Raw genomic sequence first — 71,685 nt, 5'->3', positions numbered from 1 at the left:
TAGATTTAATGTTATTTGCCAACGTGGAAATGACGTGGCTTTCACTCACCGGAGGTGAGTGCCATGTAAGTCAACTCGTTGGGTGAACTCAACGGAACAGTGAGTCAGGACATAATCGATAAATTTTGTGAAAGTTCAAGGATATAATCGATAAATTTCATAGTTTAAGGATAGAAATGGAAATCTGATGAAAGTTCGAGGACATAAACAATCTTTTTACCGGAAAACTTTAGTCACACTCTAATTTTATCTAAAGATACCCGTTATGAAGAGTACTTAAAAACTTACAATTTCCAAATACACGCAGAATCATTCTTATACAATCATCCTTATCCTTAAATACTTACAATAGTTCTAGAGCTAGTAAATAATCTCTGAACCTTATTCGAGCTCGATATTCCTTTCTCAGCACTAACAATTATCTACATGTGCGAAGAACATGTAAGAGGGTTAGCTAAGCTTAACATGAAACGCTTATAAATGAGAACTTAAAGTTTTAAAATTTGAAAGAGTATTAATTTCTCAAATTCAATAGTATTCATTGGAAACATTCTGAAATTCATGTAATCGGATGCAACAGTAAATCAAATATTCAATTCAAAAAGGTAGATTTATTTCCAAATAGCATAACATATCAATAATGTTGTAAAACTTCACTGTCTAATAATTCCAATCACAATCCGTGTAACGGATTTTAAAATCCCCAACATATGATTTTCCCCGAATTCGTAAATCTGGTTAGCAGGAAAGGGATAACCATCCGTATGCCTTCTCGTCAGAAGGATCATGGCATTCAATCCAAATCAGTGTGTGGGAGTATAATCCTACACACAATCTAGTCACACGTTGGGACTAGTTTGCAAAATCAACAACCGGGTCAGGGTTGGGGTGGCCATATGCACAAGCATGTAACAATATTCACCAATTCCACGTATTCAGGAAATCAGCATAGGGAGGTTAAAATTATTTTTATCCATTAACTTGTAACAAATAGAGATCAAATCACAAAGTGTGTGTGTGTATATATATATATATATTGAGACAAAACACATGAAATATACTTTCATACATGTCACCCGTATAGATTTGTCAATATAGTCAAAATCCATATACATACATACATACATACATACATACATATATATATATATATATATATATATATATATATATATATATATAAGTAAAATATTGCGTGCTTTTTACGTAAAAGTTCGGACATGTACATATATACGTACAAATATTATTCAACGTATTTGGTTTACATTTCTTATTGAACATGTTAAATTTTGTGTAAAGTAAACAATAGTCATGAATTATAATGGCAAAAAGATACTTTTCGTCCCTCAATTATGGGGCGAGTTTCATTTTCGTCCTTAAACTTTTTTTTCTCCCATTTTCATCCCTCGATTACTAGAAAGTATCATTTTCGTCCTTCAAGTGAGATTATGGTCGGAAAATGCTTGCGTGGCACGCTAGAGAATCTGATCTGACGAACAATGGGATGCCATGTTGGATTTTTCCGTCGCTAAATTTATTCGAGGGGCAAACATGTTACTTTCCCATAGTTGGGGGACGAAAAAGGGAGAAAAAAAACTAAGGGACGAAAATGAAACCCAACCAATAATTGGGGGACGAAAAGTACCATTTTGCCGAAAAATAATATATTATTGTAATGGAAATGAACACATCCAATAGTATAATATTAACTTTAAAATATTTCGATGTTATTGCAACGGCTACCCTCATTTTTGTCGACAGTTACCTTTGAATAGGAAACTTTCCTTTCCTCTTGTCATACACGACGCTCAGCTCTGTGTCTTTCGTTCCTAATCACTTACTTCTTTTATTATATATATATACATGATTTTCTTGATCTAGACATGTAATAGAGACTATCCTCTTACCATGCAAAATCTAAACATATTATGTGCATAGTGTGATAAAAATACTAAATAACATCAAAATTCTCCTTACCTTGGTTGAAGCTAATTGGTTCCTTACACCTTGAACAACCCACAACTTCTTTCCACACTTTCTTTTCCTTTCTTATGATCCCACTCTCCTTTTTTCTTTTGGTGGAGAATTCTTGTTATTCCTCTTGTTTATATAAGTCTCAATCATCCAATCTTAACTTAACAAGTGTTAATTAAATATCATTTCCTCATGATTACATTTTTATATACTTGGCTTATTTCCTACCATATATTTTGATTTTTATCTTACTTAATTACCCCAAATCACCACTTGTCCCTATAATGATAACTCTTCTTAATACTTGGCACGATTAATTATCACATCTCTTGATCAAATTCACCATAATGTAACACATGTCCCTTGATCTTTCCTTCCTTAGCACTGCAAAGTTTTCCTCACATGTAACAAAACACTCTTTAGATTTTGTTTCAATATATATATATATATATATATATATATATATATATATATGGTCACTCTGTAACAACCTGCTTGATAAATATTAAGCTACATGTTCACGTGAACTCCTAGTAATTCTACACGTATATGAAAGTCTAAAAACGTACCTGGTAAATTTTCCAGGTGTTACAGAATATTTCATTAAAAGCAATATAATTGTTTAAAAAACTTAAAAGAAAATATGATTCATTGTATCTTAGATGTTTAATTAAGTAAATATAAATAAGAAAATGTGATGTGTTCTATGTTTAATTAAGTGAAAATTTATAGATATTGCGATTCATTGTATCTTAGATGTTTAATTAAGTAAATGTAAATAAGAAAATGTGATTCAATGTATGTTTAATTACGTTAAAATTTATAGATATTATGGTTCATTGTATCTTGATGTTTAATTAAGTAAAATTAATAAACAGGTGAAAGGAATGTGATTCATTGTATCACACTTCAATTTTTTTTAAAAACGATAAATAATTTTATAAAATAACATAAATTATGTCGAAAGAATAATCAATTATGGATATTGAACATATTGTGAGTTGTTTGATATTTATTTTTTAAAAAATAATAAATATATATAAAAAATTATTTGTGAATTTTGGACATGTCATTAGTTGTTTGATATTTAATTTTTTAAAAAATTAATGAAAAACTATAAATAAACAATTACATGCCATTTAATAGAGGTGCCAAATAATTATTATTGATTGATTGATTACAGACATTCAGTATAGAGTATGTACGTTCAAGATACCAAATAAGCACTTTTCAGAAAAAAAATTATGAGTTTTCTTAATTTAGAGTATGCCAATTGCAGACAAAAGAACATTAATATGAATGTAGATGACTATTACCTATTAAATTTTTTATATTTTAAATAGCTAATGACCTTAAACCTACTCAACTAACTCAAAATTAATTATACATGGAGTCATTAGTTGGAATGGTAAAGATAACGTCTATCACTTTGATAATTAGGGTTCAAATCCCTCTCACCCATTTCCAAAAAAAACTCAAAACTAATTGCGAATCTCCAAAAATGACCAAACAAAGTTAAACGAATTAGTTGAAATACATGCCTTCGAATACAAATAAAGTTATACAACAAAAATAACAAGTTAATGACATGACAAACAACTACCATTCAATAAAGTTTAGAGATCATAGTACGTTAATTTATCAGAAATTTGAAAGTACAATGTCAAATTATCAATGATAAATTGCACATATTTTATTATATTCAACTCGATTTATCCGGCATTTGGAGAGTGGCAATAACATAAGTATCCGAAATTTATATAGACTAAGAGTCCATATTTCCTGTCATATAAAAACAAAAACAAAAAACCTTGTACTTTTTCATTCCTAAAAGTAGGGGTGGCAAACTTTGTTCGGTCCAGACACTACAAAAATTGGATGCTATTACGACACTTTTAACGACACGTGCGTAGAATTGTTGACGCTTGCTTATTACCACGACGCTTTTTTATATAGGCGTCGTCACATTATAAAACAAATGCGACGCTTACGAAAAGCGTCGTTAAAACATCGATATATCGACACTCATACAAAACGCTTCGTCATAATTCGTGCGTAACGTTTGGCGTAAATAATATCGCAACACTTGTTATTTAAGCGACTTAGTAAGCCGGTGCTTCTAAAACAAATGTCGTGATTTTTTTTTCATATAGCGCCACTATTAAATAGCGCCGTAATTTAACGACATTGTTGACAAAGCGTCGTAACATTGTAGATATTAACGGTGCTCAAACTCAAAAGCGCCGTTATATTTATTAAATAAATTTTGATTTATAGGGCCTCAGATTAATTTCACATACTTATATTTACAAATAATAATCAATATGAACCAATTAATATAATAGACTTTAAATTATACCAAAATATACACATATATACACTTGTACTCATAACACACATATAAATATAAATTTTGGGCTAACTACTTTGTTTGTGTTAATTTGCAGTGATAGATGCATTAGATCAATACCGAGGTATAAGAATTAATAAGAATTGTTTGTTTAGGTCTAGGTCCACATAAGGGTTTGTTGTTTAACATTAAGGGCTATGTTTAGGGTTTAGGGTTTGACATTCAAAGTTTAGGGTTTGGGTACTATAAGTGTAAAACCCCAAACTTTTGTAAGGGGGTAAATGACATTTCTATGAAACAAAGAGGGGTAAAAGTTGGAAAAGATAAACAATTAAGGGTTATAAATCAAATTAAGGAAAAATTCAAATCAAAACTAATAAATACCTGTATTGTCAAGGGAATCGTGGAAAAAAAATTATAAGCTCCTCTCTCCGCACACTGCCTCCACCCACTACCTAAATCTGTCGTCCGACCACCATAAGATCGCAACCATCGACCCAGAAAGAACCACAGGAAAAATTGGAGTATAACCCAGCCTCCCTTGGGTGTCTTTGTACACCAGAGCCACGGGAAAAAGCTTTTAAAGCTGCAGCAGAAAAGGGGCCCGATCCGGCCATTCTAGCCATCTCTGGCTATCACCAACACCACAAAGGGACTCCCCGTGTTGAGTAGCTGTTATCCAAGTCAGTTGCATGCCGTAACAATTGTCGAAAAGTGCATATTCGTTTTGAACCTAGTTGCCAACCCGTTGTCCTGACCCGTAGGAATTGTTGAGCCCATGCAAGGATGAAGACACGTGTGATTGGATCAAAGGTTTTAGTAATAATTGACAGTGGGTATAAAAGTCAATTTGGCTTACTAGTCAACACAAAAGGAATGATAGTTGATCAAGATTTCAAGACATAGACCATGGATAATTGAGTAGAGTTTGACAAAAGAGATTGAGGAGATGCAATAGACGTGGTAGACGCTTGGTGTTATTTGCACTGTTATTGAGGAGATTGAGGAGACGCAATATACGTTTGGTGTTATTTGCACTGCTATTAAGGTAGGGGTTCTGATCTCTTTGGCCTCTTATACCCGATCTTTTATTTTATTATAAATTCTGGGATATTACTCCCCTTGTTATTTACTTCTTCGTTAAATTCCTTAATGTCATTTACATTGGGAATTATCGACATTATATTGTCTCTGTCTAGATTCGTATAGAGCTTGATTGTGATGTTATGAGTTTTGATTCTGTATTATGTTCCTAGCTCGTTAAATACTCACTTCATTGGATTGTTACTTGATTTCTATTCATTGAATCGCCATATACTTGCATCATGAAATATGGTTGATTGTGTGTTTAAATGGACTGGATTGTGACTGTGGGTTGTATTGTGGATGTGATAGCTTTGACGTGATTGGTTGGTTTTGTGCGATGCTTGTGCTCGCGACACACCATCGAGAGACATGATCATTGTCTGAGATTTATCCCTTATAAGTTACCTATTTGATTGTATGGGATATTTGATTACTGTTGGGATTTATTCCCTTATTTGTTGCCCATTTGATTGTACGGGGCATCCTGTTTGGAATTTATTTTCTCATCTATTACCCATTTGATAGTATGGGGTATATGAGCGTCACGGCCTCCACGGAGGATTCTGGACTGCCGTGTGCTATTGGTTGGATGTGAATATTTGTGGTGCTATGCGCATTGGAATGAGATGTGTGTTGGTTTATGCATTTGTATGCTTATATATGCATATGGGTGGTGATGGTGGCATGAGCATGTTCCTAGTGTTCCTGTTCCTGCTTATTCTTGCATTACTCTTGAGTTGATTATCGGTGTGATTTGCTCTCTCGGGTATATGCATCATGGATATCCGGGTCCTTATCGGGTACTATACCCCCACTGGTTATTTAGCTCAACCTCTATTTTCTTCTTTCTCTTCAGGTGAGTACCCAGATGGCGGCCATCTTCTCGGGGCGTGAGAGGTTTCTCCATGGATATAGTTGAGGTTATGGGTAGCGTAGGGTTGATATTATAAAGACTTATTAATTACTTCTTAATAGAATTATAAATACATTTTATTCATTTTAGAATTGTATTAAATGATTTTTGGAGGATTTGCATAGATAGTTTAGTTTAAGTATATATTTGCTTTTAATTTGTTGTTTAACACTAAGGTATAATATTTAGGTTTTAGGATTTAGGGTATAGTTCTAGGATTTGGGATATGAGTATATAGTGCATGTACGAATTTAGAAACAACACAATATTTCTTAAAATATCAATCATAATACAAAGTTATTTTATCCAATAGTTTAAATTTAGAATCTAATAATAAAGTTTTAAATTTGAAACCTAATTAATCAAGATTAAAAGAAAAATAAATTATTTTATTACAAGAATATGAGAAAAAAATTTTAAAAAAATTGACGGCGCATTGTAAATAAAGCATCGTAAATTTAACATGAAAACGACACTCTTTATTTAACCGTCGTTATGTAGAGGCATTAATGACGCTTCTTTACTAAGCACTACAAATTTAGGCATTAAAAATGACGCCGTTTCGAAGGAAGTTGTACTTCCCTCTTTCTTTTCCTTCGCGCTCTTAGAAACCCTCATCTGCTAAATTGTTGTTTCGAAATTCACTTCCCTCTTTCTTTCCTCTCCGCGCTCTCAAAAACCCTCATATGCTAAATTATTGTTTCGAAATTCACTTCCCTCTTTCTAACTAGTTTGTTGCTTCGAATCATCAGGCCTACTGCCAATGCCTTCTTCGCCAATGGGACTTACGCCGAAGGTTCTGTAACTCTTTTCTTTCCTTCTTGCTACTTGTTCATTGGTGCTTCGATTTATGGTTTTTTTTTGTTTTTGTGATGAGACAGACGACCCAAACAGAGTACTTGCTAGTAATTGAATGACCAAATGATTTTATCGTTGAAGGGTGTGAAGGCGTTTTCCCCTGTTAGTCTTTCCCTTACAAACCAAAGGGTGAATATTTATAGGTTAGGTTATAATTCGTATACTACTATTTCTTTTATTCTTGATTATTCTTTGGAGAATTTGAAATATTTGTTTAGTCAATAGGAGACACAATTACATGGATTTAAAAAACACGAGGCCTTAATCGATTCAAGGATTTCGTTCATGTCTTTCTACGCTAATGTCCTATGTATCTATGTTTGATTCTAAGTGCCTCTTGTTTAGGTCATTCTTGCAATGTCTGATGTGATATTTAAATCTGATTGTTAATGTAGTCTTCTATATATAATCTTTTGCAAGGCTTTGCCTTTTTCTTAGTTGGCTGCTCTTATTTTTCTAATTGCCTCTTAATAATTTTATATTACTATATATGTCCATCAGGGTTTGAAAGTTTTGTTTAAGTGAATTGGAGGTTTTAACTATATTAGATTACCCAAGTGATTTCTGAAAATTTCTTGAGACTTTGTTCCCTCTTGTTCATTTGTTGGATGACAATTGATGTGTGGTTTTCCTCAGTTTGTTTGCAGCCCTCTTCTTTGCTAATAAATTTCGTTGTTATTTCTGCTTTCCTATAGTTATGGTTGGAATGCTAATAAGTTTTTTGTCCTTCTTTTTTGCTAATCACTATTATGTCTTGTGTTATGCTACATATTTTGTATGGTCTTTGATATATTTGAAGTGAATTTAGCTTTTTGCTAATCATCCTAAATTTGTGTCGCAACAGGGAGTGATTGTATGAAATATGCTTATTACATCTGTTGCTGCTACATCATGGCGATGTGTTGAAAAAGATAAGAAGGAGAAAATGATTGAGAATGTGAAGATACGTAAGCATAGTTCAATTACTGTATATCGTAAATAATATTGAAAACATAAGTCTTACCAATTTGATCCTATGTTTTTATATAGGAGAAGTTTGATATAGGTGATGAGCCATAAAGAGACAATCTTATGCTAAGATTAATGGGTAAAAAATGGAGGGAATTCAAGTATAGGTTGAAGAAGAAGTATTATGACATTCATGATTTTGATGAGCAAAGACTGACAAATCAATCATCCATCGTCTCTGAAAATGACTGGAACTGGTTGGTAACTGAATATTGGAGGGCAACAAAGGTTCTGATGATATTTTCTTCTATTCATTGCAAAGTAATATGCATAACCAACTGTCAGTTTTTGTTTGTCTAGTTTCATTTTTATATCTTCACTTGTTTTAATGATAACTTATTCATGCAGGAGATGTGCCAAAAAAAACAAAGAAAATCGAGAAGTTCAACAAATGCTCCATCGCACCAGCCGAAAATCCTTTGCAAAGATCGAGAATGAAGAGGTGACGTATATATGTGCAGTTTTGAGCTTATGAGCTTATAGTTTGGAATATCGATTTAGTGCAAAGTATATCGTGTAATGACCAACTAGTGTTTCTTTCCCATTGTTACTAGACAAAAAAGAGGGGAGTTCGACCTAACCGCATTGAAATGTTCGAGCTCAGCTATACCTATAAAGATGGATCATTTTCAAACGCATTCACACAACAAAAGGTTGTACAACTTTATTCCTTATTGTTAGTCCAATTTAATATTTTTGTTTACTTGTAAACTAATCAAACCCGTGTTTGTATATAGGATGAAATGTGCAATCTCATCGTCAAATGAGATGAGGGATTGAACTCCTTAAACGATGATCACATCTTTACACAAGTTCTTGGATCGGATGGACCTTGGCATGTGCGCTACAGAGGATATGGAGTGACGTCATCTTCAAAAGGTGGTACTAGTAGGTTTGGATCTTCTCAGACTGCCCAAGAAGCGAGGAAAGATGCTGATATTGCAAGAAAAGTGGCCGAAATGGCAAGGAAAGATGTTGAAGAATATAAGAGGATCGCCGATGAGAGAGCAAGAGTTGCCGATGATTGCTGCTAATGAGAGAGTAAGAAAAATGGAGGAAAGCATGGCGATAATGACGCAAGCATTGCAAAGATTGATGGGTAGGGGCAATGGTGGCAATGATACTGTATAGTATGGTAAGTTTAACCTTTTTGATTTTTTTGTGAAAATATTAAATCATGTTATATCCACATTCTAGTATGCTTTGTTTGTGTTTGCAATGAAGCTTGGCTAATAAATGGTCTAGCGTTGTTTGAGTATTTATGTCTCTATGCCCTTTTAATTTTAGAGTTACAAAATCTCTCTTGTTTCATGATTCTTAATAAAGTGAAAGCTTGGCTAAGAAATGGTCTGGTATTCTTAGACACTTAATTTTCTTTGTTTCATTTGCAATCTTGAATGTGGAAGTGAATGGATATTGATTGATTAGGTGCACCTTTTTTTTTTTCTTTTTCAGCTTCGAACATGAAAGTTATATAAGATTATTGCAAGAACTGCTACGTTTGTGACTTTTTGAAGTCTGATGGTGATGGCACATCCCTGGAGGAATAGAACAAAGCGGTTGGTGGTGCCTTGTCTTTGTTTGCATCTATGTATAGATTTGGTCAAATTGTAGATGCCAGTGAACTTAGAAATGCAAGGGCTATTGATATTATATTTTTTTGTTTATCTTGTCACTATGGAAATGCTATAAACTTGTTTTGAGTTATAGGAATTATGAAATGCTATAAATTTCGTTTGGGACTTCATTTACCCTATGGTTTTTTTAATCAACTATGGTTATCAGTTATAGTGATGTTGATGTAAACAAGATATATATTTCACAATAACTTGTTACATCGGTTGAGAATCTCTCTCAGAACATAATAGGAATCTCTCTTTCTCACAAGATATTAATTAATACAGAATTTGATACCAAATACAAAAGAATAAACTAGTTTAAATAGGACTCCACAACTTAATGCCGTTGCACGACATCAGCCATGACAGCCTCCATTATTATTCGTTCCTACGATTAAGCATCAGAGACATAATCTTTGCTCCCAAATCATGCTCTCATCATTCACACTATTGACCATGATCTTACAATTATCCAGTGATGCATGCTGATTCTAAGTCTTGGCCTCTAATGGTAACTTTTTGGATAGATTGGGCTAGAGTTCTAGTTGATTCTGTAGCTCCACCAAGGGCCCATGCTCCGATTGTCAAAAGAATCACATTAGGTCCACTCAATGTATGACTATCTGCACCAATTCCCTCCTGTGTTCGAAAATTCGACTCCGTCAAATGCAACTGGCAATAATGTTCGCTGAGTGCTGGGTTCAACTTTGCAAGCTCATCTGCATTAATCCACGTATCCTCTGAAGTTGACTTTCCATTCCAGCTTACTAAGAACTTGTGATATCCTCCACGTCGAGTCGACACAAAGTGATGGTCTTTAATGGATGCAATTCGTTCTTCACTTACAGGTTGTGGCATTGGTATATTTGCAGCAGGGATGCTAGCAGTAGTAGGTTCCCCAGAATCCTCGACCAAAGCACCATTATACCGAACCAAATCAGTGACATTGAAAACAAGATGTAGTCACACGTCTGGTGGTAAAAGCAAGTGGTAGGCATTAGCATCGATTCGTTTGAGGACACGAAAGGGTCCCATGCGCCTGTCATGAAGCTTAGTATACACTCCTGGAGGAAAGCGTTCAGGTCATAGTTTAACTAGCACTAAGTCTCCAACAGAGAAGATCTCTTGGCGCCGGTGTAGATTGGCATTGCTTCTATAGAGATCATTCTGTAGTGCTACACGTTTTTGCACCTCCTAGTGGATTTGTTGGAGATTATCTGCGAGGGTTGTAGCTTCTTGACTACAACGAGATGGAGTTGGAAGAGGAAGTAAATCCATTGGAGCATTTGGTTGATGTCCAAGAACAATCTCAAATGGGCTTCATCCCGTGATGCGATTCACAGTAGAGTTGAAGGTAAATTCAGCATGAGGTAGAATGTGATCCCATGTTGTAGTGTGATCCTTGACAAGGCAACGTAACAAGTTGCCTAGACTCCTATTGGTGACTTCCGTGAGCCTGTCTGTTTGAGGATGAAAGGCAGTGGAGAATTGAAGCTTCACCTCGAGTTTGGCCCACAATGATCTCCAAAAATGGCTTAAGAATTTACGATCTCGATATGATGTAAGGGACTTAGGAATCCCATGAATGCGCACAATTTCACGTAAGAAAATTGCTACGATATGGGATGCATCATTGGTCTTGCTGTAGGGAATAAACTGTGCCATACGAGAGAACCGATCTACCACTACGAGGATGAATCATGACGCCTGGCAGTTCGAGGTAGTCCCATAACAAAATCCAAGGTTAATTCCTCCCACGGTCGTGTTGGAATTGGCAGGGGAGTGTAAAGGCTCGTGTTCGTCAGGTTGCCTTTTCCAAACTGGTAGACTTGGTAATGATCTATAGTACGGTACACATTTCGACGCAGTCTAGGCCAATAAAAATGAGAACTGACTAAGTGCAATGTCTTGTCACGGCCAAAGTGTCCTCTTAGACCACCAGCATGAATTTATAGAATAACCAAGTCTCGTAGAGATCCTTTTGGCAAACACAGTAGAGTGTTTTCCAAGACTTACCCATCAAATAAGTGGAAAAGGCTCTCTGGTGTGTTGTCTCTAGCCACCAAGTCTTTCCATATGCTGCCAAAGTCTTCATCAGTTTCGTATTGTTGGCAAATACATTCAAACCCAACAACATTTACTGCCATGTTTGTGAGGATATGGACACGACGGCTTAAAGCATCAGCAACCTTGTTTTCAATCCCTTTCTGGTGTCGTATAACAAATGTATATTGTTGTAATTCACCAATCCATCGGGCATGACGGAAGTTCAACTTTTGCTGAGAATTGAGGTGGCGTGGTGAATCATGATCAGTAACTAGAATGAATTCACGGTGTAACAGGTAGGGTCTCCAATGTTTGAGCATCTGGACAATCGCGTAGAGTTCCAAGTCATACGTAGAATATCGACGTCGGGCATCATTCAACTTCTCACCATGGAAATCGATTGGCCGTCCTTCTTGACTCAACACACTTCCGATGCCCACTTGAGATGCATCACAAGAGACTTCAAAGGCTTTGTCAAAGTCTAGTGAACGCAATATTGGTGTTGCCGAAAGGATTTGCTTCATTGTAGAGAAAGTTGCTTCCGCCTCATTGGTCCATAAAAAGGATTTGGATTCCAAACAATCTGTTATTGGTGCCATTAAAGAGTTGAAGTTGCAGATGAACCTTCGATAAAAAGACGCGAGGCCATGGAACCCTCCGAGCTTCAAATATGTTCTTTGGTTTAGGCCACATAGAGATAGCTTGTATCTTGATTGGATCAACACTGAGGCCCTGATCAGAGATGATGAAGCCCAAGAATTGGACTTGCCTTTGCAGGAAAGCACACATAGTATTATTAACAAACAGCTTCTCTGTTCTCAATACATAAAATACCTCACGGAGGTGACATAAGTGTGCTGCAGCTTCCTGGCTAAATATGAGTATATCATCAAAATAAACAATGATAAATTTACCAATAAGATTGCGAAGAACATGGTTCATCAACCGCATGAACGTGCTAGGGGCGTTCGAGAGTCCGAATGGCATTACTCGCCATTCATATAAGCCCTCACTAGTCTTGCATGTCGTTTTCCACTCATCCCTTAGCCGTATCCGCACTTGATGATAGCTGCTGCGCAGATCCAGTTTAGAAAATAATTTGGCACCCTTTAATTGGTCTACAAGGTCATCCAAACGTGGAATTGGAAAACGGTATTTCACCGTAATCTTGTTGAACACGCGGCTGTCCACACACATAAGCCAAGTGCCGTCCTTCTTCAGAGTTAAAAGTGCTGGTACGGAGCAAGGACTTATACTCTCTTGAATAAACCCCTTTTGGAGGAGTTCACGTACTTGGCGTTGAAGTTCGTCATGCTCCATCAGGCTCATACAGTAGTGAGGTAAACTGGGTATTGTTGCCCCAGGAATGAGATCTATGGCATGTTCAATCAGTCTTGATTGTGGCAACTGCAAAGGTAATGCATTTGTAACATGGAACTATCATGGAGTTAAGATAGCTGCTATTGATGGAGATTCTGGAGGAGTGTTGGATGGGCCAAGAGGGTGGAGTGTGATCCGACTGCCATCATACATGAAGCAATAAGTATTTGCTCTTGCTTGGTGCGATGCATCTCTATCATAAAGCCATGGTCTTCCCAGTAGTATATAGCAGGCCTTCATGGGAATTACATCACACCATACTGTGTCTTTGTATTTCTTTCCGAGAGAGAACGACACTAGGCACCTCTTCTTTACCGAAATTGTTGTGTCGTCAATCCATCCAACTTGATATGGCATAAGATGGTTCTCTGTTGCTAAACCAAGCCTATCCGCTACATCCTGGGATACCACGTTCATGCTGCAGCCCCCGTTAATTATCACATCCAGTGCTTTACCTTCACGCTTAAAATGCTTACGAAAGATGCTAGTACGCTTCGAATCCTCAATATTGGAATCTACAATGTGCCTCGTCAAAATTCTACGAATTACACACATGGGCAATTCAGAAGGAACCAGCTCTTCATCAGTTGCTCCGATTTTTGACCCGATGTTAGACCTTCATCTGTGACCTCCAGCTCATCACTTTCACACATCAATGCAATTTTCCTACCCTTGGTAGGATAGACATAGGCATAGTGGCCTAGTGTTCCACACTTGTAGCACTTTGGACCAGTAGGATCTCTATTTTTTTGAATTGGAGGGATGGTTATATTGGGTGCAGTATCAGGTTTACCGAAAATACCTGAAGTGAGTGAAGTGCTTGCTTGTCCTCGCATTGGCTTGTACTCTGAACTTTGCTGGTGTGGTTGGTAACGCTTATGGAATTGGTTCTTAGTGCGACCTTCTATTTTCAAAGACAATTGAAAGGCCTCCCTCACATTCTCCAACCTTGCAGTCTCCATTTCTTTACTGATTTCTTCTCTTAGCCCTTTCTTGTATCGGGCTGATGATTGTTGTGGATCTTCCCGAATACGAGATCAAATATTCAGCTCATGAAATCTGGTGTTGAATTCCCGTAATGAACCTTTGCGTTGCTCCAAATCAGCAACTCACGATAAACAAGTTCTTTGTAATTGTATGGAAGATATTCTTCTTTGATGAAGTCCTTCATATCACGTCAATCCGAAATAGAAGGCAATCTTGACTGGTAACACTGTTCTTAAAGGCTTTGCCACCAAACACAAGCTTGCCCTTTCAACTTCATCTTGATAAATCGCACCTTCTGCTCTTAAGTCATTCCAATCCATTCGAAAAAATTCTCAACTTTGACTAACCAGTCCATGACTTCATGAAATTCCATATTGCAGTCAAATTCAAGAACGTCAGCTTTTATTTGTTGCATCACTTGTTCTTCTGGATCAAAGTGGCCGAACTGCTTGTGGCTATTACGCTGGAATTCATGATCAAGGTCATATTGGAATGCATGGTAACGTTCACCAGTACGATAGGAATGATTGTTCCGATATCCTTCTGCCAAACCCAGACCTTCAAACTCCTCTACAGTCTGTTTGTCCTTCACTCCACTTTTTTGGGGTAGGTCTGCTAGTGCATGATCTTCAGGACTTGTCTTCCCCATAGTTGTTGCATCTGTCCCGCCAATAGATTAACCTGTTTTGCCAGGTCTGGTAGCTGCTGGAGGGCTTGAGAAATGGCTGGAAGTTGTTGGGCTAATGTAGCCATAAGTTCACCCTGTTGGATCGGATTTGTTGGATCAAACTCAAACCCAGTGTAGTCTTTCCCAGAACGTGTAAGCATGATGTTGGATCAAGGCGCTTCGATACCAAGTTGATGTAAACAAATATATATTTTAACTTGTTACACCGATTGAGAATCTCTCTCAGAACATAATAGGAATCTCTCCTCACAAGATATTACTTAATACATAATTTGATACCAAATACAAGAGAATAAACTAGTTTAAATAGAACTCCACAACTTAATACCGTTGCACGACATCAGCCATGACAGCCTCCATTATTATTCGTTCCTACGATCAAGCATCAGAGACATAATCTTTGCTCCCTCAATCATGCTCTCCTTTATTCATGCTCTCATCATTCACACTATTGACCACGATCTTCCAATTATCCAGTGATGCATGATGATTCTAAGTCTTGGCCTTCAATGGTAACTTTTTGGATAGATTGGGCTAGAGTTCTAGTTGGTTCTATAGGTCCACCAAGGGCCCATGCTCCGATTGTTAAAAGATTCACATTAGGCCAACTCAATGTATGACTATCTGCACCAGATGTGTTATTGATTATTTTTCTATTTGCAACTTTGATTTATAAGGTGAGCATTCAGTAAATAGGTATTTCTTGGTGCAGCTTTATATATTTACGGCTCTTCAAAAGTGTCTTGGATTAATTAAATAAATATTTAATAAATAGTAATATGGCACTTAATAAGCGTCGTGGATGTACAAAATAATTATTTAATAAATGCATTTACGGCGTTTATAAAAGCGTCGTAATAGCAATATAAATGGCCTTCGTCCAATTAGGAAGACAAAGTCAACTGGTTATGAAATGACGCTTTTAAGGTATTTTACAGCATTTGGAAAGCGTAGCGTTATTTCCATGCTCACGGCGTTTTGCTAAAGCGTCGCGAATATATTACGACACTACCTTTTCATGGTGCTTATACGACATTTCGTAAGGTGCTGAAAATTACTATTTACGATGCTTTGTGTAATTTTTAAGGCGTTTCTAAAGCGCCGACGCTAAACCTGCTATTGTAGTGGGATGATCGAATTTGTTTGATTTGGATTAAACCAAGTTTGGACATAAGTTATATGTCCTAAATCCGAGGCCAAACACAGAATTTTGTCCAGTTTAAATCCAGGTCCATGTCCAAATACAGAAATCTTGTCTGGTTTACATGTCGGACTCTAACCCGGATTATGTTATTGTCCATTTTACTTGTCCAGGTTTAGTCGATTAAGTACATCCGAAATCTAATTCAAGTTAGGATCCGGACATATAAATATTTCGTAAACATATAATGTTATTCGACCCGAACCCGAAATCGATTTTTGTCACCCCTCCCTAAAATCCAAGTGTGTTTTAGCCTATGCTCTCCACGTTAATTACAAGACAAGTCAATGCATTTACCCAACAAGACTTTTTTTTTCCCAAGCCAGCAAGCCCCACCACTCTCGTATCGTATGCATTCAAAACCGGATTTCAAATTCCAATTTCAATCTGGCTAAATAATCTCCACAAAATTGGAATATCAATAATTCACACAAAAACAAAAATACAAAAGTCCAAAAGTGGAAAATAAATAAATAAATGTATGGAACATATATAAATAGCAATAACAATATCTGTATTGGTGTAAATATGAGAACTTTCAGTTTCAGGATTTAAAGCAGGAGAACAAGAGAATAAGAAACAAGAAAGATAGATTGTTTATTGTTACAATATTTGCTCGTATCAATTACAAAGACACTTTGTGTCTATATATGGAAAGAAGATTAACCACTTTCTCAATATTTTCTTATATTATAATAATTATTGTCACTTCTTTTCTTCATATGGGTCTCTCATATTTATGTTGTCGGACATTCATATCTGATCATTTATTTTTGAGTGATTTATAACATGTGTGAATATTTTAAAATTGGGAAAATCAATAAGCGAGGCTATTTAAAAAATCTAACATTTAGAAAATCAAGACATTCCATATTCGATTGCGATGAGCAGTCAACGTTTGCAAGACCAGTCAACTTGTTTACCCAACAAGTATCAATATGCATTATTGCGTTCAGAATCGGATTTCAAATCCACATTAAAATCTAACTAAAGAATCTCCACAAATAAATAAAAAATACAAGAGTTAAAAATTGGAAAATAAATAAATAAATCCTAAAATGGAACATATTTAAATAACAGTATATGTATAAATCTTTTAAAATTGGGAAAATCAATAAATGAGGCTATTTAAAAAATCTAAAATTTAGAAAATCATTAAGAACTCAATAAAAACTAATGTCTCAGTTTTGTTGTCCGAAAATACTTGTTTGATAGCCACAAAACATTTATGCTGGAGACAACATAAATGTTTGTGAAAATTGTTTACCAAATTGCGCCTCTAAGAGCATGTACAATGAGCTCTTGAAAATAGCAATATGAAGAACCTGAGATATTAATTTGCAATGCTACCAACTCACAATGGGATAAAAATGACACTTGTGTTTCACTTGAAACTGTCCACAGACTTGAGATATGGAGTGCCTATTGTGGATAAAAATTAGACCCACAAGGTCAATACAAACGAGACATATTTAACAAATTCTAAATCATTTTTTTATTTTCTTTTCTACGCGTGTTTGCATATTTATTCCGCTTTCAGTCTTTCACGTCTTGCAAAGGAGAGGTAAAAAAGGTACAAATGATAAAATGTCTTTAAAAATCAGCACACATATTGCTTTCTTTTGCCAATGAAATGATATCATCTGTATTCCAAGTTTTTAAAATACAATGTTAATGAATTGAATCAAAATTCGAACTTCCATTATCTTGTATTTTGACAGTTTATCAAACTTCGAACTTCCATTAAATTAAAGAATTTTAACACATGTGAGGTTTAATTATAATTTTATGTGGTGGTTGGTTGAACTTCTGGCAAAAAAGAGGGAAATAATAGTTAAATGGTAGTTATGTTTCAAGTGTATGTTTTTTGATACCATTATAGGGAGACTCTTGATAATATGGGGATGCACAAACACCAAGACAAAATGTAGTACTTGAAACTAATTCCCCATTGGAGTTGTTCTAACCAATTAAAGAATCTCCACAAATAAATGAAAAATACAAGAGTCAAAAATTAGAAAATAAATAAATAAATCTAAAAATGGAACGTAAATAAATAACAGTATATGTATAAATCTTTTAAAATTGGGAAAATCAATAAATAAGGCTATTTAAAAAATATAAAATTTAGAAAATCATTAAAAGCGCAATAAATGAATAAAAATTAGAAGTATCTAGAAAGAATATCGATCTATATGTACTCATACGCTCATACCCATTCCCATTCATTCATAAACAATTCGCCGGCCTGTTTGTCACTTTGTCTGTGGGATCTCGCTAGTAAGATTCGTCCATTGATAGTGAAATGGCTCCGATCGCTGTTGGTGACGCGTTGCCGGACGGGACCCTCTCGTACTTCGACGAGCAGGGTCAGCAGCAACAAGTGTCCGTGCACGCTGTCGCTGCCGGTAAGAAGGTCATCCTCTTTGGGGTTCCTGGTGCTTTCACCCCGACTTGCAGGTAATCTTGTCGGTTTCTTTGTTTTTCTTTACGACGAGCAGCGGGAATTGACTGTCTGATTGCTAGCATGCTTGAATTTTCATTTCTGGTTTATGCGGAACTCACTATTCATTCCTTTGTCTGTTTCCGGTGTTACCCCTTTTGCTTTTTGTGAAATGATTCCAAACAGCTTGAAGCATGTACCTGGATTCATTGAGAAGGCTGAGGAGCTGAAGGCCAAGGGAGTCGATGAAATTCTGTGCATCAGTGGTAATATTCTTGACCCAATATTATAAATTTTCACATTTTGATGACTTCTTAATTTTTGTGTTGTTTGTTATTGCTCTACCATCTTAGATCTAATATAGCACTGCTAGGTAGCTATTTTGTAGATCTGTACTACTAGTGGATCATCGAGGAGTTTTTTTTATTTCAATTCAAGTTCTGGGTTTTAGTTTGGGAGATTGGATTGCTGATTGCAGTTGGTTTTAATTATCTGACGTCTTGTTATATTAGTCACTTTTTGACTGGTGTATGTGAATGTTAAATTTGAAGCTTTTTTATTGGATTTGCTCTGGCTGGACCAGACTGGTTGTGTGGATTTCTACTGAAAACTGTTTTCTGTTTGGATTGAGACCCATGTTTATGCACTATTTTTTTTATCATCTTTTTGCATTACTTTCTGAGCTTTTAGATTCATATTTTGCTGACATTCACATTCATATTTTGAAAACACTTCTGTATTTGTTTTTCAGGTAAGATAGTTAAGTCAGATAGAGTTCTTTTTTCTTTCTTTCTTTTGTGTGTGTTTTGAAGAAGGTTAAGTAGGCTAGAATTACTTTGACCAAGTTAATATATGATTGAAAAAGGGATTTCCGTTCTTGCTCATGTTTAAGCTTGCTGAGCAATAGTATGCTAACACATCTGGAGACCTTTTGTTGGTAACAGTTGGCTCAGCTTGCTTATCAATGGAACATAATTGGCCTATCCTTTGGACATTTTTGCTTACTGATTCTGTTTTGGGTTTGGTTTGCAGTTAATGACCCTTTCGTCATGAAGGCGTGGGCCCAAACTTACCCTGACAACAAACATGTGAAGTTCCTAGCTGATGGCTCGGGTACATACACTCATGCTCTCGGTCTTGAGCTTGACCTGACTGATAAAGGCCTTGGCACTCGTTCTAGGAGGTTTGCTCTCTTGGTTGAGGACCTTAAGGTGAAGGCTGCAAACGTCGAGTCTGGTGGAGAATTTACAGTCTCCAGTGCTGATGATATCATTAAGGCTCTTTAAATTGTCAGTTCTTCATGGAGTGCCTGTTTGTTGATGAGCTTTTATTACCCTTTGTTATCAATCTTCAGTTTTTATGTGGACAACTTTTAATTATAGATACTGAGGAGTCTTTAGTTTTGAGGTGTTTTAATGATGGTTATGACTTACGAGAATAAAGAGCTCTTGTTTTTGTGCTGTGAAAAATGATGTTCCATGTTTTATAATATTAGTAAATTTGTAATGAGCATGCGTTGTCTGAGAAAGCAACAACTTCGAAGGAAGTCTCCTATGATATTCTTGTATCTTCTCATCCACTCTCTATACTTGTGCAATTACCATTATTCTATTTATTTTGCATAACTGTTTGCATTCCTTGAATTTGTATTGAATGACCTGTAACAGATTCATTGAATTATGGGTGTTATTGAGAAGGTAACTCTTTGGTCCATTTTTTTGGGGAACTCAATGGAATGCTGAACTTATTAATATGTGAAATAAATAAAATAGTAACAGATTTTAGATTTATTAATTGTGTTTTGTGTATTGATAAGTTGCATTAAGAGTGTGTTTGGATTTAGGGATTTAGGGGAAGAGAAGAGGAGGGGAGAGAATGGAAGAAAAAGGGAAGAAATAATATTTTTCTTCTCCTATGTTTGAATAGATATAAAAAAAAAGGAAAGAAAATTAGTTTAATTTATTAATTTATTCTTATTTTTGTGTTAAAGTGTTATGTACAAAGGTAAAATAGATTTTTAACTTATAAATAAGTTAAATAGTTATCATTCCCTCAAAATGACTCCATTTTGGGGATGAAGAATTTTGATAAAAAATTAATGAAATCTTCCTCCCAAATCCCCTCAAAATCATCTCTTAATTTTTTATAAACTATCCAAACAAAGAAATTGGAAGGAAATCACATTTCTCTTCCCTTCACTTTCCCTCAAATCTCTCAATCTAAACACACTCTACGTATTTGGAAGTTTAGTCGTTTGAGCTACTACCTATGTAGCATATTGATGTTTTATTTTATTGTTTGCATTCTTCTAGCAACATTGGTTTGATGTTTTCTCTTGACTTAAGATGGTGAAACATGGCGATTAAAGAACAGTATAAAAATATGATGCTTTCTTTTAATTTTTACAAAAAAAAAATTATTTTTAATTAAACATCTATGATACAGTGAATCACATCTTCTATTTATTATTTATCGATTTTTCCAAACAAAGAAAACGGGATTTTTTTATTTTTGTAAAAAGTTTTAAAACACATTTCAATTTATAATAATTTACACCATTATGCCCCGTTGGGAAACCATTCAAATTTGCATATATGTTAATTTTCAAATTATTTTCTAATTGCACCCTATTTGTAAGTATAGATAGACAAGTTTTTGGTTTGAGTAGCATTTGTCAAATGCTAGTTCAATAGAAGCATAAATGCTGCTACCATGGAATACGTGTTTTTTTTAGCACGAAAAATCAAGTCACACTTGTGTGTGCATTATATAAATTTTTTTAAAAATAAATGCATCAGGAATGAAATATTTCTCGTGATGTTCTTTCTAATACGATGAAAGGAGTATGGAAGCTTCGGGTTCATTCAATTTTTAAGGAACTGAAAGCGAATATGTTTGCTATTATTTTCAACAATGACCAAGATATGAAGAAAATTCTTGCTGGCAGACCATGGATGTTTGATAGGAATCGCTTGACTCTACAGGAAATGAGAAGTAATGTTCTCCTTCAAGAGCTAAAGTTTGATTTGGAGTTGTTTTGGATACAAATTCACACCTCGCCAATTACTGTCAGAGAGGGTTGGTAAACTCATTGGCAATTCAGTTGGCAAGTGTGTCGAGGTTGATACACAAGGGGATGGGATTGGATGGGGTCCATTTTTTGGAGAAGCATAACGGTCAGATGATGATCAGCTTGGAGAATATCCTTGATGGTGATTTTTAGATTAGAGAGCATGGATTGATGCAGGCATGACTCAGACTCCTTGACACATGATTTTCAAAAGTCTTTTGGTAGCTATGATTCATTCCTCAAAGAGAGCTGTGGAGCTTGAAAAACCAGAAGCACCAACATTCAGAGTTCTTGGTATAGAGATAGGACTTCGACTAGCCAGCTTGGTCAATAAACCTTTTGCTCTTTGGTGGAGTAGATGAGGGGTTGCTTTCTGTCTCTTTTGATGAAAACTGTTATTAGGGGGTCATCATTTGGCCTGCAAGCCTAGGCCTGGCTCAGGCATGAAATTACATCGGGTTAGACAGCCTGACCCTAGGCCTCGGATGGGTCTAGGCTCCATTTCTGGGGCAGGGGCAGGGCCAGGCCCTAAGCCCGACACCTCAGGCCAACTTTGGACTGACACAACCTTTGTGTCTATATATGTATATATACTGCAAAGGAAGCCTTTGCTAGAGCTTTAATTGCGTTGTTAGCTTCTGGATAATATAAATGCATTCCCAAAATGAAGGACAGATCTTGAAGGTTTTGACTGATAAACCTGACCTGAAGTGCAAGGAGTTATTGCCTACATCCCAGAATATAGCAACAATACAGGGGAGGGATTTGTCTACATAGAACTTCTGCTCACTGATTAGGATGAAGTCATGGATATCCAGTTTCTTTCATAGGCTTTCAAACTTCGGGTAAAGGTGACCTAGCAAAGCTCCGTAGCGAGGATCCTCAGGCAGCTAGAGACGGATTAGAGTATACTTGAAATAGGAATTTTTTACCATAAAGAGGATAGAAAGGCTTAAGAGATTCAGGACTGAAGGTAGTAATTGGTATTTGTAAAAAAGGATGAGCATTAACTAACAGGTATGCCTTCTTTTATTATGATTTCCTAAACTTGGTGTCCAGGATTGGATAAAAGATGGCTAAAGATAAGGTTTGCCATGACAGAAATGAGAGAAGAATACGGAAGACAACTTTCGAAGAAAGAGTTTGGGAGAAAGTGGAGACAAAGAGGCGGGAGGAAAGAGGGAATGGTTCGAGTCTGTCAAAGTTTCTTTGGAGGTGAACCACCTGCAATAAAAGCGGCTGACATCACATCTTTTCATTGATTGGTCAGAGGATTGGTTTGAAATTTGAGATGTGGAGCAATAAGAGCTGGATTCAAAAGTCAAAAAATTCAAATCTTTCTCCTTAAATAAGAAGAATGTTTGAAGGAGGCATTGTTTGTATCGAAAAATGACCTTTAATCACATGTTGACATGTAACGACATGGGTCCTGCAATTTGCAATGGACAATCAATCACCAGTGGATATGTGGCAATGGCAAGGATTTTTCAAGGCCATTGATGAATCGTGTCAAACTTTGCTCCTCACTCTCAGTAATGCCACTACGGACACTAAGATCATGGAACTGATGAGCATACTCATCGACAGACGATCGGTCCTGGCGGAGGTTGAGGAGAGTTAACAATTGTTCAGTTTGTAAGAAATTTGGTGTTATATGAGCTGAGTACTAGGAGTTGGTTGTTGGAAATCAGGGATGTCTGAAGAACTATGTCCGAAATTTTACAATCAAGTGATTTATTGTCATAATTGTTTTATTCTAATTTAAAATAGTTTGTTAAACAAAAATCAAGATTTCAGTTGGATAAACGCACAAAAAGTTCATGAGATTTCAGAATTTGTAGTCTACACGTCCTAAAAATCTTAAGCACGTCTCCAGCAGCTGCACATTAACCAAAGACCAGAACCACATTTGTCCTGCACTTTGAGGAAGAAGAAACCTTCCCACGTTCAAGTGTACATGAGTATTAATAATATGGTGACTATTAGCCATTTTTCCTCAATCGCAAGCATAAGACCTATAATCCAAGAGAGTAGAGCAAGATGCATGTTCCCAATACTTCCACATCCACCTTGAAGAAGGAGCACAACGTGAAATTTTCACCATGATGCCCAATACCATGAGGAAGTTGCGGTTATGAAGAGTTTTGACCTAGCAACTCAAGCAACAAGCTAGAAGATTGTCTCCCACGATCCCCATTATAGAACATGTCAGGATTTTACTAAGGAAATAGGAGATGAAGACTATTATGATCACCATGAAGACTATAAAAGAAGAAGTAGATAGATTTACACTCACTCCGTGTCAAACACAGACTCTGTGTCCACAAATTTACTGCTTTTTTTTGCATGATTTCAGTCAATTATCCTTAACCTAGCTATTTACTTTTCAAGCCTTTGTGGATGTAATTTCTATGGTTATATTTTTGTTTTAGCTCGTATAACACACCTCAATACACTCGAGGATGTATTACCAGTTAATGAAATTTCATATGCATTTTAGTGATTTGCTGTTTTTTTATTTTATTTTGTTCATATGAGTTCTTTCATTCTGATACTAGTCTTCTATCTCCTACCTTTTGCATTTGGCACAAGGGAAATTCTAAGTATTTTTTTCGAAAGACAATCTCGAACGAGCAGCTCCGTGTTACCTTATCATAACTTTTGGACCAACGACAAGTCTAGGCACAGCTGAACACACATTATCAACAGCCCAATCAATTCATCCCCAAGTGTCGAAATCTGTAGATCTCTTGGCCAACGCAAAAGAAAGCAAGCAACTATATACCATTTTGTGGAAATTTCGCACATATCTTGATTACTTGATCCAACGGCTATCGTCCGGCTAATGAGTCTAATGTCTATGAATGTTCACCGTCTGATAAACGCTTTCAACAGTCACCGCCAGATCTACTCAAGACCCAAGCTCACCGTTAACTATATGGGAAATTCAATTTGAAAACTGGAAAGAGAGAGGGAGGAGAGATCAAGAACACAACCAAAACCGAAGGACCTTTTGCTCCAACAAGTCCCCTCTTTCTCTTCAATTTTCTTTCTGGAATCATATCTCTAAAACCCTATCCCGCTCTTGTCCTCTTCACGTAGAGTTTTTATTCAATATTTATGGATCGATTTCGTTTCAATTATTTATTTTAAGAGTCTTATATCAACTCCGCCGTTAATTCTTCAGCTGATTAATCGCATTTTCCACCCAATTTTAACGTTCATTTGGTTCTGGATCTGAGAATTGAGAATTTGAGCTTCTTTTCGGAATCCTGGATGAATATTGAAGCAGAATTAGTGGATTGAGTTTGTTTGTGGCGCTGAAAGAGATCAGAATTTGGTGGGGATTTTTGCATTTTTGATATTTTTATTTGATGGGGGAAGGTGAGGGGCGCGAATTCCCTCCGAAAAATGCTGTGGCGGCTCAATCGGACGACCAAGGGAGCGCTCCGATGGCGGCTGATTTCTCGGTGAAGAAGCCCGTACGGCAGCTGGATTTCACGGGCGTGCCATCGCAGGGAAGCGTCGTGTTGCCAGAACGTCCGCAACCTCGAAAAGTGCCACAGCAGCAGCCAGTGGCGGCATCTGCTCAGACACTGACGCAGGTGGGGGCCAGGCCCGCGGCACCGTCCCAGACACGGCATCCTTCTGCGAGGATTTTGTAAGTTTGAGCAGTTTTTCTGGAGATTTCATGAATGATACATTATTCAAGGAATTTCTTTCTGTGATGTGAAGTTCTATGAAATTGTGCGTATGGATTATTTGGCAAACTTCCCATTTTGTTTGGAAGTTTTAGTTTTCATGTGCTTTTTAGTTCTATGAATCAATTGAAGAATTTCTATATTGTTGGGTTACTTGTTAGTATTTTTTTCTCTCTAAGAATTGCACTGAAAACGAAGGCTTTGCTTTAAAAATTCATTCTTGCCAACTAGATTTATTGTATGTGCTCAAGGACCATTGGACTCGATATTTTTGGCATTTATCTGGGGACCTTTGTTGTGTGTGGGTGGGGTAGTTGCTGTTGAAGTTACGATCCTTGTGTAGTTGGATTTCCTGTTGTTGCTTGCATCAGGTGGGGGGGGGGGGGGGGTTGGCAATTTTATCTCTATGTGAGGTTGAATTGGTGAATTTAGGTCCTACTAAAGTACTATTTTATTTTTCTTAGTCACCCAATACGTTTGAAACTAGATGACTGCCAATGGCGGATCTAGAAAATGAATTGAGGGGAGTTTGGTTAGTGGTGGAGCCAGAAATTTATAGGAGTAGGCAGCACTTCTGAAATATTTTAGGCTATTTACTGGAAAGTGAAAAGTAATTGATAATAAGTAATTACATCACAAAGTAACTGTGAGGCCTTTAAGAGTGGATTTGGGCAAATGGATTGGGTATGTGGGCTTAGGAATTAGGATTTTAGGACTAAATCTATATGGAATGGGTTGAATTTTAACTTTTTGAGGGGCTTTTGCTTGAATACTCGATTCTTGAGTTAAAATATTATTATAGAAGCTGATTTTGGATTCAATAACATAAATCCGCCACTGATGATTGCAAGTATTATTTTTCTTGTTATGGATATTTACAAATATGGAAGGAGATAAAGTTGATCTTGTTTCCTTATAGTCTGGTTGATTTAACTTCTTGCTTCTTTATATTTATTGCATTTCTGTTAGTTCAGAAGTTGACAAGACCAGCCATTAAGGAACTAGCTATGTTGTGACCTCACTGAATGGAAAGGAATATCTAATCACTGAACTAAGAGTCCATGTGCCAACCCTTTGTTGATAGTTTGGGTATAAACGATTTGGAATGCTGTAAGTACTGATCTTAGTAATTTTGGATGCACTTAGTAGTTAGTAGGGGTAGTCTTTCATGAACTGTAAGTTTATGGAAATGCCTGTGCATTCATGGACTCGGTAACTTTATCATTATGGCATTGCTTGTGATTTACAAGTCAATGTTCGAAATGCATGCAATGATTCTAAACACTACATTTTCTTTTTCCAGAAAACAGGAATCTCCAAAATCAAGACCAAGACCAAGACCAAGAACTAGTGTTGAAGTAAAAGATGGGACTCCAAAGAAGCACAAACAGTGCCACTGTAAACATTCCCGATGCTTGAAGTTGTAAGTACAATACCATATTTACTCTGTTTTGATATACGGTTCTTCTTTGTATTGATCTGCTTATATGTTGTAGTTGTTGTTTTTCTGTTCTTATTTCTTTCCAATTTAAGTGACAGTTGAAAATGGTCATCAGGTGGCATTTTTTTTTATATATATAAACTGTTGGATTTGTGCTTGGATTCTGACCTTTTTATGAGCAAAAACATAAAGGAAAAACAAATTTAGTGTGCTATTTTCCGTTGACTTTTATCAAGAAACTTCTAGGATTCCTTAATCTATAAATATTTTGTTTTGATTGTTCAACTAGTTTACAGTGTATTGATATCTACTGGAACATTTTTACATGTTGCTAATCCGATCAGCAATATCTTAATTGATTATATAAGTTAGTAAGGAGCTTTTAATGGGAACAATTTAATATCTTAATTGATGATATAAGTTAGTAAAGAGCTTTTACTGGGAACAATTTGCAGCATGTTTATTATGTGAATGTTTTTGTATGAATCTATACTTATGGACCTGCCTAGGTTTCTATACTCTTGTCCGTGCAGCTTGTATGTAAATAAATACACAAGTCCTGACAGATGAACTTGTGGCCTAGTAGTAGAGTTACAAGGGTCTCCACATATATGTGGTTGTAAGGTCTGCGTACATCTTGCATGTCTCCCCTCCCCCTCCCCCTCCCCCCACTGTAGGAATCTTGTGCACGGGTGTTGTTTACATTTACAGACGAACATGGCCCAGTGGTTGAGTTGCAAGAATGCAACCTAGAGGGCACAAGTTCAATTCCTAGAAACAACATCTTCACATACATGTCACCAACTCCGTCCACTATGGGAGCCTTGTACACGGGTAATGTTTACCTTTATTATCTCTTTCTGCATGTGCAGCCAATTTATATGTTCATTATTAGTAACATTTTAGCTGACACAAGTTATCAACTGGTTTGATGCAAATGTCTTAATCAGGTATTGTGAGTGCTTTGCTTCTGGAATATACTGTGATGGCTGTAATTGTGTAAATTGTTATAACAATGTTGAAAATGAAGCTGCTAGGCAAGAAGCTGTTGAAGCAACTTTAGGGCGTAATCCAAATCCCTTGAGGCCAAAGATTGCCAGCGGCTCACATGGAACACGGGATAATCGAGTACGTGCATCAGAAATTAAAAAACTTGACTGCATTTTGTTCTCTAAATGTGACTGATTAGGTAATGGTCACCTTGGCTCTTATTCTATATCATATTTATTTGACAAAGTATCAAACATTCTAGGATGGCCCGTTAAGATGTCTTGAAATTACTGAATCTTAGTCTGTTTTTTCCATTATTCCTTCTACAGATGTTCCAAGGTGCTCCTTCTTATTTTTATGCATGTCTGTGCTCTAGTTCGAATTGGATTTGTTAATTATCTGCCACAATCTATCTCGTTGACATGTGATAATGACTAGATGGACCTGCCAACCTGTCCGTGAACCTTTTGGTTTATGCACGAAAGCACTGAAACTTTAAAAAGTGATTTGTAATCGTATATTACTGAAAGCATTGTCATTTTTTCTTTTTTCACTGCCTTTTCCTTGGAATTATTGATTTAGGGATGTTGATTTCATTACAACTATCTTAGTATATAATTCCGTGCAATTCCATATAATTTGATAAAATGAAAAAGCAACATGTTGATCCTAAATTGTGATCTTTAGAATTCACTTTGAGCCTATTCAGATGGGCATATACTATTAACATTGAACTCTGTTATGGTCATTGCTAGCAAGAACATTAATTTGTTTGAGATAATTGTAGGAGGCGACTGGGGAAATTCTAGTGTTGGGAAAGCACAACAAGGGATGCCATTGCAAAAAATCAGGGTGTCTCAAAAAATACTGTGAGTGCTTTCAGGCCAATATTCTGTGCTCTGATAATTGCAAATGCATGGATTGCAAGAATTTTGAAGGAAGTGAAGAGAGGCAGGCCCTTTTTCATGGTGAACATGCCAACAACATGTCATATATTCAGGAGGCAGCAAATGCTGCCATAACTGGAGCTATTGGATCATCTGGTTATGCATGGCCTCCTGTATCCAAGACAAGAAAAGGTCAGGAGCTCATGTTTGGGCCAATGGCTAAGGATTCCTCTCTTCACAGGCTTGGACAATTTCAACTGGTAAGCTTTCTAAAACTGTTATATTGGACTCTTTTGTTGGATAGAGTTGGTAGGCTTGTTTATTGTTAAAGGCATTATGCTGTTTTTCATGAAAACACCTGGGCGTAGCTGTTTATATCTTCTACTTAGAATGTAACATAACAGTTTATGTAGTTTAAAAAATAAGATCTGTAATGATATATACTACTAAAAATTAGAACATTTTAAGAAAATTTGCTGTGCATTGGCAACTGTTGATTGCCATTTTTTAAGACTAGAGATATGAATGAAATGTGTTTTAATATTTTGACTGCTCATGCTCAATGTTAGTTTCTGCAGTTTACAGACTGTTTTTCAACCATGATTGGTGCACTGCTCTCTGACATGATATTTTTATTTATTATTTATGTTCTATATTCCCCAGGCAAACCATGTTAGGGGTTCTGTACCCTCTTCTTCCGCTTCTGTAGCTCGAGCTGGTAGCTCTGCAACATTGGGTCCTTCAAAATTCACATATAGGTAAAAAAAATTTATCTTCATGAATATGAAAACTCATTACTAAGCTTGTTGGCAAAAGTAACTTTTTTTTAATAGGTCTCTCTTAGCAGACATTGTCCAACCACGGGACTTGAATGAACTTTGCTCGGTATTGGTTGTTGTATCGGAGGAAACTGCAAAGACGCTTGCAGGTGCATATTTATTCGTGTACATGAAATACCAGCTCAAAATTTTGGTTTCAAAACCAGTATATCTTCATATAGATTGTCTAATTTAGAGTTGGAAGACTTACTCTGGAGCGTAATTGACATATGTGATTATGTTCCAATCTCTTGCAATTGTCTCTGTTAGATTGGTGTGTTTGGATTTGAAAAGCTATGATATATTATTTAGAGATCCACCAGCGCCTCAGTTTTTTCATTGAAATTTCAGAGACATTTGATTTCAACTTTATGGGCTCCAAATTATCCATTTTTTGCTGCTCTCTCTCCTCCTTCCAAAAGTGATAATATCTGTGAGACATATCGTGTCTGTAACCAATGCAGATGAAATTGACTGATCCTAAAACCTTAACTCTCTTTTTTGATACCATAGAATATTCCTTAAAAAGCTATCAAGAGCACTAAGTTGCATTCATAACTATCCTGTTCAATTTGGCCCGATGGGAATGCCTACCTGATTTGGTGGGTGATATCAAGTATTAACTTTGTATTTGTGTTCTTTAATGCACATGCACATACACGCATATCAAGTGTGAGTCAGTGTGCCTTTGTACAAGTTAACTAGAAATTCTCCCTGAACAATCAGGGAGATTTCAGGGTTAGAATATGAATGCAGTATGTGTGCATCTCACACTTGATGATTGCCAATTCTAGGCCACATGTGGGTTCTTCTCTTGGTAGCCAATTAGCATCTTTTAGTCCATTTCTGCTTCCTTATATCAAGATTATGTAATTCCTGCAGCAGTATGCTTCTCTGTGCTGCCATGTTTCTTTGGTTTCTTTCTTTCTGATGCATATATATGCCTCCCATTTTTATAATTTCTTGCAAACTCATTATCTTTCGAGAATCCAATAGTTTATTCTGATTTTGACTCACAATTTGCATACACTACCATTTCATTTAACAGGTTTTGATTTAAATTCTTTATTCATCCAGACCAAAAAACTGTGTTAGAGAAGCGAGCAGAAGACCAGACAGGAACTTCCCTTGCTTCACCAACGCGAGAAAGATTGCAAAGCCAGAAGGAATCTGATCTGCGGCAAAGTGTCCCTGAAGATTGTTTAAGTGCAAATCAGGAAGATAAAGTTGCACCTGATAATTCATGTTCAGGTGGTATTGAACTGCCAATGGGAAGGCCTATGTCTCCTGGAACTTTAGCGTTGATGTGTGATGAACGAGATACAATGTTTGTGACTGCTGTTTCCCCTAATGGGATAACTAGTCATGGCTGCAACACAGCTTCACAGTTGCATCATGGACAATGCATGAACAAGGCTTATGCAGAGCAGGAAAGGATAGTTTTGGCAAAATTTCGAGATTGCCTCAATAGGCTCATTACTTTTGGAGAGATTAAAGGCAAGTTTCTTTATTTTGATTATTGTTTCCTTGGAATTCTATATGCCTAAAATGCTGATTCGTGCGTTTGTGTGAAAAATTGGGGTAGACATCTAAATCATCAACTTAAATTGATTGTGAATCATAATTTTTAATTGATGTTTTTTGCCAGAACTAAAAGGTAGATGCAAGATTTGAATATAGCTTTTCCGTCGTCGGAGAGTATGCATCATATTTAGCCACTTGTACTTCATACAATTGACTTGTCATGTGATCTAGCATACATTTCAGGTCTGGTGCATATTTCTGATTGCTGAAGGTGTAACTTTAGTTTGTTTCTTTAAGGAGGCTTTTGATATTCAGCTTTCATGACCTACATTATATCCTTTTTCATTTTGATGTTCCAAACCTCTGGAAATGATTGTGCTTTTCCACTCAAAACAGAAACAAAGTGTTTGACATTAGCAAGAACTGAAATTGAGAGTCCACAAAACCCAATCAGCAACGGCTCTGCGAATGCCGGAATTGAAACTGGGAAGCGACAGGTACCTATAAGAAATGATGTTGCCCAACCACGGGAAAAGATGCCTCGGTTGATTAGTGGAGTAGTTTCTGCCTCTAATAAAGATCTTCCGAAAATTCCAGCCCTTGTGGAAAATAAAGATAATAGGCGGAAGGCATAAACGGGTAAGGATTAAATTGGCCCAAGGCATGCTATTGAATCTTGCCCTTTCTTGACCCAACCTCCACTGCGAGAGCATTGTGCACATTAGTAGTTTACCTTTACGTATGCTTCTATTTCGTTTCTATCACACCGTTTTCCATTGGGGCTTCAACTCTGATAGTCTGATGTGGTCTTGAGGCAAGATGCCGATATGATTTAGTCCTTGTATTTCTTTTATTCAGCTCTCTGTATTTTAACCCTAGTGCAGTACATTGCTGCAGAGTGCAGTCATGTTATAATATTAGTGAAACGGCTTGAATTTTGTGTCCTAATGAGAATGCCATAACAAAATTGGTGGAATGTAACTTCAGACTTTCATCAGAGATTAACTCTATGTGTAATTTATTGATTGTAGCTGAAAATATGAAATCCATGGATCTTAAAGGTGTCCAAAATAGTATGTGGCCGAAATATTCATCATAAAATGAACATTGACACTGTTTTCTTATTTGGGCCATAAGTAACTTTGGATTTCTGCACTTATTTTGTAACTTTGTATTTCTGCATTTATTTTGTAATGTATAATTTTACTATAACCCACGCTTTGTTGCGGGAATGTCAATTGTAGATGTAATAGATGTTTTGTCAATGTTGTTCATTGGGTTTTTGTAATATTCGACGGCAACACATTTGTTGTGGGAGGAGAATGATTGGTTACTTTACTTTTATGTGTTAATTTTCTTCATGGTTAACATAAGTGGGTTTGTGGTAATTTTTGCGCCTATTCGTTTTGCAGTTTATATTATTTATGGTAATTAAACAATTTGGGTAAAAGTGAAGTAAGTGGATTAGGTAAGATTGAGATAAAAATCCAGTAGAACCGTTCATGCATGTGGGAAATGGTGTTCTTGTTCGACAAATGAATGGGCTTGGCTTCACAAAGTTGGGCCTTCATTTTGACTCAAGATTGGCCCTAAAGTTATGCGGAGGTTTTTCAATATTGGGTTGGTTAGTACTTAGTAGCGAGGATGGGAGTCGCATGATATTCAGTAACATGAAGTGTGACTGTGGTTAGTCATCTGTGCATAAGGGCGGGCCATGAAATTAGACCTGAATTTTAACACAGGTGTAGTCCTTAAAGAGAATATTTATGCCCAAGAATAAGTAAATAGCCCAACCCACAAAGAGAAGCATATTAAAGACACGACTGATACATAGAAATTGACAATGCGAAGAAACAATAAAGAGCAAGAAAACCATAAGAAGGAGCATCAATCATAGAGAGAATGAGAACTATAAGCAAACTAGAGCAGACATAGTTTGGAGACAATAATGCAACTAAATTGAAGAAGACAAGAAGGGAATGAGACAATGATAAACAACGAAGGGAGGAGTGGACAAAATTACCTGGATTTAAAGAGAAGATAGAATATTGTAGAGTTAGAAGTATGAAAAAGAGTCAAAGATGGTAGTTAGTTGAAATAGGAATGTATTACAATAGTGAGATCGATAATAACATACTGTGGAGATTGTACATATTAAGAAACTTGTAAGAAGGCAACAGAAGTCTATAGTTGAAGGGACAATATTCTGTAGTTGGATATTCTATTTACACTTGCGTGAGAGAAATATGGATATGAAAGTTAGTGCTTAGTATTGCAAGTGAAATGTATGGTTAATAAGAAGCTTACCAAAACTAGGAGACAATGATTAGTTTGCTGCTTGACTTAACTTTGTTTTCCTTCTTTTCTTCATCTTGGTTTTGAAGGTGTCTTCAATGTTGTGGAATTTGGCTGCCATTGTGTCAATAACTTCTCGAATGTTGATGACATCCTCAATTAATGGTATAAAAAGCTTTCCATTATGGCTGAGAGGGATAATATCGTTAGTGGCATTTGAGTTGTCCTTTTGCTTGTAATATTATGTTGAGGATAGTTGTTGATGTTGACAGTCAATTGTTCAAGCCTCTCTTCTGGTGCATCTATGGTAGTTGCATTTAACTATAGTGCTAACCAATCAAGGTTTTTGATGGTTTCGACATGTTTTGTACGTGTTAATATGTTCTTGGTTCGGTTTCTTCCTCAAAGTGTAAACATGATTTCGTTGTTTTTTGAAATTATATATCAGGCAGAGTTATGCAAGTAAATGTTCAGTAAAACAAAAGTTATTTGTGTAGTAGTATGGTACAAAGTTGGTAGTAGAATATAAAAATTGATGAACAACAAGATATGATAAGCTCGTAAACACACATTTGTATACAAAATAATGTGATAGTAATTTTGACACAAATTAATAACACTTAGAGTATAAGAGATGTACTAACATACCTCCAATATTGTTGTCAAACAACAAATATGATGGATTTCTGTGTGAATTTCTTCATAGTCATTGTACGAAGTTGGAGGAGTCTGTATGTCCATTTTGTTGTGTGAAGTTTTTAATGGGTCAAGACCATTTCATTTAATGAAAATCAAAGATGTACATTTGTCTCCAAATGTTTTTTTGATTGTCTTTGGTAATATTATGGCTTGTTTGACTACTAGACATATTAAATGGATTTGATGTTTTGTTGATTGAGTTACATAGGAATTGGATTTGACAGGAGTTAAAGTTGATCTCAGGTTTGTTGGTAAGATCCTCTGTGAGGTGTGACGATATTTCCAATCATTGGTTATGTTCTGTTGAGTTAAAAAGTCCTAACGAAAGTATGAAGTGTAGGAATTAGAGGTCTTTCAATACGGATACGAAGTTTTATATAGTTTTACTCGCAATCTTAGGATATGTACAATACTTGAATCCAATGAACAAAACGGTGAGCTTGTACTCTGCTGTTGGATTTGTGGAATCCCATATTTTTGTCACACGACATATAATCTTGCAACCTCGCTGTCCAAGCTCTAATTATGCTAATATTATAGTGTCCATGTTCTCCTTTCACTGCATAAATAGTCAAAAATGCATGTGAGGTCGCAAAATTCAAAATTGATTTTCTCAATCTATTCAAAATTGTCAAAGATAAAAATTTCTTTCTATAAATAGTGAAAGATAATGATCCTAGAAGTGAAAATATAATAAGTCAATACTCAAATAATATCTACAATTTGAAGCCAAAGTAGTGCAATTTAGCAATTGAAGAGTGCAAAAATAGTCAAATTTCACAATTCATGCATAAAGACTTAGAAACCAAAAGCAATATCTTTGCTTCTCTTTCCAACAGTTTGTCGACAACCAAAGACAACGTACAATTAACACTATGAAAATAAATAAAACCAAACTCACAAACCCAATACATATGAATTGAAACCAATTGATCCACAGCAGAGCAAAAATATTGACAAGGGATAAGTATCAGGGAAGCCCCTGAACTACCAAAAACAGACCAGTTGAGCCCCTTACCTTTTTTTCGTGCCAAACCAACCCCTCACCTTACAGATATGGCTCACGTTCGCCCTTTTTCCATATTGCTGTTAAAATGGTCTGATGTGCAATTTATTATCTGACATGTCTTAAAATTTTTTAAAAATTAGAGATACTAAAATATATGCGAATTGGTTGACATGACTTCGTATATATGACCTAAAGACTGAGATGTAAGGTACGTTATACTCCATTGTCTCAATTCTAGGGTTCTTGATAGCCTCTCATCACTGCCACTCTCTTAAGGTACGATGTCAATTTCGATTCTTCTTTCTTTTGTTTCTATAAGGGACGATTACTGTTTCCATTGTTGATTTCGATTCTGCAAGACATGATTCTAAGTCTCACTCCTATGTTTCGATCTTTGATTTTGTGTCTGGTTTCATCTTTGGGTGTCGATTTTTCGTCTTTGGCTGTCGATTTTCAATTTCGTGTTTGATTTCGTGTCTGGTTTCATTTTTGGGTATCATTTGTTAGCCACATATGGGTATCTGATTCAATCTATATTATCTTCAATGTTCTATTAGGCCTACGATTTCAGCTTAATTTCGTGTTTACCTTAATTTCAGCTTTGATCTATCATACCTGTGACGGTGAAACCGAAGGCCAGAGCTATTACGACAAATAGACTATATGTTGTTGGTACAGACAGTGAGGATAGCAGTGCTGAAGAGTTTGAGGAAGAAGTTCTCCCTGAGGACGATTCGTCAGAGGATGATTAGGAGGTCATTGCTGCAAGAGAGAAAGTGTTGAATTACGGCAGAGGATGGAAGTCTGTCACTCTTTTACAAGAAAGTGATGCTGATGAGAACAATGTGGTGAATCAAAATGATGCTACAAATAAGGATGTTGGGGTTGGGGTTGGGGATGGGGATGGTGAGGATGTTGGGGTTGGGGATGGTGAGGATGCTGGGTTTGGGTCTGGTGAGGATGCAACTGTTGGTGAGACTAGTGAAGCTGAACAAACTGGGGATGACTCTGATGGTCCATGTAGAGAGTATTATGATTCTTTTGATCCTGGCAGCTATAGGGATAGCACTGATGAGGACCCTGAGTTGAAAGAAGATGCAAAGAGGAAGAAGAGTAGATATCCAACATTCAAAAAGGGAAAAGGTATACCTTCCTTTGAGCTTGGAATGTTATTTAACAGTAATGCAGAGTTTAAAGAACCTGTGTCCAATTATGCAATAATGACTAGGCATGATATTAGATTCATAAAAAATAAGCCTAATAGATGTAGAGCTAAGTGTGTGGGATCATCTGACTGTAATTGGCTAATTTTTGCATCTTTTAGCAAAGATGTGAAAAGTTTTCAAGTGAAAACTTTTATCGATCAACACGTGTGTGAACCAAAAAGGAAAATGAAGTTGTTGACCACTAAGTATTTGGTGTCTAAGTTCTATGACTTAGTTGCTGCACATCCAGATATAAAGATTAGGTATTCGAGGCCCTTTATGGAGAGACAAATGGAGTTAGATGTCAATCTAACTTTGTGCAAAAGAGTAAGAAAGAGTATACTTTCAGACTTGGCAGGTAATTGTATGAAAGAGTATGGTAAGTTGAGAGATTATGCTGAGGAGCTAATCCATTCAAACCCTGGGACTACTGTCTCCTTGCTTACTGACAGGCAAGATGAAAATCAACCACCTGTATTTAATGCATTTTACTGCTGCTTTAAGAGTTGCAAAGAGGGTATCTTGAATGGATGTAGACATGTGTTGGGAATAAATGGTTGTTTTTCGAAAGGTTTAGTTAAGGGAGAGACGCTCACAGCAATTGGTAGGGATGGCAATAATCAAATGTTCCCAGTGGCTTGGGTTATTATGTTAGTTGAGAATACAGAGACATGGATATGGTTCCTAAACTTGTTGAGGCTTGACTTGGGGACTACTAAAGGGGAGGGTTGGACTCTAATCAGTGATAGATAAAAGGTATGTCTTGCTTGTTGTTTAACAGATTTCTTACATGTGTTTCACATTTAATGTTCTCATAAGTCATTTCAAATTTATGTAGGGCTTGGTTGGAGCTGTTGCAGATATTGGTCTAAAGCTGAGCACAGATTCTGTTGTCGACACTTGTATGCAAACTAGTGCAAAATACACTCAAGTAGGCACCTTAAGAACCTGTTTTTGTCCATTGCAAAATCAACAATTAAGTCTGATTTTGAAGAGAAATTCAAAGAGCTTGAGAAAGTGCATCCAGTAGCTGCTAAGACTTGATGCTTGTTGCTCTGAACTATTGGTGTAAGGCATTTTTTGGTACATGGTCCAAGTGTGACTCATGTGACAACAACTTGTGTGAAGCATTTAATGGCACAATTGTGGAAGCAAGAAGCAAATCCATTATCTCTATGCTAGAAGATATAAGGAGGGCAATTATGAAGAGATTCAAAGACAAAAGGGTTGGGGTAAACTCTTGGAGACATGATTATGGGCCACTCATCCACAAAAAAGTTCAACACAATGTGAATGAGAGTCATGTATGGGTTACTGATTTGAATGGTGGAGGTAGCTATGAGGTAAGGTCTGGGAGGAGTCAATATGTAGTACAACTACGACATGTTGAGTGCACATGTGGGGCATGGCAACTTTTTGGAATTCCTTATCCCCATGCCATTCGTGCAATACACGACAATGGTGAGAAGCCTAAAGATAACATTAATCTTTGGTATAAGACTAATACATATTTGAGGACATATCAAAAACCACTAGAGCCAATTCCAGGAGAGAATATGTGGCCAAAAAGTTTGCAGGATGCTGTGGTTCCTCCTCAACTGAGGAGAATGCCTGGTAGACCTAAGAAGAAGAGGAGGAGGGAACAACATGAGGTCACATTGAAGAACAACCTGTCTAGGACAGGGATGTTGGTGACTTGTCGTGTTTGCAAAGGAAAAGGGCATAATGCAAGGAGCAAGAACTGTCAAGGTGTGAGAGCTACTGGTGTTTCCAGTAGCCAAATCACTAACCTCACAGCAGCTACTGGTGTTGCCAGCAACCAAATCACTGACCTCACAGCTCTACAGCCATAAATGCAACTGAGTTGGTGCAAAAAACTACTACATATGTTAGCCCATTTCAGAAAGACTGTAGACCTAAGAGTAAGCCTAGGAAGAGGACATTGCTAACAGGACTTGGGCTTTATATCAATCCTGACACTGGTCGGTCAATTCTCAATGTAAGTAAAAAAGTTGACTTCCTTGCATTATGTTCTACATAAAGTATGTGATTAAAACTAACGATAACACAAATTATATGTATTTTTTTAGCCTGGAACTTCTATGGCTAGAGTCGTCGACCGTGGAAGTCAGAACTCGAAGATGAAGTCTTCTTAACATGAAGGCAGTAGTGGTGGTGGCTCTTAAAGACTGAAGTGTCATGGACTGTGTTAACTGTTCTCTGTTATGAATGTGTATTTTGATGTTCCATTTGATGGAATTTGGAAACTTGTTATTTGGTTAGTTTTAATGGAATTTCAAAATTTGTTATTTTATATGTTTGTTTTGATGGAATTTGGAAACTTGTTATTTGATTGTTTGTGAATCCATCATCATTGCAAGTGTTTATGGTTTCTGTTATTGATAAGGAGTTGATTGACCCAATTTTTATTAAAAAAGGGGCTTATTTGACCCATAATCACAAGAATAAGGGTCTTTTACGTCCAAAAACTACTTCGAACAGCAAGAAAATTTGTCAGGTCTACATATATGACTGAATTAATTGATTACACGTGTCATTATATAATTGGTAAATTCCACGTGTATGCCACGTGGAATATCATATAATTAATAAAAATTACATGTCATTACTTAACTGCCACGTAGGCACCATTATAACGACAATATGGAGAAAGGGCTAACGTGAACCATATTTGTAAGGTGAGGGGCTGCTTTGGCACAAAAAAAGGTAAGGGGCTCAACTGGTCTGTCTTTGATAGTTCAGGGGCTTCTCTGATACTTATCCCTATTGACAAACATAGTACAATAGGAAAACACCACTCAAAGAAAAGAAACAATAAATAAACTAATATGATACCTTCCATGTAATACTATTGTTTTTTTTAAGAAAATGTTTGTTAACTATGTATTTGTCAACAATATTTTCCTACCAAAAAGGAATTTATGTAAGTTGACAATCAAAATATGCAGTGGATTGTCAAATTTTTATTATTCTATCCTTGATAATTGAGGAAGAAAGAAATACCCATCCATTCATTGAAGAGATCGATTAATGAATAAATCACAAATTTTTACAGTACTTGAAAGATACAGTCCTGAACAATTAAGGTAACCCAAGTTAAAACATAGACAAAAAACTATATTATTATCAAATTTTTTATATATGCATGAACCGCAGGACATATCGCGTAGGTAAAAACAAAGATTGATCCCCAAAATTCTATCAAAACAAAACAGAAAAGTTCATTCCATATCATTGTGGACCTACATAGAGGGTAAATTAACCGTACGCAGCACCGGGGACAAACCTATGAAGATGACGCCGCGAAAGATCTTCCCCCTCACACCCATACTCAAGTTTGAAAGACCAACAAAGGAAAACCGAGTAGTTTAGAAGGAAAGAAATGAGTGGAGATCAGAAGGAAAGAAATGAGTATATGTATGAACCGCAAGACATATCGCGCAGGTCAAAAGTAACACCCACATGAAACGAAAACACAAGTTTTGTCGTCGTCTTGACTCAAAGAAGACTACGAACAACAACAAAACGACGTCATTTTGCACCACCAATTCGTGAACGAAAAAACCAAAACTTCCGGTTTTAGAATATATAGTAGATAGTTGATATGTGTGACTCTTCTTGTGAATGTTTATCTTGAAATTGAATTTACTTCATCCTTGATTCTGGTTGTTTTGAGTGTGAATGTGTCAAACAATGATACTTAATTATATGCAAATTAAATGATTGGATGATCCATATCTAGAGAAATTAGTCGTGACAATAATTATGTGGACAATTTTTACTAAAAGATGGTTTATACCTTGAAATTATTGCATGATTTTTCTTGAGAAATTATTGAGGTGGATTGCCAAAATAAAATTTGAACACATAAATATTATGATCCAATGATAAATAGAAGACCGTTGTTAGACGACTAGTGAAGGATTCTATACCCTAGGTTTGGATTTTATTGATTACTATTGATTTCATTATTTCTTTTTAATTTTTAAAAAAAATCATATCAAATCTATTTTTCATCATTCGGTTTTCAGGTTAAATTGAGAAAAGTTAAGGAGTTGAGTTTTGCACTAGCATTCTCTGTGGGTTCGACACTCTGAATATTTACTTTGCTCTTCGAGCTTTACACTTGTAAGGGTTAATTTTAGAATTCAACAGTGGCGAGGGGTAGGTCATGTTTGTGATGTGGGGATACGAGAAGCCTTGTTGGATGTAGGGGATGAAGTAGGGGATGAACAAAAATGATCTAGTTAAGGTTAACATATTCAGTGTCATTGTCCTTTTGGAGGATTTGGATGGATTCATTGAAATTATTGGGTGAAAATTTCTAATTTTTTGCTCATAAGGAAAATCCATTAATATCGGGAATATCCATCCATAAACAAAATATATAGGGCCCATTTGACAGACCATTATGAAGACAATAAATGCTACTCAAGACAATATATTATTGTCTATTGCAATCAAACGCCATTTTACGACCCTAAAACTGAGGCAATTTTGAGACAATAATATTGTCTTTTGAAAATGGTCTCTTTTGATACAATTTTGAGACCATTTCGATTTTATTACCCAATTTGTCCCCAGTTATTTATTGAATACCCTAATGATGCACATTTATTTTTCATTTATCAAAAATGTATGGTTTGAATTTTTTTTATTTTTGTAAGATGGAATATTATGAAACTCTTCTATTTAACTATTTATAATAGTTAAATTAATTATCTTGGTTTTATAAATTAATTTTTCTATTTTCTATCATTTATATACATATGCTATAACTAAAATGCCTAATATCCCTACATTTAATTTGCCTTAGAATATTACCCAGCATATAATGTTACCAACAAAAGTTGAACCAAACAGCACAAACCATTTAACCAGCATATCTGCTACCACAATATCTGTTAGTATATACGCTACTGACAAAATTGTCTACCAAACGGACCCATAATATCGATAATCAGTAAGGGAAGGAATCAGTGACATCCATACATCGCAGTGAATACTTAAAAATGGAGAAGAGATATAATTAGTACAAGATTCAAATGGTAACTGTGTATATTTGCTAACAACACACAATCCTTACAAAATAAAGAGTTAAAGGAGATTTGACTTCGTAAAGAGTCTACGTGAGGCAAGGACAGACGAAGACGAGTGACCATCGATTGTATGAGTTGATTATAGATTTTTGTGGAATTTATGGAACGGACACGATAGATTTATGGTAAATTGATCTTTGCCAACCCTAAGAGTAACTTTTTTCTAATTATAAAGATATCAAGCCCTATTGGACCAGGCCCTAAATCTACTTCTGGTTTGTCTATCGTACTTGTAAAAAAAAGCTTACTCCCCAAACGGCCCATGAAGCCCATTTAACATTTTGTTTGGCAAACACGAAACTACAGATATATCACCCTGCCTTCAGCCTCCACTCTCGAGGTTTTCTCGACAAAAAGAAGAAAGGAAGAGAAGCAGCAGCACTGTCATGGCTGGTAGAAAGCTGGTTCGGGACTTGCTGTTGTCTAAGCAGCAGCACTTCCTACATCTTTCGTCACAACAGGTCCCCTCCCTTCACCCACTTCTCATCATCACAGTGAGTTTCTTATCATATATGTTTGTGTTTTTAAAACCGGGGTGTTTTGGATTTGGCTATTAGGGTTTGAATTCGAGATTACGGCAGCTTTCCGCACCTGGTTGTCCTGATCACCGAAGATTTAGCGTGTTGAATGAGTTCTCGAAGAGAATTAAAGGCGAGGTTGAGAAGTATGTGATTCCTATTGCTGTCTTTCTTGCCCGTTCGTTTCTGCAACTCATTGTTAATCAATTAGCCAAACTATTGTTTTGGTTCTCTGATTTTAATTTGATTGTGGTTTGCCGATATTAGAAAAGATCAGTACTTTTGTCTTTAAATTTATCTTCGTTCTTTGGTATTAGTTTTTGACATCTAATTTGAGATGGGGCTTGGGCAATCTTTTGTTTGATAACTTAAGGCACGAAGGACAGTATGGCATTCCTTTTTTCCCAATTTGCATGTATGTTTTTAGTGGCACTGCTAAACTGGTTGGTCGTATGAATATCTATTTTTCCTGGATTTTCTGGCTTTTGGAATTTCTTTTGCTTCTTTGTATAAGTGATTTTTGTCATTCCTTGGTTGCAGAAATCCTGAATTTAAAAGATCAGTTAAGGAGCTGAAGGAGAAAGCAGAAGAGCTGAAAGTAAGGTAATTTTGTCATAAAAGTTTCCATACTTTGCTTAGTAGACAGTAATGTCCTAGGCTGAGGCATACCGTTGTATGTCAAGGGAGGGCCTGAGATGGTGAAATGGCGAATGCAGAACGAAGCAGACAACTGAGAAGCTGTACAAACGTGTCGATGATGTCTGGATGGACACTGAAACTACTGCCAAAAAGGTATGCTTTGAACCCACTAAAACAGCATGTGACCGAGAATGCTGCCCCCTTCCTGAAGTTGTTGCTGCTTCATATGCTTAGGGCTCAATTTCAAAGGACTGGGATCTTTTGGTAGGTCATTATTTAATTGTTTGCTCTTTCACCCCTTTGTAGGTTTCAGGTGATGTTAAAGAGAAGATTTCGGCTGCGAAAGAGGAGGTATGCATATTTATATTGCCAATGGGAAAAATCTACTTTGTCCACTAGTTGATATTATACACACTTTGGGTTTTTGGATACCTTAGATAAGGAATTAAGGATACATCTCTGTTTGCCATCTGATAAAATCAAGTCAGCATCCCAAAAATAAATAGATGTTTAATCTGGTGAGCACTTATAGTTTATGGTTCAATATGATTTGCATGATTTAGGTCAAAGAAACTTTTGGGATTGGGATGCAAGAACCTGCTGGGTCGACTGGTGCTTCAGAAGGTCAGGGTTCTGATATGGGAGACAAAAGTCAGGCCGCAGGTGGGGAGCAGACACACCAGCAGTATGGGTCTACTGGTTCTGCAGAAACAATATTTGAGAAAGTAAAGTCTAGGATTGCATCCCCGAAGGTTTCTTCGGCCCTACATAAGTTGAAGGAAGCTAAGGTCATTGACTTGGCAAAGAAAGGATATGGCATTGTTAAGGATGAGCTAGGTAATAACCCAAGTAAGAGAAAGCACCTGGAATATAATTCTTCTCCCTCAGCAACAAGCGAAAGAAGTACAAGAACTGACATTGTTATTGCACCCTCAAAACAGTCTCGATGGGGTAAGAAGTGGGAGACAATCAAGGAGAAGGTATTGTTAATCTGGTTCTTGCACTCTACCTGAAATATTGTCATTCTTCGACACTCATTCCTTATCATTGATATGGGTATCTGGGAAGTGGATGACGGATCACCATTTCCAGAAGTAAATTGTTCTATATTCAGTGATGTCCTTTGCTACTTATTAAATGTCTCCTTTCCCTTTTGCATTTAGATTCAAGGTACTCCATTATTCAAACGAATTAACAGGTTTGGTGAACCTGTGGTGACAAAAGGTCAAGAGGTACGTTTGATTGTTATCTTTTTTCCTTTTTCTCTCTCTCCCCCCTCCAACCCCCTCTTCCACCTCCTCCGCCCCCAATCCCCTTAAACAAATAAATAAGAAAAAGTAAAAGAAAAAAGAGGGGTATGCTGTAGATGTGATGTTTCTTTGCTTCATCATCTCAACCCTCTCAGAGCATTGCTGGTTTTCTGAGTGAATCATTCTTAGCAAATTGCATTGATAGCTTGCATATTTTCCATAATACAAATTCTCGTCCTTGTGTCTGTGGAATGAGTTTCTAAAACATGATGTCTAATGGTGATGTGCACGGTTTTCCCTAAGTCTCTGACTAGGTTGCTTATCACTTTTGAACATAGTTGACATGGTATCAACACTTTCTTTTTTCTTGCTTATTTGCTGATTTACTTTGCTTTCATATTTTGTAAAACATAATGTTTAAAAAGTGAGCAATATGATGACTTTGTGCATATATTATATGATATCCTGTATTTGGTAAGTAAGTTTTGCCATATCTGATTTTGCAATAATTTACCATTTCTACTGTTTACAACAGTTGATGTTGTCCGTGCCCTTGCTGAAATTTTGCAATTAATGACACTTTCAATGGTTAATAAACCAATAGAGAAATCTTATTTCTTTTTTTACTGATATTACTTCTTGGATATCCGTCAATGGTAACCTGGTTAGTGCTAATGTTCTGAACAAGCGTAAATTTCCTTCTTGAAGTACACGCTGGCACATCCTCAGTGCCTTTCTCAATGAATTCTTTTGGGCATTCTGAAAAAAAAAAGGAAATTTTATTTGTAGTAGTAACATCTTGTCTACTAGAATTGTCATAGTGCGTTGGTCTTGAGTTTAATTGTCTGTGTGATTTGTCAGTTTACTGATTATCTTACTTCAGTTGTCCTATTGATTATGCATTTGCAATGTTTCTTGCGGTTGGTATTGGCAGATAGCAGAGGACGTTCGAGAAAGATGGGAGACCAGTGATAATCCAATTGTTCACAAAATTCAGGAGTATGCTACTGATTCTCTTCTATTTTCTCTTCCCTGTTCTGTCAATATTAATGAATCATAGATGTGTTTCTAGACATGCTCATGAACCCTTTTTAGTCTGAACTTCAACATATTCCTCTCTTTGGCAGTATTAATGAGACCATCTTTCAAGAAACAGATGCTGCAGCATCACTCAAGGAAATACGTCGCCGAGATCCGTATGTTCATATTTTGTGCAATTGGAAGAATTTTTGTTCATAGTATATTGGCAGTCTCTTTACTTTTCTTGTTGTTTTGTTTGGATTAGATCTTTCTCCTTACCTGAGTTTGTGGCAGAAATCCAGGAAGTGATTAAGCCAATTCTTAATGCTTATACGAAGGTAAGTCTGAAGATTTATCATGAACCTTTCGCCATTTTCCCTTTTTGATTTTCCCGTGGCTCTCTCCCATCCTTCTCTTCTTATCACTTTAGCAGGCCAGTGACACCGGTTCCTTTAGAGGTTTTATGATGATTAAATAACATTTGTTCCATATATGCAGGCAGATGAAAAAACTTTGAAGAAGTATTGTACCCATGAAGTGATTGAGCGATGTAAAGCAGAGCACCATGCTTTTCAAAGCCATGGTATCTTTTTTGATAACAAGGTAAGAAAGTTCACTATTGACCAGTCTCACTCTTTTGCTCCAGTTTTTCTTTCCATGTTGGATGTGTTTTCATGATATTGATATGTTCTCGTATTCTGGAGGGTGGTTCTTGTTTTTTGTTTCTAATGTAATAATAGGAATTATGTGGTGAAGCGCAACAAGATTGGTAACTCTTAGTATCTTTGTACATGTTAATAAATGCTCAACTCCGTGTTTGTGTATGAATGGTAAACTGTGCGACCTGATTGCATGATTTGTGAAAAGTCAGTGACCATTTTGGCACATAATATCTTTCAGTGATCTAACGGGAACTTTACCTATGTTTCAATGTCCAAAAGTATACTTTATTGTAAAGTTAACTACAAATTATGGTTCATTGCTAGGGTTTCTATCTCTATGTTGTGTGTTAGTTTTCCCTAGGTGTGGATGATGATATCAATTGCCCTTTTTTTTTTTACTATTTTCTTCCATTTTCTTAAATTTTTAGTTTTCTTTCCCGCCCATGCCCTTGATTTTTTGTACCTGTGAAAAAAAATCATTTACAAGATAATGTAAGAGACATGGAGTAGCTGTAGCATAAAAGATAATGTAAGAGACATGGAGTAGCATGTGTTGCTGATGTAGGTGCACTTTGATACCCCCTCGATATCAGTGTACATATTGATGCTAGAATTAGGTTTTGACTATTTATCTTTTCTAAATTAAATCTACCTGCATATTCCTCCTTTTTGTTTGTGTTTCTCTTGTTTACATTATCATACTTTGTTGCACCACCTTTTGTTTTACTTTTTAAAGGATTACTTGTACTTAAAAAAAATGTAAACAATATGTGGTAATAATGGTCATCTCTGTCTATATGAGTTAGAGGATATGTTATGGATATTGCAAAAGCTAGCCTTTTATGGGTTGGGTTCATTGTATGGGTTGGGAAGTCATTTTGGAGCTTCTGAGATAATTCCCTAAGCTGTGACAATCTTTATGAATACAACTCATCTTATGTGCAGATTCTACATATATCTGAGGTTGATGTGAAGGAGACCAAAATGATGGGAACCTCCCCGATAATTATTGTGGCTGTATGTATCCTCCATCTATAGAAACAAGATTTTTGTGTTCTAAGCAAAAGCTGATATTCATGACTTTTTCTTTATAACTGTCACAGTTCCAGATGCAACAAATCCATTGTGTACGTGATAGAAATGGTTCAATTACAGAAGGGGGCAAGGTAAATAATATTATTCTTCTGTTCATTGTTTGGCCACCTGGGCAGTCAGTTTGTTAGTGTTAAAACTTTGGGTTCTAGGGCTCTTTTATTATTCAATCAGAGCATAAAAAATTCAAAATGCTTGAGAGTGGGATTGTTGAGGATGAGCCTCAAAGACCTCAACTGTCTCCTCCTTTATCTCTCAAGCTCCAAGTTGTGTATTCTTCCTCTTACGGCCAAGTAGGTGATAAAATATTGCTTCGCTTGTAAGAAAATGATCAGAAAGAAGAGAGTTTGATTACTGGAAAAAAGTGAGAGAATGGAGGAGGGGGGGCATGAGAGAGGCAGATGATGAGATTGTGGAATGGGACACCTTCCAAACTCTGCAGGAGTCATTAAAAGGAGGGTTTGGGAGTGTTCCACAATACTGCTCAAGAGTCTAATATATATTGCCAAACAAGGGTCCATGAAAAACCCTTCCGAACCCAACTGACATACATTCTGAGGTTGGTGTAAGGCTATTGGAGAGATTGTTCTTTAGGGATACCGCTGGCTGCTTTTACTATTTCATTGGGTGAACAGTCTTGGCTTTCACATTTTGGATGCAATACGAATGCATCCCTTAATATTTACTTTATAGTATATATGTATTTTCCTTCTTTAGGTTCCTGCATCTTATCACTTAGTAGTCCTGGGATTTGACTCACCTTTTGTCGAACGTCGTTGTTCTCCCAGGATACCATCCACACAATTTACTATGCTTGGGCCATGCAACAAGTAGATCCAGAAGAACTTGGAGAAGGTGCAATCTACCCAATCTGGAGGCTAAGAGAGATGCAAAAACTTGGCGTCCAAGCCCTTATCTAGTTTGTATTATCATCTTATTGATGCATGTTGTACCATTGAATTTATCTTGGATTTCTATTCCATTTTTTGGCTTCCGTTTTTATTTTAAAAATCTCTGGGTTTTTGTCATTTTTACCAGGGAAATGTTTCTTGACATTTTTTTTAATGCTGGTCATAAAAAAAAAGAAAAGAACTGTTTATGGAGTTCCAATAACTAGTAGGAAGTTTTGTTTTGTTCTGTGGTTTCTGTTTTTGTTCCGTTGGGTGTGTCTATATATATATGGTTTTTCTCTTATGCGGTGTTATTTACGGGTGTAACATACGGACTTTCATCTCAGCCGTTTGTATTATCATCTTATGCTGCAATTGCCAATCTTCCTGTCCTACCACAGAGGCAAGGAACGTGACATAACAGTTGCTGTTGGAGTCCTTGAATATGTGAAGAAAAAAACTCCTGTGCATTTTTAGGATTTCATAACCAGACCTTTTGATTCATTTGTACACATTGCCAAAGCTTCAAGTGAACGTGGCAAAAAAGCATATTTCAAATGTGTCAAACCCAGGGGAAAGACAACTTTTGGTCACTAACATATCTGATCAGGTTCAACTCAATCACCCATTTTTCAAAAGTTTCAATTTGAGTATCCAAAATTTTAAACTATTCTAAATTAGTCACACGGGCATATTTCGTCCAAGTTGGGTAGTCAACCATCCCACATGACACAATATGGTCAAAATCAATTAATTTAGACTGATGTGGCTTGACACTTGTAATGACAGTTGTAATAAAACCAGAACTGATCACTTTGTTCCAAATAACTCACTGGAATTGTAATTCCATGACATATGGTTGCATAGATCTTGCGTCTTTGTCAAACTTGAGAAGGTGTGAAGTTGAGAGCACCAGTTTATAAGGTTTATAGTGACAGAGTGATTTTGCTGGAATGATTTTTGGGTACTTTTTGCCTACCTAATTTAGATTTGTGCACGTCAGAAAATATTACACGATTTTAATTTTTATCGTCGGGTCAAAGTGTCACGTGGGATGGTTGTCTGTCCGAATTGGGTGAAATCTACCCGTATGACTAATTTGGAAACAATTTAGAAATTTGGATACCCAAATTGAAACGTTTGAAAAATGGGTGACTGAGTTGAACCTGGTAAGATATTTTAGTGACCAAAAGTTGTCTTTCCCCATCAAACCCACTAATTACACAGCCAAAGGACCTAACTGAAGCACGATATGTCAACTACAAAGTATCTAAACCCAACAGACTCCTCTGAATGGGTCTGATTATCATTATCTACATTTGGTATCTACTTCTCTCTTAACTACATGTCTCCCTATCTTTCTTTCTTTCTTTCTTTTTTCTTCCCTTTTCCCCTCTTCCTTTCTCTTCTTCAATTTCTTCTACATTATAGATTTCAATGGCGAGCCGTTGGACTTCGTAGTCCGCTCAAAGTCTCCAATTTCTCTAAATAGGACCGTTTCTTTGGGGCCAAATTGATCTTGGCTGGTTTGTCAAAGATCTGGTCATTTTCACCTTTGAAGTAGGAATCCACATTGCTATTTCTTTTCACATCTACTTGGTCCAAGTCCCATCCCATGAAATCCGAGAGTGTTTTCGATGTTGGTGTCTCTGCAGAATTCACATTCTCTGTGTCTTCTAATGATTCTTCGGATTCTGTGGAAGTACCTTGAGATTGAGCGAGCGAATCAGCATAGAGAACATCATCAATCCGCGAGATTACTTTGAATGCTAAGGTTTCAATTATTCTTGAATAGCTCTCCAGGATAGATTGTCCTACGTCCTGTGTAATGCAGACAAATGTGATTAATTTCTTACAACTTTTGAACACTTACTAAAACAAGGAAATTAATGTTACTGTTTTTTTTATAAGAAAATTAGTGTTACTGTTTTTTTTGATAAGAAAATTAGTCTTACTGTTGTTAGTTACCTCATTGTATTGGATCTTGCTTATATCAAGTGTGGATTGTGGGATTCCTGGGAACCGTTGTTTCAGGATGAGTAAAATGGTTTCGGCCCTCTCCTCGAAGAGTTCCCTCTTCTCCAAGCTTATCGCCGAACTCCATGAAGACTTCCCATCCTTCTGGTTCATCTTCCTTTTCCAAATCACAATAGAGGCCTCAATCCTGTTCTTCAGGTCAAGCACTTTGTGCTCAGTTGACAAGTCCATGGTTGACAGGAACTGTTCCGGATCGAAGTATTCTACTGTTATGCTCTTATAGATCAAATCGCCAAGGCTTGTTTTTCCATTCTGTTAAAACAGGATGCAGAATTCTGATGAACCATGGTTCAAAAGTGGAAAACAATGCCAAGTTATGGGAATTGTTTGTACCTTGGGGAGGGATTCAATGTAGTTTTCAGGAATCTCCATTTCTGATAGCACTTGAGCATTAATAGCCATAGCTGCTTTTAATACTTGATTTACAGAATCCTTCTGAAACTGCAGCCATCTGCGAGTTGTATCCGAAAGCCCGTTTGAAGGAACCTTGGGCTTGGGAATCCACCATTTGTCATCATTTCTTGGGGGAGTACCCTCATTTTCAGACTCTTTGTCATCTCTAGAGGCATACCAAAATTCTTGTTCGGTTCCAAAGTGGTCGAGAAGATCCTGTTTATTATAATCAGATCAGGAAAACAAGTAAATCATATGTCTAGTCGATGAAGTTATCCTTTCTAAAGTAAAGGTAGAAAAGTGGAAGTACTTACAATAAGCATGGCATCAAGCTTGCGCAGTGCAGGGATGTTCGCGAGGAGATCACTTCTTTGTCGTGTTACCATAATCTATCAAATCAGGGAAAAAAGAGAGTACTAAGATCTATGGAAGCTGAGGAAAGTTATAAACAAGCTCTGAGAGAGTTGATACCTCCATATTGATTCCGTCTTTCGATTGCTGTTGAGAAGGGACAAACTCAACAATGTGATCAGTGACAGATAAGAGCCAATCAATTTCTTTCCTCCACCTTGCTTTCCTCTCTGGAGACATAGGTTCCAATTTTGATTGTTCTCCAAAAACAGAAGCTGACGAAAATATGAAAACATGAATTAGCACTTTACATGATGTGATTTAACTGCAAGGAACTCTATGCTTTCAGGTTTAAGTTTCCAACTGGAAGCCATAATGATTATATATATACACACGCACACACAATAAGAGCAGATATTACCAGCAAGGTTTGTGATGGCATTTGACAGTGCCAAGGCTGATGAAACTCCCTTTCCACCACCAGACATATCTTCACCTAGGAGAAGCTTAGCAAACCTTTCCTTCATTTGCTCCAAATCTGTAACAATTCAAAACAAAAACCCATAAATTGCTTTCTAGGATTCTACCAGTTATCTGGTTATGAACATGGGATTGAAAATGTAATTCCACCTGGACATTGCTTGTCGCGAGGGCAAGGAGACTTCGAGGAATTTGAAGTTGGACTCTTGTGGCGATCAAGAGGAGATCCTAGATATTTGTACTCCATTGGGCGACCAAATCCATGGCTTCTTGATTGAGAATCAGGAGTCCCTTCGTCTTTCTTATCGTCAACGACCAAATTATGAACTGGTCGCCCTGGATTCTCAAACATTCTCTTCAGATGAAAGGATTTCGACTTCTGAATGCTCTGAACACGATCAAACGCTCTAACCATAGTGGGTTCGAGCTTTTCCAATTGTTCCCTCTTTTTGTTTAGCACTAGCAATAGAAGAAAGAACAAATGCGTGCACTTGAGAACTAATGAAGAAGGGAAAGAAACAGGCCTAACGACGTCAAACGTAAAATTCCAAGCTCTCTATTCGCTCTTCTCGAATGCAATGAACAAATGTTGTTGTTGTTGTTGTATGGGAGAAAGAAGGAGAAAGAGGAGAACCCCTTCTCCTAAATGAGGGGGCTAGGCATGAGAATGAAAGGGTTTTCTGTTTTGGATGGAGAGATTTGGTAACTGAAATTTTCCTTTTCTTGCAGTAGGAGAATGTGAATGTGGGGTGCATGTTTGGACAAACAAAAAGCTTGGCTGGAAGGTCAATGCTGCCTAAAATCCAGGGAAAGACATGCAAATATAACTATTTATATCTCTCTCTCACACCCTCCAATCTTCTCTCCTTCAGCAAATATAGCTTCCTTTGCACTTGCAAGGTTACAAAGATAGCCATTTCTCCACCAATTTCACTTTCTTGATAGTGTTTAAGGTTTTTTAAACAGCAAATCATCAATATTTTGACCTTAGTGCTTTAAAATGGACAACCTGCTGCAATCATTAATGGACTAAAAATATCAAAAATGTAGGATGACATACACAAATTTATGTGTCAATAATAGAATTAATCAGTGAAGAAATCTGGTATGCTAAAGATTCTCCACTGAACATGGGTTTTACTTGAGAAGCCATAGTTTGCTCCAGCTAAAGAACCACGAAGGTAGGAATTCAGACAACTGTGGCAGAAAGAGTGCTAGCAGTATTTTATAAAATCAACTCTTAGGCTCTATTTGGAGGAGAGGATAAGACTCCGTATAATATAAAATTATTCTTTAATGAAGTTATCGAGAGTTTGGATGATTTTTAAAATACTCGGGGATAATAGAACTTTATACAAAAGTGATTCTTATACAATGCCGACCATATAATATTAAAACACATTTAACTCGTTTTTATTTTATACAGAGCGTTCAGTATAAGAAATAGCATGCCAAATGACAAAAAAGACCCTCATTGTCACTTTAATTGGGGGTAATCCAGACATATTACCACAAATCTTATACTATACAAGCTTAATATCATATTTTTTTTCAAAACACCGGATAAGATTAAAATATACACCAACTTAGAGCACTCGCAAAAGTGTCTCTTAATATATTCACTATTTTACCTATTCAAACACCACTTTTTGACAATTTACAACATCTCTATTAAACAACAACTGCATTAGAGTCTCTATTATGATCTTTACATCATTAAAATATTAATTTCATCTCCTTTTAAAAATAAAGGTTTTTCAATTTCTATGTTCCAAAAGTCTAAATTCCCAACAAAAGTACAAACATATTCATAAATTAGATAAATAAAATATGTCATTACATATTCTTCCTTTTAGCAATAATATCATCCCAATGCATCTTAATATATTCCTTCTGTTCCTCACTTAAAGTGCTCACATCCATCATCATGATCTTCATCTCTTCTTGATTTTCTTCAAGTTTAAGCCTCTTTTCTTCAACCTTAGACCAAAAAGTTTTTCCTTTTTGGTCCGTTCAACACTTGGATTCATGCTTGTGTTAAGCCAATTGGAAATCAAAGCAATATCTTCATCCAGGGTGAAATTTCCTAATCTTCTTACTTTCTTTTGTGTTGTCTCTGTTTCGACCATGATTGGTGAAGTTTGATCATTGGTTGGCACATATTGAGATCCAATCATGCTATTCTCATCTAGCATAAAATCAAAGAAACAATTACCAGTCCTTGGAGGATCCATATATGAAAAAAATTAACATTGAATGTCATAGAAACTTAGCATGTCTGCAAAGATAACATTTTATTTGGAGAACAACAATAGCATGTCTGCAAAGATAACCTCTATATTCAAATAGACGACATGAACAATAAAAGTCAGACTTTGATTCATTCCATTCCACCCTATAAGCCTGATTCATTCCATTCCACCCTATCATCCATGCATGGGAGGTCAATAATCAAGATATCAACAAGACCGAGAAACCCCACAAACAAAACCCACAAATAGTAGAAGACCTTGAAAGAATAATCATCAAGTACAATAGAAATAACTAGGGAATTGATAAAGCGTTGAAGTCAAAGGATGAATGGGAAAGCAGACCTTTGAGACGAGGAGCTGCGAAGTAGAGACGAACAGAGATGCGAATGAGAGGCGGACAGAGAGAGTGTATCGCGGAGATGACGGAGAGAAAGTGTATTGCGACCGAATGCAAAAGTGGAAAGGTTTGAATATTTTAATAGTTCAAACTCATTTTTTGGTGCGCTCGTCCTGTCGCCTCACGGGACAAATCCTGTATTTTTTAGATTCTTAAGAGATTCTGATGCAATACCATATTTTATCATATCTGTTGGTTTGTCTCTATATTTCACCTACTTGTATCACTATAGAAACATTGATGTAAGTTCTCTTATACAAGGATTAAATTATACGTTGGATAGCAATATTATATTATTCTATATGAAACCCCAAACGGAGCCTTAGAGTGCTAGTAGTATTAAAATAAACTCTTAAAGAGTATAAAATTTCTCGTAAAATAATTTATTTTCTATATATTGATGGAATAATTCATGTTAGGTGACAAATTCATTAGCCCAATTCAAGCTTTGGCTGCACCCAAGTTAGATTGGCATATTTCCACGAGCATTAGGGGTGCACTTCGCAAGCTCACATAACATCTTTTTTAGACTGATATCAGTTATGATGTACATTTTCAGCCCACTCACACCAACAATATTGTCTACTATGGATTTACCGATTTCCGTGTATACATTGGGTCCGCACGACTTTGTTCTCCCTTGGGTCGTCTCACGTAATGGTACGTAGATCCAAGGAAAAGGCTTAGGCCCAAGGAAAGGGCCCGCACGGCTTTGTTCTCCCTTGGGCCATCTCACTTAATGGTACTTAAGCCCAAGGAAATGACCTTGTTGGTAGAGTAGCTAGACCCAACAAGTGAAGCAGAGGCTATGTCCATCTGGATCTTTGATATCATGATGTAAATTTCTAACCTATTCACATCAACAATGTTTTCCGTTTTGGGATTCTCAGTCCACTCACACCAACAATATTGTTCATTTTGGGTTTGTCGGTTCCCGTGGATACATCGGGACCGACAATATTGTCCGCTTTGGATTTATCGGTTCCTGTGAATACATCGGGCCTGCATGACTTTTTTAGTTTTTTCTCCCTTGGGCCTTCTCACTTAATGGTATTTAAATACAAGAAAAAGGCCTTGTTGATAGAATAAAAGAGGGTTTGTCTTTATAAACCAAATGGAATCTTCACTCACATGTTTTTGATGTGGGATTCCTACCAAGCCAGCGTTTTTTTTTTCATACTTCTTACAGTGAATCTCCACATCATCCATAAATAAATAGTTTAATATTACTAAATTAAGTTCAGTTTTTTTTTCACTTTCTCTTCTCTATAGTTTTTACATTTGTGGGAAGTTTCCAAAACTATCAACACAAGGTTACATCCGAATTAAAGAATTTTCATCCAGTCAAAATATATGTTTGGCACTGTGTTCACAACCAAACAAACCGATCGCGTTGGATTGCACCATATTTATGGGCCAAAAAAGCGTTTGGCCAGCCATTGAAGTTGATCCCCATTGCATCTTTGTGCGACGAATGCAGAAGCAGCTGCCAGCTATTTCAAACAGAGACGCAATCAAGTCCAACCTACTTCCAACGTCGAAATAGGTGCGATATTTTACATTTTTACCCTTGACAAATTTGATTATTACAAATGTATCTTGTTCCAGTACCCTATTTTTTTTCGTTGCCATTTCTGTCCTACTCCCATGTTAAACTCAATAGCGCACGTCTCTATCACTCAGCTCCTCTCATTTTCCAGCAAGCCAAAACCTGCTTGCCTCATTTATTGTTCCATGTATTGGATTCATTATTCCAAGTTTCACTACATTTGACCCCACAATCCACATGGATTGCATCAAAATATTTCGATGTCTATGAAAGAGCGGGCCGTGTTGAGTATGGAGACAAATTTCGTATCAAGATATGCTATTTCTAAAGGTGTTGTTCAGACGAGGGGTGTAGCCGTTCGGATACCTTGATGTGTGGTGTGTATTTATGGCAAAATACCCTTATTGGAACTACTGCTTGAGGAAAGGTGGTGTTGTTCGAACAAATGTGCTGAGGTACGAGTCCTAAAAGCACTTGCCATCCGGACGGGTCAAGTAGGCATCTGGACTGCTATTAGAAATCTACAATCTGAAAAAACATATATAGATAGTTGTATAAGATTGTTAGTTAAATTCTAATTATTTTGTTTCTCTAAAAAGAGTTAGAGAGAGTGTGGCTAGACCTTATGAGAGAGAGTTCTTGGTGTTTGTACTCTTGATTTATGATCTAGTTGAGCCTAGCAACAAAATGGACATAGCCTGCTAAATCATATTGATCGAGTGAACCACTATAAATCTCTATGACTCTTTATCTTTGTTATTGCTTGATTGTGTGCTTTTAATTTGGGTTGTCCTTTGATTATCTTGTATTGAGATTAGTTATTATCTCTATTATTTTTGCTAAATTTAATTTAGGAGAGGGTTAAACTCTCAACAAGTGGAATCGGAGCTTAGGGTTGTTTTGTTCAACGTTCTTGAACTATTGTGATCTTCGTTTGAGTGGAAGTAATGCGTGGAGATAGTGCTAAGGGTGTCGATAAGTTTGATGGATTCATTATTGAAGAATATAAATCACGAATTACTTGAATACTAGGGATTGGAGTTGCCCCTAAAGGGTATTGTTCCAATTAGTATGAGTTGAGCTGAATGGGATAAGATTGGTAATAAGGCTTTAGGGATAGTGCGATTAATACTTGCGAAGAGTGTAAGTGGACACGTTATCAATGAAACTACTATTGTCGGGCTGATGAGTATCCTATCAATGATATCTGAAAAACCAAGCGCAGCACAACAGATTCAGTTATTGAGATAGTTGTTCTTGTTGCAGTCGTCAAGGAAAAGTTCTATAAATTCTGGATAAACTTCAGTCAATAGGAATTAACTTTGAAGAGCATTTGATGTGTTTGATCTTGTTGACATCGAGACTTGATGATTGGGATACTACTTTGAATTATGTCTACAATTCCAATGGGAAAAAGAAGTCTTGACTACAAGGAAGTGCGTTCTACACCTTTTAATGAAGAATCGAGGAGGAGCAGTGATGGGGAGTCGGCTAGTGATTCAGCTCTCAATACTGAAAATAGAAGATCTTCCAACAAAACTTCTAATAACTGCGGAAGGTCTCAGTCTAGGAAGGGACAAGACAAGTCTAAGTTTGGAAAGTGGTCAGATGGTTGTTGACAATATAGGAAGCCTGGACATTTGAAAAGGGATTGACAGGCTTTGAAGGAAGATAATAATAATAAAGCAAATGTCGCGGTAAAGGTCAATAGTGATACATTATTCTTAAGTGCACACAACTCACTGGAGTCTTGGGTAGTAGATTCTGCAATATCTTTTCACTCTACTTCTAGTTAGAGTATTATCGATAATTACAAATTCGACAACTATGGCAAGGCCTATATTAGGAATGATGAGGCTCTTGACATTGTGGGAAATGGTGAGATACCTATTAAGTTTCCTAATGGTGGTATGTGGAAGTTGCATGAAATTAGACATATTACAGGCTTGCCACAAAATTTCATTTTCGTGGGTTAGTTTGATAGAAAAGATTGTGTGATTAAGGTTTTCAAATATCGCCATTTGGACAATACTAATTTCCAACAATTGCCTCCTAAATTTCAGGATAACTAGCACCAGATTTTCTGACAAAATTGAATAAATATTAGTCTAAATCTCCTTGCTCTTACCACGTGTCTGTTGGAGATTGGTTGATCATTGTCAATTGTAGGTCTCTCAATGCCACATGTCAGCATCTGACTGGAGGTCATTCTCGGTATGAACAATATCTTATACTATTATTTTGTCTAACAACAAACCAAGCATTGTATTGTATAAGAATTTGTTGATAGATCCTCAAGGATTTGATTCACTGTGATTTGATTTGTCAATGATTAAATTAAGATTGTACAATTATAAATTAGGTGTTTCCTTTATTTTTAAAGTAATGTCATTAGTTTCTGAATTTTCATAGAGAGATTTACTCCTATTTTTATGTAATTTAGTTTACATCGGTTTTGATGGTTATGGATTGATTTTGGTTTCATAAAATATAACCGTTACTACTAGTCCGGTTAGAGGTTTGACCTTAATGATCTAGTTAATCAAATCATACACAACCCTACCATAAATTGTAATTCATACCTTAGAGAAATACAAGTCAAATAATTCTATTCATATTCATCTATATGGTATCGGAACAACTTTAGAATTGTTGATTTCTTCTTATATTCACTATCACTCGGTTTATTTGAGTCAAAATAGATCATTTTGAGCATTCTTCTGCATATGTGTTTTTCCTTCCATTGAAATCTCATTATTTTCAGCCTTAGTTGCCTTTAATTTTAGGCCTTAATTGCCTTCAAATACCTTTTTTTCTATATTGTCTAGCACTTGTTAAACCACTATTCTTACTCAAACTTAGATTAATCAACCAACCCAAACTCCTTATAATGAACTTCAGATCATTCAACCATCTTACCGTCTCAATGAAAAAAATTATATGGTCTAGTCTCAAGTGGTTCAAACAAAATTAAAAAGGAAAGAAAAGCTTAGCCATCTGATAGGCCCCATACCGAGCAAAGGAAACTAAAATTTAAGACTCGGGACATAGAGGATTCTCTTATTAAGTCATGGCTTTGGTATTCGATGCAACCAAAGATTAGTGGGAACTATATGCTTTTGACCACGGCCAAAGATATAGTCTTGGTTTATGAAATTAAAACCAAGATTCATTCAACAAAACAAGGTACAATGTCGCTTACATATTATTAGAATACCTTAAATTGATGGTGTATGGCTTGAACTTGATTACTATCAAAGTATTAAGATGAGGTGTAGCAATGATGCTAAAATTTGTGACATCAGAAAGAATATATAACAAAGTCTTGACTGGACTCAACTTGGAGTTCGACCAAGTCTGAGTACAAGTACTTCGAAAGGAAGAGGTGTCGTTCTTAAATGAATTATTATCTATTATTCGAGCTGAGGAGGAAAGGAGGATTGTGATTTTTGACTTCCTTGCTGATGAAGGATCTGCCCTGATTGTGTCAAAGAAGTTATCACCTCCCAAGCAAATTCAGAACAATAGAGAATCATATAAGTCCTAGGTTAATAAACATGACCTTTGGTGCAACTACTGAAGAAAACAAGACATACTAAGGAGATATGTTGGAAACCAAAGGAAAACCACCATTTGGCAGAATGACGATTTTTTGAACAACATCATTGTTAAAACATATTAATGATGCAGTTCTTAACAAGGTTGTATGGTATTATTCTAGATAAAAAAAATCTGCAACAACATCTGATCAATTAAAATTTTGCTCTAGAATATGCCTTGAGACAGTTTTAGATTGCAAAATATTTTTGCAAATTCAACAAAACCCATAAATCCAAAACTTTAACGGAAGCACTACATGTCCATAATTTTGATGTCCATAATTATCCATAATCTAGATTATGGACACTAAAATTATGTACACATATCATTTTGGAAACTTTAAACACGTAGTCTAAACGTTTCTGTTAAGTGAAGAAGATATGCAAAAGATATTGGGTAATTTTCTGTGTGTATTGCAATATGTCAATGTACATCTTTATACAAGGGATATGTAGCTAGAAATAGAAACGTATTAACACTAATTCCTATAATCAAGTAATCATGCTAATCAACCTATTGGAAAAAGCTGTCATCTTAACAATTCCTAAACTTAAGTCAATAAAAGATCCTATAATATCATAACATCCCCCCTCAAACTCAAGTAGGTAAGACTGAAATCAACTTGAGTTTCTGTGTACAAATACAATACAACATAGATGGGGGAAGTTCATGTTGACTTCGACTACATAATCCTTTATTATTTTTTTCCCAAACTACTTTTGAGTTTCGATGAATTCAACTCTTGTGGTCTTGATAATCAAAATTATTTGACGTATTCTTCAAAACCGTAGTCTGCAAATCATTTGTTTCAAAAAAGTGTCATCTCCTAACCTTATCAGTGTTCCAATTAAGGTAATATATATAAAATTGTCATATCCTCTATAAATCAATTTTGTGAACTTGTTTTCAATCAATGATTGAAATAAAATACAACAACGGTGGGCGCCACATATTTATTGTGAGACTCGCTGCATATATAGTTGAAAAATAAATTCACAAAGTTTATTAACACTTTTAATTCATGTAAGAGAATTTCTATATATCTTATGATCAGAAAATATGATTTTTTTAAGGATATTTGAGTCGTTTTACTACCTTGAATGCTAATGTTTATCCAAAGAATTTTTTGGTACCAATTTAAAATACGAATCACTTTTTAATAAGAGGGTTAAAAGTGAAATGATAAATAAGACCACAATTTAGGTCTCACTTGTTTAAAAAATAGAGAGATTCTAATGAAGGTGTTGCTATTGAAACCCACCATGTACCTATATCTATCTAGAAAAAAGTTAAAAAAGTCAACAAATGCTGTTTCTCTCTCTCTACTAAAATCCTCTCTCTTTCTCTATTTCTATGCATTAAAGTCATCAATGTTATCATTACACTATCATCTGCATGTCTCTATATATTATTTTATTTTTGTGTTTTTTATACTTTCTTTTACAAATGACCACAGAGTTAATTAATTTGTGCAATCTAATTAATGCAAAGAGGAATTTTGTTGATTGTAATATTAAAGGACATAGTCGTCATTAAAAAAGGACGTAACCGGTATTTTAGCAATTGTTGACGAGCTCCGTTTCGGGCGAACCATACCTTGTCGGAGTACCTCATATTGGCCATCCGAGTTCGTTTAGTACCTCATATTTGCAATCAAAGCTCAGAGTTTACTTTTTCACATGTTTGATTTTAATTCTGTTTTAATTTAGTTGGATTAGGGTTTTCAAAACATATTTAAGCCTTTGGGCTTTGTTTCAAATTTATTATTAAATTTTATAAAAATCTTGACTTTTTACCTAGCCTAGTGATAAGCATGCTCATGTCTTGTCTTGTCCTGTGTTATCTGTTTGAAGAGAATATATTCTCTGTTAAAGTGTATAACTATTTAGTTACAAAGAATATATTCTCTGTAAAATGGTGTAACTTTTTTTTGCAGAGAATATATTCTCTGTAAAAGGGTGTAACTCTTTAGTTCCATCAACAACTTCAAGGTTAACACCATTAATCTATATATACATATACATGGTTGTTCTTGGCAATATACATACCAGCAGAAGATATGAATTTGGCAGTGATGATCAGTGGACTCGTGTTTACAACTCACTGAACTTCTTTGCATTAGATAGAGGAGCATCGATTGAGCATTGGATGACTATGCCCGACATTGGTCTCTTGATTGCTTCAAAATTCAATGTGATATTACACGTTTTAAGTGCTGCACAGAGCTTCACGTATTTTCCACTTCGATCTACTCCACCACTGTCGTATCAACATGTTGCTATCACTATCAGGTACGTAAATAATAATCACTACGTCCAGGTTGCATTGACAGAGGGTTACCCGATGCCTCCTATTATGCCTCAATGGGTTCATTTCAAACATGATTGCGCAACTGCATGGGCTACCCCGTATGAGGAGCGAATTCATGCGTACATGCAGTATATTCGTCCTAGGTTTCATTCCAAAACCATTGTGTTGGAAGATTAGAAATGTAATATGTGTTAATATATTTGAATAAATTTATTTTAAATATTCAAAACTTTTGTGTTATTTAATTTTATCTCGTACAAAATGGGAAAAATCGAAAATTCAATCAGATTGCGTTAACTTTGTTAACAAAAAATAGAGGATACATAATTACCAACTAAATGAATAAAACTATATATAATTTAATCCTCCACGCTCTCTGATGTAAATTATCTAAAAATAAAAACATATAATTGAAAAATCAATATCATATCAGTAACATATTATCCTCAATTTGCTTATAAAATATACAATTGTAGCGCAGGAAAAGGAAAAGGAAACCATTGAAAGTGGGGGAGGCAAGAAAGAGCCAATAAAAAAATGATAAGAAAAGAAAATATAAATAAAAATTAAAAATCACATTAGATTCTCCTGACATATTTAGCACTTGTCATGTCAAATAATCCAAAAAACTATATTGAAGATAACACACGCACAAACATCAATGTCAACAAAACTTTTCAGTCAATCAAATTATGTATAGGTGGGTTTAAATAATAAATAGATTGGGTGTATTTAAAAAGACCCTTATAATAATCCGCGTAGCTTAAAATCCCCACCAGATAATTCTTGTTCTCATCCATGATTGTAAAGTTACTACTCGGAATAAGAGATAACCCTTTCAACTTTCAATAAACAGTTGCACTGGCACTCAAAAATGTATTGGTGACAGCTCATCACCTAATCCAGCAACAAGTCAACAACAATAAGAAGGTCTTTAAATATATTAAAATCACAAAACACAAAGGACAGAAATCAGCAAACGTATTTGGCTTTGAATAATCCGTCCTTTTAATCTTAATTAGTGGCTGCTACCACCACGCGCCCTTTCTTCTACGACGCGGTGGTCAAGCGAATTCAACCAGTGGCGTCGGTTTGGATGGGCGATGAGAAATCGACGATTGTGATGGCCACTAGAGACAGAGAAAGAGATCGGGAGCTTCTCATTCCCGTCGCCGACTCCGTTCACGATGACGCCGCCTCTCAACCCTCCTCGTCTTCCTCGTCGTCGCATCACACAGGGCGCGAGGTGAATTATTCTGGATTTTGAAAATTTTTTTTTAATTTTTTGCGCCTTTTAGGTTGCTGATTGATGTTTTCGTTCGTTGACTTGGTTTTATACTGTTTAGTGGGGTGAACTACGCGGAATTTTGTAATTATCTTTGTGTTTGCTGCTTCGTTTATGGCTAATTATGGCGTCATTTTTGAGGTTCTTAGTTGAGGAGTTTAAGTTGGAGCTCCACCTGCTTTAACTTTACACTTGAACATAGGATAGCGTTGATTCTTTTCAGAGGTTCGGGGAGATGTGCTGTTGCTTTTGTAGCTGTTTAACTGTTTAAGAAGAGTCTGATTTAGCTAATTAAAGACCATGGTTAGAAACTACTTCAATTACAATTTCTTTTGCGTCTTAACATGAAATTCTTACATAATTAGTGGGCGTTTTATTGGGATTTTAAAGGAAATGGATGATAATATGCCAATTTATTGTCATGTGGGATTCTTGTGGAAAAATCTAATTCAATTATGCAAAATGCATTGAAGCGACTTAATAACATTTAGAAGCTAGATGTTTTGTCTGGTTCTTGTTTTAGCCTTTTAGGATCACAATACCAACAGGCAAATGTCAATGTAAGATAAAAAATGTTATGGATTTTCAGTAGGCTGCAAATCAGGGCTGGCTGATATTTTCTTTTCTGTATTCAATCTCTATCTGAGTTTTCCAAATGGATGATGCCTCGCTGTTTTAGCTATCTAGTCTTCATGGATATCTTCATTTTCCTAGAACTGGTTTGCCCTTTAATTTTATCCCTTGTATAGGTTGATTTAAGTCTTTCTATTAAATATGCCTCCCGACAGATTTGGTTCGAAAATCATTGCTTGCGGCCATACAAGTCTTTTAACATACTAAATACTTATGTTTGTGTGTTTGTGGAAATGGGTGTGCCTAACAAGTATTTTCTGATATCTTCTCATATTGTATTGTACAGGCTTTTTACATGGTTATTAGGAGCTGGGCTTCAAAAAAGTTTGTGTCTGGATGGTGAGCGATCCATTCTCCTATCTTTTGTATGAACTTAACTGTATCTTTGGATTCTTTACTCAGTTTATTGCCTGTCGATTGGATAAATAGATTATTGATACTAGTATCTGCTTGAAAATTGCTTTTCATATTTATGTACAGAATGATTGTTATGTAATATGGCTCTGAACTAGGATGATTAGCTCCTAGTCCTGCCATCTTATCTTGTACACTTTCTTGCGATTGTATTCTGGTGTCTATATGTGAATCGTGCACAAAGTTTGCTCTTATATTACGTTCTTCTCTGTTGATATGAAATATTGTGCTATTGTCTCGCTTATGAGTTATGCCTCTTCCCCATCTTCAAATCATAGAGTTCATATTTGAATTTTTTTCATTTCATTCCTTGGAGTGGCTTCACAGAAATCTTCATCTCGAAAGAACTCTATTAAATTGAGAATGGAGGAGGGAATTTCATCCCAATAACCCAGAGACCTCCTTGATCCCTTGTTTGGATGAAATGTTTAAAAAATTCTGGTTATCATTTGCTACAGTATTTGTCTTTGAAACAATAAAATCATTTATTGTAGTATAGATAATTGAGGATGGAATGATGGATAGGACCGATAGGTTCCCTCACTCAATTATTGGGTCGTCCTAACTTTCCAAAGTGAAGTAAGACATATGATGCTTTATTCTGTTTTATCCCAGTCATGCATGAACCTCTTTGTCATTTTGCATGACCGCTCTGATCCCTTATCTCTGGGAGTTGCAGACTATCTTAGTTGGTCTATATGGTATGTCTCTTTAATTAGTCTTTATTTAATTGAGGCAGAATTTGATATCTTGGAAACATTGACTGTGCTTAGAGCTTTATTTCTTTTGCTCTGGCATTGTAAAACACTTGAATGGGCATGACTAGATATTTTATATTTCGGTGAATTGAAGAGGCTCTGGTGTCATTAACAGTTCCAACGGAACTGTGTTCCACACCATTTAAAATTGATATGTAACTTTGTGTTCCGTAGTATTGCATCACTGTTCCTTTGATTTCTAATGAGATAGCATATACTACTACTTGCCTCTTTCCTCTTCATCATGTAGTTTGCAGTCTTTTTGTTTACAGTCCACTTAATTTTCTGAATGCTACTGCGGTAGTTGCTTATTGTTAGCTGTTTTGCAGTGTCATCCTGTTGCCAATAGCTATAACGTTCTATATAACGTGGTGGTTTATTCACTTTGTGGATGGCTTTTTCTCTCCAATCTATGCTCAACTTGGAATTGATATTTTTGGTAAGCATATCTCTTAAATAGAATTTTACTCATGTCCTGTCCCAATTCTTTTGTTGGTAATGTATACTATGCATATCACAGTTACTTTTTTAGAATTCATGCTACTGAGACGGTAGTTTAGATCCAGGATGCATTTTTTTTGGCCTGTGTAGTGCAAATATTGCATCTGTTAAGTTTTTTTTTTCTTTTTTCTTTTCCTTTTAATGTTGCCTCACAGATCTGGATTCTCATATAGCGATATGATTATTCCGAGAGGTCTCCTCTGGTTTTAATAGTCATTATATTCAATATGCAAAATTTTGTCCAAAGCTTTTCCTAGCATTGAGCAAGCGGGAAAGCTTGGTTTTCATCATGGTACCCTTGGCGGTGATGCAGTAATTGTAGCATGAATTACTCTGGCAGTGAATATTTACATAAGGCTGTTGTACACTATAGGAGAAATAAAACAAGGGATGAGAAACAATGGGAGAGAATACTGGCATGTTACCTGTAAAGTATAAACAAACCCTCAATGAAGATCTCAATGAAGATCTGGAAATGAGAGAACTATGCAAGTATATATAAACTTTAGGGCCTATCCTTATTTAATTAACATGCGAGCCTGTGCCCTAGTGGTAGAGTTGTAGGGTTGTAACCTAGTGATCACAAGTTCAATTCCTGAAAACAGCTTCACCTCATGGTAAGGTATGTGTACATCCTGTCTTTCTCATACTCTGCCCACTACAGGAGCTTTGTGCATGGGAGTTGTTTAACTTTAACTTATATTTAATTATGCCTGCGGAAAGAAAATATAATCATAGATACTTCAAAATTTCTACACGTAATTATATTATCAAAACACCTCTACTACATAAAATGGAAAACCTATAGACATTACTCTGGTAAAAAAATATAAATAAAATCCTGAAGTTCTAGAATCAGACATTACCTCTATGTGAAGCTTAATAGGTTAATTTGTTTTAAACAGTGGCTGTATACAATTAAGCACCAGCTGGCTGTCCTCCATACTCCTTGACCCCTCATTTCTAGATTCCCTAATCCCTATCCTATGACTTTACCTGTACTCACCTGTTATTTGCTCTCCATGGCCAGGAGTTGGTGGATGAGGATTGCACAGCATTGGACTCTTAAGATTTTACACTTTTTAAGTGATATACAAAGTTCACTATTTACAAACTAAAGGAAAAAGATGTTTTCTATGGGGCTCGTTTTTAGACATCCATAGTTAGCACATCGCTAATTTTGACCATCTACGAAATATAAATGTGCCTCCTGTGATGTATTTGCTTCTTTGTTGTCTAGTTTTGGGTAATTGATTGTTTTGAATACTGGTGATACATCCAACAGTTCATACTCACGTGTCACTGATGTTTATTTTTGCTCGCTGGTTAGGTCTGGGATTTGTAACTTCTATATCGTTCATCTTTTTGGTTGGGGTGTTCATGTCATCATGGTTGGGTGCATCTGTCTTGAGCCTAGGGGAGTGGTTTATCAAAAGGATGCCTCTTGTTCGGCACATATACAATGCCTCCAAGCAAATCAGTGCTGCCATATCACCAGGTAGATTTTTGGCTGATTTTCTTTTCCTAATTGAATGTGTTGGGTGGAAGAGAAGTTAACATTTGCGTCTCATCTTCTTAATTTCAGATCAGAACACTCAGGCTTTCAAGGAAGTAGCCATCATAAGGCATCCTCGTATTGGTGAATATGCATTTGGGTTCATCACTTCATCCGTTGTTCTCCAGGTCTGCTCCGCCCACCCTCCCTTGCCTTTTATTTTTTTGTTTTATTGAGTCATAGATGTACATTCGAACATGTGGCCCAGTGGTTAAATTGCATAGGTGCAACTTAGAGGTCACAAGTTCAAATCTCGAAAACAGCCTCTATGCAAGGGGAAGGTTGCGTACATCTTGTTTATCCCCGACCCCGTCCACTACTGAGGCCTTGTGCATAGGAGTTGTTTGCCCTTTTATTGAGCCATAGATGTCTCAGTCTCACGTGCCTTGATGTGCATATAATCTTATTTGCATCAGTTGCACTTATGGGCTTTAAGCACTTTTGCAGTTTGCCCCATTGATTAGTGTCGACCTCCAAATCTAAAGCTTGGTTTTATCTGAATCTGGTGGTGAGTTTTTTTTTGTGTTAGGGCTGTGCACAGTTAATTTCTGAGGAACATTATTGCTTACTCTGTCAGTCAGTCCATAATCTTGCAATTTCTCATCTTTTCCCATTAGCTTATCTATTCCACTCGTGGTCCATTATTCTAGATTATTTATTTATCCAAGTATTTAGGGCTTGTAAGTGAAAGATATGTTATAGTAGGGTGGCCATTCCTTTCGGCACCTTGATGGAACATTTTAGAGATTTCCCTTGTTTTCACCTGCCCTTTTGAGAACATAAACTTTAGTGGCTGTGAGAATTAGGTTGAGATGGAAAATGTAGTATTTGGCATTGACCTCTGATTTTTCTTTTGATTTGATGTCTGTTTTACATTTGATTAATGGGACAAGGTCATTGTGGCCCCACCATTGAGCATTATGTATTCTTTCAAGAGAGATGCTCCATATTCTGCCTTTACGTGCTTGCAGAATCCTGAACTTGTTTCTTAGAAGAATCTGGTTTGTGGTTCTGCATGTAGATTTTGTATGTGAGCTATTTAATGTCTTTAATAAATTATCAATACTTCTTTTTAGAAATAAAATTTTTTATCAACGACAAATTGATTAACATTTCAGATGGCTATTAACAATTGAAACTTTTTTTTTGAACACTGCAGAATTATTCTGGAGATGAGGAGCTATGCTGTGTGTATGTTCCCACAAATCATCTTTATATCGGTGATATATTTTTGGTTAATACTAAGGATGTTATTAGACCAAACCTTTCTGTCCGGGAAGGCATAGGTAAGGAATTTGATTACTTCATTGAGACTTTATGAGTTGTTTAGGCAGGATGTAGTAGAATGTTCCCTGTTGCTCTAATTGTTTAGGTCCTGTTAACATGTAGCAGCATCTTAAGTAGTGAGACCCAAACTAGGATCACCATCATCGTTAGGGGATTTAATTAGCATATTGTGCTATATCTGGTACATAAAACTGGACAGCTTTAATATCTTTGCACGGCAAGAATTTCTTCATTTATTAGATTTGGAATGCCGTGAATGTCCAACATGTGCACAAATGATTAGCCACAAATCAAAAGTGCATTGACGGAGGAAAATGTATATTATTGTTGCAGTCTTCTTATCATCAACCTGCTATTTGGTTGCAGAAATTGTTGTCTCTGTGGGTATGTCAATGCCACAGATTCTGTCAACGGTGGATTCACGCGGCCTAGGAGATATAAGTAGACTTGACAGAAGCTGAGCTTAAAAGAAGCTTGTTGTAGGGTCATCTATTCTATTGCTTTCTTTGGATTCAGAGTGAGTCGTCAGAGAATGGCCACACAATTAGTTAGGATGGCAATGTGAGAATCCAAATGGAATATATGTTTACAATACGGGAAGCGTGGATTCAGATGGTATTTGTAACATTGTTTGTGTCATGTAGAATGTAAATTTAGTGCTTGCTTGGAAATATAGCTGGGTTGATAACGCAGGTAGATAGGACTTTTGGTATTTTCATACTCTCTCTTTTCTTCCACTGTTTAGAATGGTTTCTATTGCTTTTTACTCAGTTTTTTGCAAGAAAATTCTTGATTGATTCCTTTGAACTTGTAGATGATAGTTAACTGCATTACAGGTGAAAATGTTATTTTTAATGTAAATTTGCTAGGGTTCATTCAAGTTGGGGATGTGGCCGTCATACATCGAAACGGCATTTTGATTTTTGTTATATAGGTAAGGGTAGAGGCAGGGGATTCAGTGTGAGCAATTCCTGGACGGACTGTACCAACTCTCTGTACCCTTTGAGCCAGAAGAAGTGATATCTGTATTCCGTAGAGCAAGCCTGTTACTAAAATTTTGCCCAATTAGAAAACTAATTCAACTGTGATCAAAATTAATATAGGTTTATATCTGAGTCATTAATTGGAGTGGTAAGGAGAATGTGTATCACTTTGATATCACGGTTCAATCCAGAGTTTCAAAAAAAAATTAAGGAAATTTTATCTACGTATTATAAAAATATTATCCTTACATCACTTTTTTATTTTTTTTTGTTGTTTATATAAATATTTTTGTATAGAATGACATTACCCTTCATCTTTTAAATCACTAATTAAAAATAATAATATTAAATGTAACTGTTCGTCACTGCAAAAGTAACAGAGGATGGACAGAGGATGGACAAACGATATGGGGCATTTATGAAAGGGGTCATGGCAATGGCCTCTCAAAAGATTGAACAAAAGGTCTTGTCGTAGCATCACTCCATGGTATTGTTTGTATATAAAAATTGGGTTGCATATATTTTGATGTGCTCTTGTACTCTTGTCGGTTTGTGCATGTCAAGATTCTCAAAGCATAACCGTTGTCACATTTTGCATGTGATACAAGAGTCCTCTATCACCTTTATGAGCATGCCTAAATCCTAAACCCTGATTTATACTATTCATGAGCATGCTTATGAGAATCTTGGCAGTTTCTCATCTCTCTCATATCCACCTATATGCATCTCTTTCTTTCTATGTGTATATCCACCAGTAAAGAATTGAACTAAAAGAAGGGACAACAACAACTTATAGAACCGTACCAGCATCCCAAAGAAGTGCAACCGAGATCTATTGTGGATATCAGGATATGGATTACTTGAGCGATCTTTTCGACTACCACTTGCCAAACAGTTCAAGTGAACATGTAAATACAGATATTGATTTAATATTTTTAAGTAAATATTTTTTATTTAGTGTATTTTAAGTAAATATTTGTATTTAATGTTTTTCTACACATACTCAGTGTAAATTATATTATTGATAGGGTGATTTTATCTCAGTCGGAATAAAGCAAGAAGACGAACATGCGGACGAGATGACAGATAATATCAAAGTTGACAATAGATGTGAATTTGAAACTGATATGGTATAATGTTTTAGTCAATCAAAATATGAGTTCTTTTGTTATGTTGAATGAATATTAGTAAATTTCTAATAAGAACTAACACATTATCAGGTGTTCAAATTATGACAATCGTTGATCGATTGGGTCCAACAAATCGGACGCAAATTGGGATATATCATCATTATTTAGGGATCAGATCTTGGTGGGTTCGATAAAAAATACAGATTGCAGTTTAAATGTGATCGCGTGGCAATTACCAAAGCAAGAAACCCTCAACGAAGCAGACTGACACAAAAAAAAATAGAATGTCCGTTTAAATTGAGAGGGAGGAAAATGAAGCTAGACGATGATTGGATGGTGGAGGTGGTGTGTGCGGAGCATAATCATGATCCTGCATCATATATGGAGGGACATCCATACCCCTATCGGCTTTCTGAATCTGAAATTCAAATTATGGTTGACATATCTACGCAAAATGCCAAGTCACGGGGCATATTGAAGAAGTTGAAAAAGCGAGATCCAATGCATGCAAGAAGCACAATACCGCTGAGAGATCGAGTCAATCACATATGCAAGTTGTGTTCTCATTCCTCAACGACCATGAATGCTTTTTCGATTATCGGGTAAACCATACAACCAATGAGGTCGAAGATTTGTTCTTCGCACATCCTGGCTCTCTAGATCAATTGCATGCATTCTCGCATGTGTTGTTGATGGATGCGACATATAAGACCAATAGGTACGGGTTGATCAGTTTCCAGCTATACTGCATCCTTACATTAGGGAAGTACAAGATGTAAAAGCTGATGGAAATTACGGCTTTCGATCGATAGCTGTGTGTCTTAGTCATGGGGAAGGTGAATGGCCCAATGTCTGGTATAACCTAATGGCAGAATTGGACGCATTTTGGAAACAATATGTTGAAATACTTGGTAATGAAGAGAGGGCATACAATGTTAAACACTCACTGAACTTTTTTCGAGATGATGTTGCAGCACCATTTGAGCATTGGATGACAATTCCAGACATGGGTCTATTGATTGCTTCTGCATACAATGTGATATTGCATGTTCTTCATCATGCAGAGAGTTGGACATATCTACCACTACGTACAGCTCTTCCACCACCCTATCAGCGCGTTGCCATCGCTATACGACACTTAAATGGTAATCACTACGTCAAAGTTGGTTTGACAATGGATTATCCAATGCCTCCCATCACTCCTGAATGGGTTCACTGTAGGCATACTTACGCAGCTGCATGGGCTACTCCGTATGCGGAACGATTCGATGCGTACATGCACTCATATGGATTCATCAAATCTTCCGAAAATTTTATTCATGTACTTGAATAAATTATTGCCTGTCTTGAAAAATTATTAAATTAATAATAAAAAATATAATTTATCTTTTATTTATAGAAAAATTAAAAAGGAAAATAATAAATTAATAAAAACCAAAAATATTAATCAAAATCAAAACATTTAAATTAATAAAAAAAATGGGTGAAAAAAATACAATTAAGAATGTGATCTTTTTCTTTAATATATGTATATATATATGTTTAGTATATGTATATATATATATCATAAATATATATATATATATATATATATATATATATATATATATATATATGTGAGAGAGGGACATGACATGAAATGAAATGACAGTCTAAGGTGGGGAGGGGGTTCAAAATAGGGGGTTTAAATATCCAAATCCATAAAAATTTCAAGCTAGAATTCTGAGTTGACACTCACAAGTGACAATGGGAATGTTATGGAGTGATGCTACGACAAGACAGAGCAAATAATGAAATAATAACCCGGTCCAAGGATTCGGCTTTATCCCAGCAAACAAGAACATAGTAACAGTAGATGTGAAAGTCTCCGATGTTTAAACAGGAGACCAAAGGCTGCAGGAATTCTCCCGCTGGTGGACAGTACTCATCGAGTGGGCATTTTATAACTCTCATTGCTCAAGCTCTTGGGATGATTGGGACACGAAAGATAAGAAGGAAAGTAGTGTTGGAGAAGGGGTGGCTCCACAAAATAACGATGGTTGGGTTGACTGGGATGATGCGAAATATGATGGATTTGATAACAAAAGATAATTTACCCTAAACACATCAAGGGTAAATTGATCTTTTCACTATAATTTTGTGTATAAACTTATAATTTTTTGACGTAAACTTATCATGTTCAAAAAATTGTGTAAATATAGTATTTTTGTTGTGCGTAGATAAAATTTCTCAAAAAATTATCACAGGTTTATTGAGTTTTTTTTTTTTGTTTTAGCATCTGTACGTTTTTTTTTTATTGGGTATTTGTCTTCCCTTTGTAATTTATTAGAGAACTAACATCGTTCCGCTGTTGGTAATAACGACACCTATTTGTCTTTAGTGATGCC

The 71,685-nt window shown here is 36.1% G+C and overlaps 5 protein-coding genes across 7 annotated transcripts; 4 read left to right on the top strand and 1 right to left on the bottom strand.

Annotated features, from left to right (window-relative positions):
* The first annotated feature begins 18,333 nt into the window (after positions 1 to 18,333).
* LOC119993144 (peroxiredoxin-2) lies at positions 18,334 to 20,099 on the top strand. The gene is made up of 3 exons (XM_038840094.1): positions 18,334 to 18,570; positions 18,740 to 18,819; positions 19,586 to 20,099. Exons 1-3 carry the CDS (start codon positions 18,416 to 18,418, stop codon positions 19,837 to 19,839), a joined length of 489 nt encoding a protein of 162 aa, XP_038696022.1. The 5' UTR covers positions 18,334 to 18,415; the 3' UTR covers positions 19,840 to 20,099.
* Positions 20,100 to 24,545: 4,446 nt separating this feature from the next.
* On the top strand, positions 24,546 to 31,965 carry LOC119993143 (protein tesmin/TSO1-like CXC 5). Of its 3 annotated transcripts, none has more exons than XM_038840092.1 (9): positions 24,546 to 25,284; positions 26,299 to 26,434; positions 26,628 to 26,747; positions 27,716 to 27,893; positions 28,543 to 28,902; positions 29,306 to 29,400; positions 29,476 to 29,570; positions 30,538 to 30,957; positions 31,381 to 31,965. In XM_038840092.1, exons 2-9 carry the CDS (start codon positions 26,430 to 26,432, stop codon positions 31,617 to 31,619), a joined length of 1,512 nt encoding a protein of 503 aa, XP_038696020.1. In that variant the 5' UTR covers positions 24,546 to 25,284; positions 26,299 to 26,429; the 3' UTR covers positions 31,620 to 31,965. The 3 variants fall into 3 exon arrangements, with proteins under 3 accessions (XP_038696020.1, XP_038696021.1, XP_038696019.1); XM_038840093.1 differs by having other exon boundaries at positions 26,294 to 26,434; XM_038840091.1 differs by lacking the exon at positions 26,299 to 26,434 and having other exon boundaries at positions 24,549 to 25,284.
* A 9,648-nt stretch (positions 31,966 to 41,613) lies between these two features.
* Positions 41,614 to 47,637, top strand: LOC119992654 (mitochondrial import inner membrane translocase subunit TIM44-2-like). The gene is made up of 14 exons (XM_038839453.1): positions 41,614 to 41,773; positions 41,870 to 41,976; positions 42,371 to 42,433; positions 42,547 to 42,622; positions 42,776 to 42,820; positions 43,033 to 43,449; positions 43,633 to 43,701; positions 44,654 to 44,718; positions 44,847 to 44,915; positions 45,005 to 45,077; positions 45,238 to 45,342; positions 46,347 to 46,418; positions 46,505 to 46,567; positions 47,282 to 47,637. The coding sequence occupies exons 1-14, from the start codon at positions 41,699 to 41,701 to the stop codon at positions 47,411 to 47,413; spliced, it is 1,431 nt and encodes a 476-aa protein (XP_038695381.1). The 5' UTR covers positions 41,614 to 41,698; the 3' UTR covers positions 47,414 to 47,637.
* Positions 47,638 to 48,817: 1,180 nt separating this feature from the next.
* On the bottom strand, positions 48,818 to 51,059 carry LOC119992777 (rho guanine nucleotide exchange factor 8-like). The gene is made up of 7 exons (XM_038839569.1): positions 50,795 to 51,059; positions 50,586 to 50,702; positions 50,285 to 50,439; positions 50,128 to 50,202; positions 49,754 to 50,029; positions 49,352 to 49,672; positions 48,818 to 49,204 (listed from the first exon to the last, which is right to left on the bottom strand). Exons 1-7 carry the CDS (start codon positions 51,057 to 51,059, stop codon positions 48,818 to 48,820), a joined length of 1,596 nt encoding a protein of 531 aa, XP_038695497.1.
* A 10,659-nt stretch (positions 51,060 to 61,718) lies between these two features.
* On the top strand, positions 61,719 to 67,986 carry LOC119993718 (protein CONTINUOUS VASCULAR RING 1-like). The gene is made up of 7 exons (XM_038840936.1): positions 61,719 to 61,998; positions 62,957 to 63,009; positions 64,172 to 64,281; positions 65,674 to 65,841; positions 65,929 to 66,026; positions 67,058 to 67,184; positions 67,552 to 67,986. Exons 1-7 carry the CDS (start codon positions 61,849 to 61,851, stop codon positions 67,644 to 67,646), a joined length of 801 nt encoding a protein of 266 aa, XP_038696864.1. The 5' UTR covers positions 61,719 to 61,848; the 3' UTR covers positions 67,647 to 67,986.
* Positions 67,987 to 71,685: the final 3,699 nt, after the last annotated feature.

Source organism: Tripterygium wilfordii, chromosome 23 (assembly GCF_013401445.1).
Source record: "Tripterygium wilfordii isolate XIE 37 chromosome 23, ASM1340144v1, whole genome shotgun sequence".
In the NCBI taxonomy this organism is placed as follows: domain Eukaryota; kingdom Viridiplantae; phylum Streptophyta; class Magnoliopsida; order Celastrales; family Celastraceae; genus Tripterygium; species Tripterygium wilfordii.
The sequence above is the reverse complement of the archived record's forward strand: the minus strand, read 5'-3'. Positions and strand labels throughout refer to the sequence as shown.

Excerpts from the sequence above, each read along its gene's own strand:
- LOC119993144 (XM_038840094.1), top strand. The coding sequence starts at position 18,416 with ATGGCTCCGATCGCTGTTGGTGACGCGTTGCCGGACGGGACCCTCTCG. Across the intron at positions 18,571-18,739 it reads GCTTTCACCCCGACTTGCAG|CTTGAAGCATGTACCTGGAT; the intron begins GTAATCTTGTCG and ends GATTCCAAACAG. Across the intron at positions 18,820-19,585 it reads TGAAATTCTGTGCATCAGTG|TTAATGACCCTTTCGTCATG; the intron begins GTAATATTCTTG and ends TTTGGTTTGCAG.
- LOC119993143 (XM_038840091.1), top strand. The coding sequence starts at position 24,998 with ATGGGGGAAGGTGAGGGGCGCGAATTCCCTCCGAAAAATGCTGTGGCG. Across the intron at positions 26,748-27,715 it reads CATTCCCGATGCTTGAAGTT|GTATTGTGAGTGCTTTGCTT; the intron begins GTAAGTACAATA and ends TGTCTTAATCAG. Across the intron at positions 27,894-28,542 it reads ATGGAACACGGGATAATCGA|GAGGCGACTGGGGAAATTCT; the intron begins GTACGTGCATCA and ends AGATAATTGTAG.
- LOC119992654 (XM_038839453.1), top strand. The coding sequence starts at position 41,699 with ATGGCTGGTAGAAAGCTGGTTCGGGACTTGCTGTTGTCTAAGCAGCAG. Across the intron at positions 43,702-44,653 it reads TGGTGACAAAAGGTCAAGAG|ATAGCAGAGGACGTTCGAGA; the intron begins GTACGTTTGATT and ends TGGTATTGGCAG. Across the intron at positions 45,078-45,237 it reads TTCTTAATGCTTATACGAAG|GCAGATGAAAAAACTTTGAA; the intron begins GTAAGTCTGAAG and ends CCATATATGCAG.
- LOC119992777 (XM_038839569.1), bottom strand. The coding sequence starts at position 51,059 with ATGGTTAGAGCGTTTGATCGTGTTCAGAGCATTCAGAAGTCGAAATCC. Across the intron at positions 50,440-50,585 it reads TGCCATCACAAACCTTGCTG|CTTCTGTTTTTGGAGAACAA; the intron begins GTAATATCTGCT and ends TATTTTCGTCAG. Across the intron at positions 50,203-50,284 it reads AAGACGGAATCAATATGGAG|ATTATGGTAACACGACAAAG; the intron begins GTATCAACTCTC and ends CTGATTTGATAG.
- LOC119993718 (XM_038840936.1), top strand. The coding sequence starts at position 61,849 with ATGGGCGATGAGAAATCGACGATTGTGATGGCCACTAGAGACAGAGAA. Across the intron at positions 61,999-62,956 it reads CGCATCACACAGGGCGCGAG|GCTTTTTACATGGTTATTAG; the intron begins GTGAATTATTCT and ends TGTATTGTACAG. Across the intron at positions 66,027-67,057 it reads CTTCATCCGTTGTTCTCCAG|AATTATTCTGGAGATGAGGA; the intron begins GTCTGCTCCGCC and ends TGAACACTGCAG.